This window comes from Acinonyx jubatus, chromosome B3, assembly GCF_027475565.1.
Source record: "Acinonyx jubatus isolate Ajub_Pintada_27869175 chromosome B3, VMU_Ajub_asm_v1.0, whole genome shotgun sequence".
NCBI lineage: Eukaryota > Metazoa > Chordata > Mammalia > Carnivora > Felidae > Acinonyx > Acinonyx jubatus.
This window is the reverse complement of record NC_069386.1, coordinates 85621607-85693695: the sequence shown is the minus strand read 5'-3', so window position 1 is coordinate 85693695 and position 72089 is coordinate 85621607. Positions and strand designations below refer to the sequence as shown.

Sequence of the window (72089 nt, the reverse complement as noted above, 5' to 3'; positions counted from 1 at the left end):
TATGCACATTTCTTCCCTTGATTCAAATGTGTTTCAATAATTGTGCCCTCAGAATGTTTTTGCATTGCCTCCAGCATGCCTGTGCCCTTCAGCTCACACCACCCTGCATCTGCCTCGATATCCTGTTGTCTTCCATCCGCCTCACATGACTAAACCAGCAAGACTGAATTGTAATGGGTAGACGGAACCTGGTGGGAGAGAATGGAAATGAATTTCAAGTCAAGATTAAATTTCATTCTAGGCTTCCAAAGGAATCAATATGTCTATGACCTTAAGATTTTTTCAGGCATCTGCAAATGAACTATTTTGATTAAACTACAAACGACTTTAAGTTTGTGCATAAGCTTGTGGGTAATTTTTGAAAATGAATTTTTGTTCAAATGATAATTAGCAAGAGGATTTTGTGAATTAATTTATTTTTCCAATTGTTTGTCCTCAATAAAAATTTCATGATACCTGAAAAAAACTGCCATCTGACTCATTTCTAGGCCTCCTAGGATTAAAATAATATCCAAATGATTATGGATTGCCCTTACTATTCCCTTTATTATTAAGGAGATTTATCATGAATCTGGATCACATTTAAGCAAATCCTGGTACTGTCCCAAAGGTATAGCTTCTGGTGAAAAAAATAAAGGTATTAAGTCTAGTCATCTTGTTCTAGGGCTATAGATGAATGGAATCATGTAGAAGGTAGCATCTAAGTGAAGCCTACCCAAAATTCCAGCTTTAGATACAGACTTTCAAACTCCTACCACTGCCTTTTCCCACAGCCAGCCCAGGTCTTTCCCTCCGTACTGTTAGCTTACACTCTATTAACCTCAATGCTATTACCTGTAGAGGAGCACTCATTTTTTCCAAAAAAAAGTATCCTATATTCTTAATGTTTCTCACTAATATCCTTTTAAAATGGCAGTCAAAAATAATAGGTACAATTGAATAGGTCCTTACTTGTATGTATTATCTGAATTTGTTATAGCCCTAGGAGTACTATTATTATTCTATTTTACAACTTGAGGAAGTTGGGTCTTGAGAAGTTATGTAAATTGTCCAAAGTCAGATCCTATCACATCACATCTAATATGTTTGCTATATTATTTGAGAATATTCAATTCTGCTATAAAAACTACAAAACAAGATGGATGAAATGCATAAGAAGTGTTAACCATAGATAGTAATTTTGTGGCTTACAACACACAGGCAAAACTCACAGCCTATCTTAAGTATAGATAAGAACTAAATAGGTCTTGTGAGACAGAGGCAGAATGCATGAGTAAGTTAGTAACCTGTAACACGTATTGATGATGGTGTTAAAGGAATATATAACAGAACAAATAAGAATGTTGCTTATAACCAAAAGGGATGGGAAAGCCAAGTCATGATCGTGCCCTAACCCCAACCACAGCAGAAGTACTGACATTCTCCTGAAGGCTTTTACCATTTTGTTTGAACTTCCCATATGCTACCATGTCCTTCCATGCACACATCTTATCTCCACAGACTGAAAGCTTCCAGAGAGCAGGCATACTAACACAGGCATCTTTCATTCCTGGGAGCATTTGGTACCCAGAGCTGCTGCCTCATACAGTTGAATGGATGATGGCTTAATGTGGGCATCTTAGCTAGAAGTTAACTCCTTCTTTTTCACTGTCATTTTTATAAAGCTGTTCATCTGAGAAATAACTGATATTTTTAAAATTCGGCATTTTATCAAAACTTAATGTTCTCCACTTCTCTCAGTAGTTAAAACGTGTATCACTCAGCTTAGAAGAGTCATTTTTTTTTTGACTGAAAACAAACAGCTAAAAATAATCTGTACACGCATGTGCTGGTATGTGACACTTTATTTTTAATATGATAGCAATATGTAATATAGAGATAGTACAGTATAGCCAGTAAAAGCATTGACTTTGAAGTCCAGTGTGAGGTTTAAAGACCTGGATTTGAAACTTACTATCTTGGCAACGTTGAGTAAGTTTTTTACTTAACTTCTCCAGTGTCCTCATCTATAAGTGGTAGGGAAATAGAAATGGTACCTAGTGCATAGGGCTATTGCATAATATAAATGAATGAAAGCAGGCAAAAAGTGCTTAGAACAGTGCCTGGCAAGTGGCGAACTGTCAGGACTTGTTAGCTCTTATTATAAAAAGCTACAAATCCTGAAAAGCCATTTTAAAACAGATTTCTTTCTCTCTACTCTGTCTGAATAGACCTTCCAGCCAGAATTGTTTGCCTTTCAGAACCATCCTCCCTAGATAAAGTAAATACAAACACCTGGATTATCAAGGCCAAGAAAAGCTGAAATTAATGTTGATGGTCATTAACTCTAATAATACTCCCTTTATATTTGTTTTGTCCTGTTGAGTTTATGAGCCATTTTCACATTCATTGCATCACTGGATTTTCACAACACCTCTGTAACCAAAGTGGCCAGTGTTATTTCTCATTTTTGAAAGACAAGGCAACTAAAGCACAAGGTTTGCCTTAAAAAAAAAAAAGTGGTTCGCCTTTGCCACCTGGAGGTTGACCATGAACTCGGGGCACTGCAGCTCCTGACAAGAGACCTTCTTTCTGCCTAACAGTGGAAAGGGTTCTACTGACATATTTTAAGAGCTGAAATAGTTTCAAGCCAATAATCTCTGACTAGCCTTCTCCTATACCCTTTTTCTTTTTAAAATTTCCAGTAAGGTGGCGCCTGGATGGTTCAGTGAGTTACGCATCTGACTCTTGATTTGGGCTCTCTCTTGAGAGATCATTGTGTGGGTTCAAGTGCCGCATCACACTCTGCCCTGACAGCACAGAACCTGCTTGGGATTCTCTCTCTCCCTATCTGCTCCTCCCCCCGCTCATGCTCTCTCTCTCTTTCAAAATAAATAAACTTAAAAAAAAATAAAATTTCTACTAGGGAGAAGTACCTTAATATTTGTTCCACTCAAGGGTTTTGCTACTAGGATCTTCCCTCCATTCAAGATGATCTTTAAGTTCTGAGGAAATGCAAAGTAAAAACTTCTTACAAAAACTGTTGTATTCCCCTCATTCATACCATGCTGCTTTTGTCAAGCTGAGTGGCAGCGTAGCGTGAGTTAGACCAGCACAGACTCAGAGATAGATTGGGTTTAATTCCTATTTGCCACTTACCAGTTACATGACCTTAAGAAAATTATTTAACTTCCCTGTGCCTCAGTTGCCACATCTATAAAGAGGGAGAACAATACTACCACCTCCTTGTGTTTTCTTGCAAAGATTGTAAAGAATAATATGTGCCAAGTATTCAAGAGAGCATCTGATGAAATAGGGGTGGGCTCCTGTTATTATTATGTGTGGGAAAATAGTCTTAATTCCTTCTCACTTTCTCAACTAGTATAGCTCAGCCACTTAATGCAGAAATTGTCACTGTGTGAGCCATATCCCATAATGGTCAAGTGCTTGAACTAAACACATCCCATAATGATCAAGTGCTTGAACTAAAACACAGCATTGCACCTCTCACCTAAGATCTTTGACTCCCCCAGAACTTCTTTCCCTCACATACCTTGAATGAAGATATCTATTATCTCATATTGCCCCAAAATATATCTCAACGAGTCAGTTTCCTGACTTTTACCCTTGTCACCATGATCACCCTCCGGTTTCAGCTAAGGAATAGGTTGCTATGGCAACACTCACCACCCACAGTCAATAGTCAAATTTCATTTCTCAGATACAACTATTAGAAAATAAATGATCCATGTAACATTCTTTGTGTTTGTTTCCCTGTTCATTTGCAAAATCTCCTACCTGTTGGAAGCACTCATAAATGTAATAAAAAAGCCTTTTAAAAAATTTGAACAATAATTTGTTAATTCAGACAAAAGCAGTACTTGAGTTTTCAGTGTTTTAAAAATAGCTTTCTGTCAACATAAGTTAAAAAAAAAAGCACCATCATAAGCTACTTTAGTCTCAGATTTTGTTTAGTCAAACTGCTTATTTTATAATAGGAACATCAAATGAATTGTAACATGTTATTTGCTGAAAAGAATTTTCCCTCTTTTATTTTTACACTCTGCAAAAAATGATTTACTCAACTCTTCCAGAAAAAAGAAGAGGGTTGGAGAATTGCCACCCTTCTTCGATAGCCTTCTCACCAAATCCATCTGTATGCCCCCCCACCTAGCACATGTTATGCATACTGGCAGTGCCCAACACCACACATTTCTGGGACACTTTTCCAAGTGCATGGTCAGGGAAAACCTAGTCCAGGCCCCAACATTGGGACAGGTGTCAACGGCAGCCGCGTTGATTCCTTTTCATACGTGACCCCTCGAACTTCTCCTGGCAATTCTGTGATAAGCTATGGTTATGGTTGAGTTTCCCCAATGGTGGAGGCATGGAAATGGTGGTAAGAAGGAAGCCCTACTCCATCGACTCCATCTCTCTACTCTGTTGGGAAATGGAGATGAACAAGCAGAAGCTTCCCACCCTTGCTCCCTTCCTTCTATCTTGCCATCTTTCCCTATCTGATGCCCCCCACCACCTCCCCCATCTCTCATAATACACTTCAGTGATGATTATTAATCATATTCAAAACAGAATTTAAAAGGAATATAAATGGATATAGTAACACTGTAAGTTTAACAAAAGAGTAAAGCCAAGAAAGATTTAGGACAATGATCATGTAAGAACTTCTTGGAATGAACACTTGGGAATTTTGATCAAGTGCCATTAAAAATTAGTGTATATAGGGGCGCCTGGGTGGCTCAGTTGGTTGAGAGTCTGACTTTGGCTCAGGTCATGATCTCACAACTCATGAGTTCAAACCCTGTGTCAGGCTCTGTGCTGACAGCTCAGAGCCTGGAGCCTGCTTCAGATTCTGTGACACTATCTCTCTGCCCCTCCCCTGCTCATGCTCTGTCTGTATGTCTCTCTCTCTCTCTCTCTCTCTCTCTCAAATAAATAAAAATTAAACAAAAATCAGTGTATATAGGGGCACCTGGGTGGCTCAGTCAATTAAGTGTCTGACTCTTGATTTTGGCTCAGGTCATGATCTCAGTTTGTGAATTCAAGCTCTACATGGGGCAGTGCAGAGCCTGTTTGGGATTCTCTCTCTCCCTCTCTCTCTGCCTCTCTTCTGCTTTCTCTCTCTCTCTCTCTCAAAATAAATAAATAAAATAAACAAAAAAAATAGACAAAAAATCAATGTATATAAATATAATAATTGATTTTCATTTTCCAAACCAGTAGGCCTCCTTAGTTAACTTTCTTAGGCTCTCAGTTGATTCATTTAAAACAATAAAGACTCATTTACATGTGTAGACAAAGGAGACAAGCACAACTGGTAAGAGCATGCAAATTAGAAGGCATTTTACTTATTTTTTAATTTTTTTTAAAGAGAGAGTGCAAGTGGAGAAGGGGTAGAAGGAGAGAGAGAGAGAGAGAGAGGGAGAGGGAGAGACAGAGAATCTTAAGCAGGCTCCACATTCAGCATGGAGCCCATTGCAGGGTTTGATCTCACATCCCTGGGATCATGACGTGAGCCGAAATCAAGAGTTGGACACTCAACCGAGTCACCCAGAGTGCCCCAGAAGGTGTTTTAAAAACATGTCTTTATAATGTGGTATGTAGCAATAATTGTGAGATTTAACCTCACTTTGTGTTGAGTAAGACAGGCACTCTGAAATTTCAAAGATGAATTTTTTTTAATTCAGAAAAAATATGACCGATTCTTACAAAAATTCTAAATATCAGACAAGTCCTTTCTGCTATACTGACATTTTCTATTCAAGGTGAGTAAATATTACAGCCGAAAATCAATGAAGTAATTCCTTTTGGAGAAACAATGTGGGTAGGTGGTAGAAAGGTGACAGATGTAGATCAGGAAAACCAAGATCACAATAGGCAGCAAGGGGCCTGAAGTACATGGAATGAGACAACTCCCTGTTGTGGAAAGTCTATCTTTCCAGGAAAGGAGATGAGTGGAGAGTTTCACTATAGTTGGAAAGGGATGAAAAGATTTATCTTATTAAAAGTTTTTCCAAGTCAATATTTAAAATACTAGATGAATATAACTGTCGACCAGTAATAACTATTTCTTTCTCGTGTAGCTAATGCATTAGACCCTCTGGTAATTTTAATTTTAAACAAGTTAAATAGCAGTTAAAAGAAATTAGATTTCACATTGATCAATCATAGATCATAGATCAATAATGCAAAAACAAAACAAAACAAAAAAAAACAAAAACATTGCTTACATCCCTTGTATTTTTGATGAGAAGAAGTTGAAGCAATTTCCTGAGAAGAGGTGGTCCATCTACAAATCAAAGGGAATTTCCTGCTGGTGAAATGGAGACCAAGCCAAATCTCAACAAGGAGCTTCTTGATTGTTATCCTAATGAGGCTCAGGTGGAGATAGTTGTTGCCAATTTCGGTTGTTTCTAGTATTTCGCTATCTTCATTTAAGACTTCAGAATATTTGAAATTAATAAGAGGTATTAGTGCAACATACCCCGATGACTATTCAAGACAGCATGGAAATTCACCAAAAGCTTTACAGGCTTGGAATTAAGCTCTCAGGGTAGGTTAATGGAAAGACGGAAGAAAGCAATTCTCTCTCATCATGTCAATAGAGGATGTGTTTTCCAGACCTTTCTTCTTGTGTCCAGTACTAATAAGAAGGATTTCCACTTGAATTCCTTTGAAAGCTTACACAATTTAAACCTGTAAGCATGCTTAACTTGTCCACTTTATACTTAAGGAACTAAAAGATTTGCACCTTGGCCCTATTTTCTCTCCAACTGCTTTGAAAGGAGAGCACATCAGTGTGCTAAACTGTGTGAGCAGTGTCTGATGTAATGAATGGATGATTTAAAGTGGGTTGCACACTCGCAAAATGCCCTTGCAAAAATGACCTCCAGGATGTAGAGACCAGGGCCCCAAAGCAAAGAAAGCTAGCTTTCACAGGCAACCAGACATTCTGATTGGTCAAATAAAGCATAGGTCTATTATTTTAACTACGGAAAAGTAAGTTGTGGTTTCAACTGGCCTCTAGCAATAAAACAGGACACCCATGGACTTCATTTACTATTATCAAACCATCTGCTTTTTGCTGTTCTGGTTGCTCTGGAAGATACTGATATAGTCCCATTACAAAGTACAATAGTTTAAGAAGTGTAGTTAGGGAACCAGGACTATGACACAGGAAACAATAGCAAATAATACAAAGTGGTACATTCATAGAGCAAAGGTTTCTAGTTCTGTTGCCAGGTGAACTGGGGAGACCCTGGGCCCTGAAGCCTCCACCTAGTCCATCCCTAAGATGTTGCAGAAGGCTCTTAGAATCATCACCACAAAGAACTCAAGGACAGACACGACGCAGTGGACGAGTGACATAAGTGGGAAAGTTTATTAAAGCAAAAGTATACCGTAGAGATGTGAGAACAGGCGAGCTCAATAGAGAGCGAGCTGCATGTCCCGGGGTGTGGTCTCTATCTTTTATTGATAGTTGTTAACAAATGAGTGGAGTATCATTACTTGGGTCAGGGTTTTCTTGGAAGCAGGGTTTCATGCCTTTTCCTACTTATTTGGTCAGGGGTTTCTGGCCTAGTTTGTCAGCCATCTTGGGCCTGTCTGGTTTGATCTGGCTTTTTCTGACTTTGTTTTGGATTGCTGCCAGGACAGGCCTCTGACTTTCCTCACACCTATCCATGACTTTCTCTTTGTTGGCTTCTAGGCATCCTGTTAGAACCTAAGTAACTGCCTACTCTAACAGTGCTGTGAGAGGGAATGAGAAGCCATGTGTAATTTTTTTAAATTGGGAGCAAGAGTGGGGAGAGAAAGGAAGAGGAGGGTGTCCTAAGTGGACATGTGCTCTATAATCCCGTGGAGGTGGTGTGGAGGGCAGAGTGTGCAGGGTGGGAGGGGCAGTGGAGAGTTGCAAGAGGCTTAAGTGACTTAAGGCAGAGGTGGTAGGAGCAGAAAGGCCACAACAGGTACATTCAAGAGACATGTCTCTTGACAAGGTGGAGCCACAGCAAAGAGTGGCCAGTTACTCGTGGAAGAGAGAAAGAGAAGAATTCAAGACTATCTCTGGTTTCTCCTTTGGAGAAGGATCTTAACTTGAAATATGTAATTTGGGCATGAAATGACGAAACTTCAGTCTAAAGGCAGGATGCCTTTGATGTTGGAAAACCCATGTAAATAACTGTGACTGTAGTTCAGGCTTCCGATAGAACTCAGGGCTCAATTGACCAGAGGTGATATCCATTTAAAACTGAAAAGCAGGTTGCTGTCTGCAGTGTTCTCACCATCCAAAACCCCTGAAAAGGGAGCCCTAACATTCCCTTTCTGGTGGTTCACAAACTAGATCTCAAGCTACCATTCTTACTCCTTCAGTAGGATTTGATCCTGTTTCTGATTTTTTAAAAATTTTTCAATGTTTATTTATTTTTGAGACAGAGCATGAATGGGGGAGGGTCAGAGAGAGGGAGACACACAATCTGAAGCAGGCCCCAGGCTCCGAGCTGTCAGCACAGAGCCCGACACGGGGGCTCGAACTCACGGACTGTGAGATCGTGACCTGAGCCGAAGTCAGATGCTTAACTGATTGAGCCACTCAGGTGCCCCAATTCTGTTTCTACTTTTACAACAGCTACCCAGCCTTGAAATTCTGCTTAAATGATGCATCCTCCCCTTCCCAGGACCAGCGAGTCTAAGTGTATGCTCTCTGAATCCTCTTCTAGCTCCCTCATACTTTCCTTCATAGCGCTTACCACACTTGGTTGCTATCCATCTGTTAACTTACTTATTGTCTTTCACAAGATCATAGATTCCTTTAAAGCATAGAGGTATTTCTATTTATCACTGTATTTCCAGTATGGGGCTCAGTGTCAAGGATGTGGAAGATGCTTAATGATATAGGTTGAATAAATGGATGAATTTTCAGTTCCATTGTCCTTGATGCTTTGGGTACCTCACACACATTGTCTCCATGAGCAGGAATTTGATAGTCAATCTCATGTGACTGACGAGAAAATGAAGAGAAAATGAAAGGGAATATATAAATGGATTTGATGTTGAATTAGATATCGGACATGGAGAAGATAATGCCAGTGACTTACGCCTGGGTGACTAGAAGCTTTCTCTCTCTAATCTCATGCTTTGGAGAATGCTACACTACAGGCCACAAAAAATATTCTATTTTGGCAGTTAAGTCAGAGTTTTACTCATACTCAGATTACAAAGTGCTCAATTATATGATAATTTTATTCTTACTTTTTTGAGGAACCTCCATACTGTTTTACATAGTAGCTGTACAATTTTATATTACCACCAATGGTGTGTAGCAACATGAATATACTTAACACTACTAAAGCAAATACTGAAAAGTGGTTACAATGGTAAATCTTATGTGTTTTTTACCACCAATAAAAAAAAATTGAAGTGTTCATTGGACACCTACTGGGTACTGCCAGCCACACTGGTGGCATCTCAGCTGACAGATTCCTTCGATGATAACACCTCTAAAGCCAACTGTTTCAGCCAGGAGCCAGAGGGGAGAAGTTGGAGAGTTCGATAATAAATCCATGCTAACTTTATCACCAGTTAATTTTTATCCAGATGGACTAAAGTATTCCCAGTGTTTCTAAAAGCCTAAATATCAGGTTTTTCTTTTTTTATTGAAGAATGATTGACATACAATATTGTATCTGTTTCAGGTATACACCACAGCGACTCAATATTTATATATATGTTATAAAATGGTCACCACAGTAAGTCCAGTTACCATATGTCACTATACAAAGTTGTTACAATATTGTTGACCATATTCTCAAATACCAGTTTTAACATTGGCTGTGAAGTAAAATGAAAAAATAATTAAGCAATTTCATAAATTTCATTTGGCCTTTCTTCATTTACCATTTTGTTTTCATTAAACCTTCCCAGGCTGGACATGAGATGATTTCATCCTCTTTCATCATTTGATTGTCCCCTAAATCCTCCAATTCCCTAATTATTAATACCGATGGGGATGCCAGTGACTTAAAATATACAAAGGGTATTGGCCTCTGACATGCCCCTCATATTTCTGGGCTCTTTTGAGAACCCAGAGTATTCTCTTTAACAGTTTTAAAAATTGTAGGGAACAAATTTCCTGAACATGAACAAACTCTCAAACTCTCAACAATAAACATATTACACTTATTCCCTGCTGACACGTGTGTGTGTGTGTGTGTGTGTGTGTGTGTGTGTGTGTGTGTGTGTGGCTTCCCAGGTGGAGACGATCTGGAGAATGAAGACTGGGAAAGAGTCCATTCAAGGTTGAGAAGTAGCAAAGGTAAAGGTTGTTTATTCTAAGAGGCCAGCAAATTGAATTCTTATCCCTCATCTTCAAAGAGGGATAAGATGGAGCTTATTTAGTGTCATGAAGAGAGAGTCAGAGAAGGACCAGGGGAATTGCCCTCTCACTCCTGGGTTGAGATTGCTAGGTGTAGCAGAATCTCAGTGTGTGCATCTGTCACTTAAAAAAGGAGACCTGGCAGAGCCTTTTCTGAATTCTGTCAATACAGAGAGGGAAAGAGGATTTCCTGCTCTGCTGGTGAAGCCTTCTTTGTGCTGAAATCAGCTTTCTCCACAGTCCTGCTATTCCTCAAGGAGGGTCTAGGAGTGAGTGAGGAGGGATTCTTACAGCCTACCCCCACCCCTGCGTGTTTGTGCTGGTTTTCCACGCCACTGAGCAGCAGACCCAAAGCACACAAGAGGCACACCACACTCGACGCCGTATCTCCCCACCTCGTCCTGAATATACATTTAGATACCATGCCAAGAAAGCTGCAGTAGTTCAAGATACCCCAGGTTGTACCAGGCCGTGTGTTTCTAAGCTCCTTTCTTGCTCTCTACCTCCATCTCTTATGACTCAGGGTGACCTTGTCAATAGAAAACCAGGAAAACTGTATGTCTCCGGAGGATTTCCCAGTGAGATTTCCAGTTAGCACACGCCGGCTCACACGGTGTGTGTGGAAGGGCTGTGATTAAACAATGGCATATTCACAAATACATTTAAAACTGTGAATTCCTATGCTAACTATGAGGTAGTGAGAGACAGTTGGTACAAAATATTCCAACCTGTCGGTAACTGCAAAATCAAATCCACAGTAAGACCATTCACAAAAGGGGTAATTTAGCAAAAATACAGTAATAATGATCTTCAGTTTTCACAGATAGATGTGTGTGTGCTCTAACTATAGTATAGCAAGCAGCACTTTTCCCTCTCTCCCCACTATAATAAATCATGTCATATTATGTGAATTTGGTATAAAACAAAGAGGTAGTGTACCAAAAAGATATATGGCATTGATTTTATTGAGTAGGCTTACCTAAATCACTGCTATTTTAAAATAAAAATTCCTGATGCTAAATCTGAAGGTTAAACCAAAATCTTCTGAATGTATCGGATTTGAAATACTGTATAATAGTAAGGATAAATCACAGTACTGGAATAGACAAGCCAATTTAGAATCTGTTGGGCAGGGGTGTGTGAATTTATCAGAATCATAGGCCTTAAAATAGTCCAGATATTAAGTCTGACTAATAATAATTTCAAGGTTCCCACTACCTCTACAAGGTAAATGCTAAGGTCACTGCAGATCATCCCCAGGACTTAGAAAGTGATAACAGATAAGCCTAATAGGATTTGAATTTAAGCGGCTGTGATTTTTCTCCCTCCCTCTTCCAGCTTTGTGAAGTGGAAATTGTACAGGCTCCAAGAGAAAATGCGCACTTTCAGACTTAAGGCATGCCCTGATGATCAGCCACATCCACCGTACAAATCTGCCAAGACCAAATCATAGCATGAAACTAGGGTTGCATCAGGCAACACAGCATACGCTAAATAAAAATGCTGTTGACATTGTTACAATAAGAATTTCTTAAAGTTTATTTATTTATTTTGAGAGAGAGAGAGCACATGTACAAGTGGGGGAGGAGCAGAGAGAGAGAGAGAGAGAGAGAGAGAGAGAGAGAGAGAATCCCAAGCAGGCTTAAAGCCGTCAGTGCAGAGCTCAACACAGGGCTTGACTTCATGAACTATGAGATCATGACCTGAGCCAACAACAGTCAGAAGCTTAACAGACTGAGCCACCCAGACATGCCAAGAATTTCTTAACAATAGTTTCTAAAGCAGTATTTCAGATCAATTTATTAGGAGACACACTAGCCAATGAGCCTAGAACAGCTGGCCCCGTGAAAAATTATCCTATTCTTAAAAAAAAAGGCTAGAAAATCCTATGTGTTCAATTACTAACATACTGCATTTTTGCTAAATCACTGGACTTTATCATATTTATCATATTTGTTTGTACTATGTGTGTGCGCTGTGTATGTGTGTGTTCAGTCAAATGTCATGCCTTAAGTGCTTATTATATACCAGCTACATTACTGTGGACCTGGGATAAGAGCTTGAAAGAGAGACACAATCACCACCCCAGGAAAACATAGCCTAGCAGAGCTGTGCTTCTCAAACTTTTAATGTGCATACAAATCACCTAGGGATCTCATTAGTATGCAAATTCCAAATCAGTGTGTCTAGGGGAAGGCTGAGATTCTGCATTTCTAATATACTCCCTTTTAATGCTGATGTTGCTGGCATTTATGTAGCAAATGTTGGAGGACACAAACATTAAATCACACAAATAACTATATGCTTACATTTGTGGTAAGTGCTATAAAGAAACAAACACAAGGATCTATGAGATCAAATAAAGTGGGGGACCCAATCTATACCTCAGGAGGGGATATTTAAGCCAAAAGCTGAAGAATGGGATGGGGCGGGGGAGGAATATGTCATGCTAAATTATTGAGGTCAAATGTAGCTTTCTGCCTGAAGGTGTTCTCCAGACACCAGAGTGTCTTGACCTGTGCTCAGGGATTGCCCAAAGTACCTAAAACCAAATACCCTGGAGCTATTTGCTTCAGGGACAGAAATTTATAAATAAACATCCCAGCTTCACCATGCCTAAGTGAGACACACTTAGGTTTCACAGTCTTTCAGAGAGTTCCCAGCAGGATTGTGCCCTAGTGACCCACAGCGATAATTCTTATATTAACTTTGACTTTCCTGTTTTCCCTGTATCAGATCCCTACTCCAGGCCAATGACTCTGGTCTCACCTCCAAATAAATTACTTTCTTCTAAATCCTTGTTTCAGAGTTTGCTTTTGAGGGAACTCAGATTAAGAAACCAACCCAGTCAGAGAGGACAACAAACAATCACACACACACACACACACACACACACACACCCCAGATAGAAATTGAAGGGGAAGAAAGACAGAGAAACCTGAAGTGAAGGCTACTTCTGCTCTTGGACATTTGCCTCCAATCCTGGTGATCTTGAATTTCTGTTTTGAAGACCTCATGGGGAAAGAGGAACAAGTTGCAAACTGGCTTTATTCTATTCCCTGAATTGGATGGTGGCTTCATGGTTGTTTGGAAAACTGTATATAAGTGGTTTAGGCACTTTACTATATGTATATTACACTTCACAACATTTAAAAATGTAATTTAAAAAAGTCTGACAAGAGAGGGATGATTTAGGTAAAGGGAAATGATGTAAGAATTATGTAGATGTTTGGGAAGAACAGGCAAGTATGGCTGGAGCATGATGAACAACAGGGAGAATGGTGGAAGATTCATTCATACATTCATTACTCATTTGTGACAAGTACAACCTCTTTTTTTTTTTTAAGAGAGAGAGCACATGCGCAGAGGGAGAGAATCTCAAGAAGGCTCCACGTTCAGTGCGGAGCCCCATGCATGGCTCAATCTCATGAACCATGAGATCATGATCTGAGCAGAAGTCAAGAGTCGGACACTCATCTGACTAAGCCATCCAGGTGTCCCATGTATGACCTCTTTTAATGGAACTTTCGTTAAGTGGAAGACAGGCAAAAAAAAAAAAAAAAACCCACAAATAAATGAGCAAGATAATTTCAGAGATTAGTAATTACTATGAAGAAAACAAAATAGGTTGATACCATAGAAAAACACTGTGGGTAGAGGGTTGCTTGGTGGAGTAAGGGAGACTGGGTCACCTAGAAAGACCATACTGAGGTGCTGGCAATTGAACTGAGACCAGAGAGACAAGATAAAACTAGACAGGGGCATAAAAGCCCCTGGGTGGTTCAGTCAGTTAAGCATCTGACACTTAGTTTGCCCTCAGGCAAAATTTTGAGCTTTATTTTAGGAACAGTGGAAAGTCATTAAAGGTATTTACACAGAAGAGACAAATAATCATACTAAGGTTCTTAAAGATCATCCTGATGATTCTATGATGAATGGTTTCTGTGGGTCCAGAATGATGCAGGTAGCCCAGTGAGAAGACATATGAAAGGGACTAACTAGGATGCTAAAGTAGAGACATACAGCTGGATCTATTCAGGTTATACTGTAGACTTAGAATTGAATATTCCTTACATATACTTCTCATATAGACTCTACCCCTCCAAAGGAAATCATTAATCCCTGGGCCCTATCTTTTTAGCTATAGTGATCGAGCCGATGACTGACAAATGGCTGAAGCTGGATCAATCAGAATCCTTTCGTGGGATATTCCTAGTGGAGCTAGAGGGTAAGACTCTCCTTTTTTTTAAATTTTTTTTTTCAACATTTATTTATTTTTTGGGACAGAGAGAGACAGAGCATGAACGGGGGAGGGGCAGAGAGAGAGGGAGACACAGAATCGGAAAGAGGCTCCAGGCTCTGAGCCATCAGCCCAGAGCCCGACGCGGGGCTCGAACTCACGGACCGCGAGATCGTGACCTGGCTGAAGTCGGACGCTCAACCGACTGCGCCACCCAGGCGCCCCGAGACTCTCCTTCTTTAGTAGAATGTTGTAATGCCATGAGAACTGCCAGTGGTCTGTTCAAGATTGGAGAAAGGCAGAAGGAAGTAGGAGAGGATGCAACCATGAAGAGAGAGAAGAAAGGGAGAGAGGCTGAGACAAATCCTTGTGTGATAGAATCTCCCAGCTGCTGTGGTTTTAACAGCATTTTATTTGACTATTGGAATTATTCCAGAATTTTTCCCAGTTCCACAAATCATATTAATTCCCTTTTGCATTTAGCTACTTCAAATTGGCTTTCTTTCAATTACGACTGAAAAAAACCTGAGCAGTATAAAAGGTGAAGGAGCTGGAGGTGAGCACCTTGGGGGATAGGTATGCCATTTACCAAATAGATGAAGGCTAGATGAGAAGCTGGCTCAGGAAGGAAGAGCCAAAATATTGTTGATATAATGAGAATTTGAAATACTGATGGGATATCAAAGTGGAAACATTAAATAGATAGTGGAAATTAGAATTTAGAGCTCAGCCAAGAGGAATGGAGTGTGGATATAAGTTAGGCATCACTAGCGAAGAGTTAATAGCCAAACCTGTGGGATGATATGAGATGAATTAAATGAGGTAGAGAATGTCCAGTGGAAAGAGAACAGAATCCAGGACTAGGTCCTGAAGAACTCCGAGATCCATGGACCTCATGCCATAGATGAGATAGATACCAAACTTTCACAAAGGAGGTCTGCAAGCTGCCCATCGTGTTCCCACCACCATACAGCTGTAGTTTGTTTGCTGGATGATGATAACTAACCCTACAAGTTTCACCTCCATTGTTATCTGTAAAAAAAAAAAAAAAAAAAGCTGGGTGAGGAATGTATGAGTGTGTGTAACGGTGTCACTTTAAAGTAATGAGACTGAAAATAAACATTAAAAAAAATAATGCGACTGACATTCAAGGGTGGCTCATAAACTGGCTCTGTAGGCAATCTTGAGAAAAATATCTGAGTAGTAAGATAAACATTTATACTTTAGAACTTGTTAGGCATTTGGATTATAGCAAGCCTTTTGTGTGCATGAGTCATTTCTCCATTATTTCTTGATTATAAACTTGGCAATGGGGAGGTGTACTAATTCTGTAATGGTCATTGGAGAATAATTTTTTTTATATTACCTCCAGTGTACATGGAATGAGGTCAGCACTGCCTGTTTAGAAAGCAGTTTGAATGAAGTTTTTTTTAAGTTTCTTATTTCTGTATTTAGTCACGTTGTTCACTAATCCAGAAGAGTACCTATCATTGTGACATACATTTCTGAGATGACTGACTATATGTAGATGAATGCAGATGTCATAAATACAACACTACCTAAAAGAACTCTTTATCTAGTCAGGTATATATGAATTTCTTACGTTATAAGCCTGTATGATCTGTCGGATTAAGAGTCAGACCATATATCCTGGTTAAATCGTAATGACGATTAGATGTGTTTTCAGCAAATACAACTACCAGATTTTATCATTTGTTCAACGTTTCATGGACACTTGGGAGAGAAAATTTTAAATTTTCTCAGTTAAAAATATAAAAATGTTGATCACTGATCATTTTGTTACAGTTCTAACAATTACAATACAGTTCTAAAAGGCTGCATATAAATCTTCACAATTCTTAGTCTGTAGCTCAGATTAGCTTCTTAATGCCATGTTCTCCTAATGGAATGTTGTCTCCTTCTCAATGTTCTCTGCAGTATTTTTATATATCTTAAGTGAACTGAAAAATATGCTAAGACCCAGATGTTGTTTTATTTCAACAATTATAGAACTTACACAGTGAGGATCAGTAACTTTATAAATTTATGAGATTATTTAAAATGTGATTAGTGAAATGTTATCTTCATTTTTGTTTCCGATATTTTAAATTAAATCAAATTGAAAACATTGGACTAAATTTACTTTCCTTATGTGTTCTCTCTAGTTTTTTGGGTGGCATTGTTTAAATGAATGCACCAATAAATATCATACATGATTCTTACTAATAAAACATAGCTCGTCTGAAAAGTCTAGAAACATAGGAAAAACATTTTATTAATTATGCTTTTTTCTGATTAATAATTGGCTTAAATTTAGAAAGGTGTTACCTGAAAAAAGAATGTGGGGATGAAAGGAAAATATATTTTGAAAATGTAACTAACATCGTGATTTTATTTTTATTTTACATTTTGAAACTCAGATGCTCAGAATCAGATTAATTATAATTTTTAATTCATTTCATTCATCATTCACCCAGACATAACCACTTTTATTTTGTTAATTAATTACTTTTAATAATGGAATGATCACCCACAAAGTCACTATCCAAAACAAAAGCTGAGCCTCTAACAACAGCTCACATCAAATCCTGTTACCCATTATCCCAAACAGTCCACCCCCCTTTTCTCTCCTATCCTAAGGATCCACCACCCAGAATCGTATAATCCTTGTTCTTTTTATCTCATTGTATTATAACTGTATTATAACTATTTTTTTCCTAAAACGTACACAAACATATATTTGGTAGTGTTTTTTTTTTTTAATTTACAAAAAGAATGTCAGACTTTGTATTATCTTTTGGAACTTCTGTCACTTAGTGTTGTATTGATAAGATTAATTCGTATGGTTACTTGCAGTTGCATTGTATTCATTTTCGTTGCCTCCATATTCATCTAGTGACTGTATCTTGGTTTATTTTATCTACCATCTATTGCTGGACATTTGGATTCGTTCTGGTGTTTGTTAGTATGAACAGTGCTGCTATAAACATCCTTTTATGTGTCTTCTCTTATACATGTTGCAAGAGTTTCTGTTGAGTATATACCTGGATATAGAAGTACTGGGGTATAGAGGAGGTAAATGTTTGATTTTAAGAAAAAAGTGGCAAGCTTTTCCAGAGTTGTTGCCCTCATCTGTAGCATGTGAAAGAAGCTATGGAGCCATACTTGGCATTATCAGAATTTTAAATATTTGGAATCCAGTGGAGGTAAAATGGTATCTTATTGTGATCTTAATAAACGTTATTTTAAAATAAAAACATTCCAACATTCCTTCATTTCTAGTTTTTTCAAGAATACTGTGCATTTCACAATATGGTAGTGGTGTATAGATCAATACAAAGTAATTAATTACAAAATGATCTATGTCTTACTTGGGGCTAATTTTATTTTATTTTTTTTGCAACTCTTCTTTCACATTACTGCAGACATAGCCAGGACTGTGATATACAGTCATTTTGGCCATTATATTCTCTTCTGGTATCCCACCTCCCGAGGCAGAATGCCAAGGAGTGAGATCATGTATTTGCTATAAGCTTTTCAGTCATTCATTCTTTCTCACTCTAGAAGCTTCACCTCATCCCAAGTGATTTAAAAAATATCTGAGAGATTTCCATTGCCTACTCAGGTTTATAAAAGGTTTTATTTTATTAAAATATATAGCGCTACATGGACACATTTATGAACACACAGTCATTTGATTGCAAAGGTATATAGAATTGGCCCACATGATTAAGTATTTTTAAAATCCATTCAATTAGATTTCTAGATGTTCATGTTCCTTTCTCATTAGACATTAAGTCACTTAATTTAAATGCAAAGTCATGTTTAAGGTGACATGGACATCTGAAATGAAGGACTAATGAATGTCCTTTAAATTGGAAAGCAGCGAGGGTAGGAGAGAAATCCTGCTGCAAAACTCCACAGTCAGCAAAAGCAAGTAAGTGTGATGATGATTCATGGTGTTTACTATAGCTTGTTAACACACATAGAATTTCCAAGAGGAAAAGAAGAGTGAGAGTAGTGGTAAGAAAGAAGTAAGGACATACAGATGTGATCCTTAGGACTTCCTTTCCACCCCTCCTCACTAATCTGAACCACCTAATCTAGCACAAGAAAGTGAGTTTATAAAACTGTGGTATGCATTATTCATGGAATGGTAACTTTCATTCTGATTATAGATACTTAAAAGCATCATGCATGTTAAGTGAGATTAGTGGAAACTCTGTGCTTCTGTTGCAATGTATCTGGTCACTGTGAGTCAAGATGGATAATAGATCTCCTAAAATGATGTAGAATTGCCTATGTTGCTAACAAGAAAATCTTTTCATACACAGTGAAGTGTTTAAACTTTTCTTCCTTTACTTATCTTTAATTCCTTCCCACTTCCAATTGAGTTGTTTATAATTTTAAAAAACTGGACCTCTGAAGAAATTGACTCACTCATTTTTAAGTCTTAGGGCATTTTTTTGCAGAATATAATGTGCATTGTAATGTAATAAATAATTTAATTTCTTAGGAATATTGAACTCTTGGGGTTTCTGGGTGGTGTAGTCAGTTGAGCATCCCACTTAGGCTCAGATCATGATCGCATGGTGGGTAAGTGCGAACCTGCATCTGGCTCCTGGCTGACAGCGCAGAGCCTGCTTTGGATCCTCTATCTCCCTCTCTCTGCCCCTCTCCCCCTCAAAAATAAACAATGAAAAAAAAAAAAGAATATTGGGCGCCTGGGTGGCTCAGTCAGTTAAGCGTCCGACTTCGGCTCAGGTCATGATCTCATTTTTGTGAGTTCAAGCCCTACGTCGGGCTCTGTGCTGACAGCTCAGAGCCTGGAGCCTGCTTTGGATTCTGTGTCTCCTCCTCTGTCTGCCCCTCCCATGCTCATGCTCTGTTTCGCTCTCTCAATAATAAATAGATGTTAAAAAAAATTAAAAAAAAAAAGAATATTGAATTCTTGTGTCCCTTAAAGGGGACTTTTACAACTTACTAATACAAATATTGGCACTCAAGGGGCACCTGGGTGGCTCTGTCCCTTAAGCCTCTGACTTCAGCTCAAGTCATGATTTCCAGGTTTGTGAGTTCAAGCCCCAGTGGGGCTCTGTGCTGACAGCTCAGAGCCTGGAGCCTGCTTCAGATTCTGTGTTTCCCCCCTTTCTCTGCCCCTCCCATGCTCATGCTTTGTCTCTCTCTCCCTCTCAATGATAAATAAACGTTAAAAGAATTCAAATATTGGCAACTCAATCGCAGGTGAAAATGATATTAAAATAGTTCAAGGATAAAATTACACATGGGGTAGTTGTTCCCAAACATTAATAAGACCACGATCTCATTTTTATATAACATATATGCCAGAAGAAGTTATGAACCAATACAGTGGTAAGGAAAGGTAACTACACAACAGTTAAGATCTATGGCCATTGTTTTCCATTTAGGCTTAGAAGTACATTTCCTTTCCTGAGCGACCAATAAGGCCATTTCAAAGAGAAACAAATAGAAGCAAAAAATAGACTGTAAGACAAGCTCTGATTGAAGAAGCAGTATTACCCATTGAAAACACCCAAAAGGAACTCTCTAAATTCTTTGTCTAGCAATTAGCGTGCAGAAATCTCCTTGGACAGGAGAGAGAAGCAGTGCCCAGAGATTGGCACTTAAATAGTGCTGCCTCTGGTGGTGAAGGGATATGCTTATATTTCTCACAAGATTCTTTCCCCCTCCAGTCTAGAGCCTCGTGAAAACTGGAGCCGTCTACACATTGTTGTGAAGCCAACTCCACAGTCCTGGACGAAGCACAATGGGTGGGTGTGAGCGAGTTCCTCGTCTCCAGTCCTTCCTGTTAATGTTCACCAGTGTTTTGGGATCTGAGTTCCTGAAACTTTCTAACGGGGGGGTAGGGAAACGTTACGTTTCTTCCCTGTAGCGACTTTGTTTCTTTTTCTCCTGCTCTAAGCAGGGTGTTTGACCTGGTCGACTGTGTTCCCTATACCTCTCGCACCAGCTGTGTCCCCGACCCCAGAATAAATCAGGGCTGCGGAGAGGCCTGGCATAGCTCCGGACACATTTCCTGTAGGGGCCTAAGGAAGGCTGTTTGCAGCCAGGGCGGCGGTGGGGATTCTTGGCCGTTGATGGGGCGGGGGAAGTGGGGGAGAGCCAGCTGTGGGGGCGGTGACCACGCTCTTGGGACAGCTCCGCGCCCTCGGGCGGGACAGATCCAAGTTAGGAACAGCTGTGGGCGCAGCGCCTTCAAGATGAGGCCGGCACTAGCTCTGTGCCTCCTCTGGCAGGCGTTCTGGCCTCGACCTGGCCGGAGCGAGCACCCCACCGCAGACCGCGCGGGCTGCTCGGCCTCGGGGGCCTGCTACAGCCTGCACCACGCTACCATCAAGAGGCTGGCGGCCGAGGAGGCCTGCAGTTTGCGCGGCGGGGCGCTCAGCACGGTGAGCGGGGACGCAGAGCTCCGGGCGGTGCTTGCGCTCCTGCGGGCAGGCCCGGGGCCCGGAGGGGGCTCCAAAGACCTTCTGTTCTGGGTGGCGCTGGAACGCGGGCGATCGCACTGCACTCTGGAGAAAGAGCCATTGCGGGGTTTCTCCTGGCTCTCCCCCGACGTCAGCGTGTCCGAAAGCGAGACGCTGCAGTGGGTGGAGGAGCCTCAACGCTCCTGCACTTCTCGGAGTTGCGCAGGACTCCAGGCCACCCGGGGGGTTGAGCCCGCAGGCTGGAAGGAGATGCGATGCCACTCGCGCGCCAATGGCTACTTGTGCAAATACCAGTTTGAGGGCTTGTGCCCGGCGCCGCGCCCCGGGGCCGCCTCTAACTTGAGCTACCGTGCGCCCTTCCAGCTGCACAGCGCGGCTCTGGACTTCAGTCCCCCAGGGACCAAGGTGAGTGCGCTCTGCCCTGGGCAGCTCTCCATCACAGCCACCTGCATCGTGGACGAGGTCGGCGTGCGCTGGGACGGGATACCCTCCGGGGCTGTGCTCTGCCCCTGCCCCGGGAGGTACCTCCGTGCTGGCAAATGCGCAGAGCACTCTAACTGTGTAGATGACTTGGGAGGCTTTGCCTGCGAATGCGCGGCGGGCTTCGTGCTGGGGAAAGACGGACACTCTTGTGTAATCAGTGGGGAAGGACAGCCGGTCTCTGAGGGGACCGAGGTGCCCACCAGGCCAGCCACTGCAGCCAGTCCCGATCAGAAGAGAACGTGGACACCCTGGGTACCTGAAAAGCCAAGGGAGGTACCACATGTCCTTGGACAAGGCAGTTCAGCAACATCTATTGCCGAGATTCCTCAGTGGGGAGCACAGAGCACGATGTCCACTCTTCAGATGTCCTCTCAAGCTAATTCAAAGGCCGCCATCAACTCTTCAGGAAGCGAGACTCCCAAGTTTAATTCCACGTCTTCCCCTGCCATTCCCCAGGCTTTCGGCTCCTCCTCCACCGTGGTCTTCATACTTGTGAGCATAGCGGTCATAGTGTTGGTTATCTTGACTATGACAGTGCTGGGGCTTTTCAAACTCTGCTTCCACAAAAGCTCTTCTTCCCAGTCAAGAAAGGAGCCTTTGGCCCAGCCAGGCATGGAGAGTGGTACCGAGGCCGCTGCTCTGCGCTCCAGTTCTGTACATTGCACAGACAATGGGGTGAAGGTAGGGGACTGTGGTCTGCGGGACAGAGCGGAGGGTGCCTCACTGACAGGGTCCTCTCTTGGGTCAGGTGACACATAGGGAAAAGGCACTCCCTCTGAGCAGAGTTTTTCACTGTCAATGAAAGGGGAAAGAAAATGAACTTATTTAGGGACTGACTATTCCTATAGAAAATTCTCTTCCCCCAAATTCCCTCAACTCTACTGAGGAGATAAATCTGAACTGGACGCTGGATCCCTGAAGAAGAAAGAGGTGATTGAAATGGAAGTGCCTTATGGTGGTAGTGGGGGCTGGGATCCTACTGTGGAGAGGTTTTCCCTTGTGTTTATTCTGGGGGATTTGGAGAAGGGCTTGAATTTGTTAAGACATTGGAAGCAAATAGAAAACAACACAATTAAAAAAAAATTTTTAAACCAAAATGGAAAGGAAACTTACTGTCTGCATTGTTCAGCCTGGACGTATAATGGTTTGAAATTCCCAGGCAAAAAATAAAGGATTGTTGATAACCCACACTCAAATATCATTGGTTTCCTGGAGGAGTAATTATTTAGGAAAAACAGCATTGGGGCATGCTGGGAATAGCAATAAGAGCATCCTGCTTTCAGATTGAAGGGGAAATCTTCAAGTCCTTGTAATGAGGAGTAGATCTTTAACAACTAGCAACTTTTTTTCTTGGTTCTTTTATACTTTGCTTTCAAAGTCACTCTACTTATGTGCTCTGCTATAAATCCAAACTGTAGTGTTGCCAGAGTAGCTGGCTCTAGAAGCAAATTATAGTTGACCACCAATTCAAGTGTTTATTGTGTGTCCTTGCTCAAGGAAACAAATGATTTGTGTTTTCCGTTTCCAACGTTTGTGCTGTCCAGTGTAATGACCTTCCCAACCAAGTAGCCCTCTCCTAAACATTAGGATGCTGATCCTCACTTCCAATTATGGTGATGTTAATTTTCAATTAAAACGTTAATGCTAAGTATTGATTTGAAATCTTTTGGGTGCATTAAAGCAAAAATGAGCTGGATTTCTGCCAAAGTTGCTAGGTTCTTACGTACTGTTTAATCCAAGGAAAAATGTTGAATTCCAAACTATTTCCTTATCCTCCTTAAAAAAGTGTGTGTAAAAAAAAAAAAGTGTGTGCAATGATTGTACATGCCCATCTTCGAATGTTTATAATTTAACAACAGGCATGGTAACAGCTCTCCATAAGATTGAGTATAAGAAATAAGTGAAAAATACAAATATCTGTCATCTTGTTGTGACTTGGGGCATTAGAAAGTAATCTAAGTAAAGCATTCCTCTAAAAAATAATTGAGAAGTTATAATAATCACTATCTAGTGGAATTGAAACCCCTAAAAATATCCCACTTCTATTAGTATGCTAAGACTTAATATTTTTTTAAATATTTATTTTTGAGAGACAGAGAGAGGCAGAACACAAGTGGGGGAGGGGCAAAGAGAGAATGAGATACAGAATCCGAAGCAAGCTCCAAGCTGTTAGCACAGAGCCTGACAGGAGGCTCAAACTCATGAACCTCGAGATCATGACCTGAGCCGAAGTTGGATGCTTAACCCACTGAGCCACCCAGGGGCCCCTAGTATGCTAAAACTTTAACACTAAGTGTGTGGGTGTTGTTATACAGAGAGAGAAAGACAAACAAGCTTAGTAATCAGGAAGAATGAAAACAAGAAGTTTGCTCTATATTTTCATAGAACCATTTTGATGCTCTCAAGTGTACCTTGTATAATATATATGTATATATATATATGTGTGTGTGTGTGTGTGTGTGTGTATATATATATATGGTATTTTACAATTAAAGGAATAAAGTAATAGGCAATTTGCTTCATATACTAAATATATATCTAAATAGTTATAAAATAAAATCACAAGTGAATTAGATTTAAGATGTGAAGGAATTTTAAATAAAATCATTTCACAAGAGAACTAAAATCAGGTAAGTAATGGCTTACTCAGTGTCTCTAACTTGTCAGAGTGTCTCAGTTCTCCTCAATAGTGGTGTTTTATCTTTCCTCTTTACTACATGATCTCTGTGTAGAGAAGGTAACTGTGTGAATAGAATATATGATCCTTTCTTTTGTAACTTGAAAAATAGGTCCCTCTATCACTGAACTGAACTATAAATTATCTATGTCTATAATTATCAATATATCTAAAATTATCTATATCTTTGTGTGTACACCAGCTCTGTCTTAAAGTAGATTGCTTTTGTATCATTGCTATAATACAATGGAGTATATATCATTAACTTATTATGCAACATGACACTGGTGGCATTACAAATCTTGGAGTCCAAATGCCATATGTGAAAAATAAATAAGTTTGAGCTTTGTTACTCAACTATTACCTGCTATTATTTCCCCCTTGTAAGTAGATCAGGCAAGAATTACAGAAAACTATGTTGTTTTCATATTTGATTTCCTGACAGATAGCAATTGCAGACCAAGCTTCATATGACTCTCTTAAGCTTTGGCTATGAAGTCTTCCCTAAAATTTCGAATCCATGGCAGAATCAGGCCAGTCAAACTTGATCTCTTGTGAACTAAGGTTAGAGTCTTTACTATTTCTTTACTACCACTTCATTACTTCTCCAACCTCTTTGAGGTTCAGTCCTTTCTTAGACCTTCTGTCCCTACATTCATTTCATATAGTAGCTGCCTGCTCAATCATTTCCTTAAAAGGAAGACTTGGCATCTAATTTTCAGTCTTTCTCTTCAGCCCTGTAAGTCCTGCCACTATTTCACACAGTCTCACTCATGGTTGATTCTTCCAATGCCTGTACATTTCAGTTCCTTGACTTCCCTACTTCCAGTGACCTCCACTTCATTGTAGTCATCCGATCCAACAGCCACACCTTAGTCTTTCACATGATTCTGAAACTGCTCTACAATCTGAAATCATGAATTCACACATCCATATGCTTGCACATATGTTGAGACTTGTATTTTATTGAGTTTTGCCACTGATTGAAAGTAAACCATTAACATTTGACCTTTGGGATTCCTTCTTTCTTACCATAACAGGCTTGCTGTGAATATTAGCCTTACATGGTATAATTCTTTTTCTTTTTGTAAACAATTTCACATATACAGAATTTGCAAATGCAGTAAAAGTAACTTTCCTTCCTGAATCATGTAAGAGCAAATTGCCAGCTTAATGCCCCACCACACTGAATATCTTAATGATTACTTCTAGGTTACATAATTTATTGGCATGCAATTATTCACAGTATTCCCATGAAATTATTTTTCATTTCCATGAGGTTGGTAGTGATATCTTCTCTTTGATTTCTAAGTTTTAGTAATTTGAGTATTTCCTAAGGGTGGGATTAGTCTAACTAGAAGTCTGCCAATTTTGTTGATCTTTTCAAAGAACTTGTTTTTGGATTCATTGATTTTCCCCTATTGTGTTTCTGTTTTCTATTTCACTTATTTCTCATCTAATCTTTATTATTCCATCCCTATCCTTGTTTTGAATTTAGTATATTTGCAGTTTTCTACTTTTTTAGGATGGTAAGTTAGACTATTGATATGAGATCTTTCTTTTTCTGAGATCTCCCTTTTAAAAACATTTTTATTTAATTTTATTTTAGAGAGAGAGCAAATGGAGGAGGGAGAGCAAGACAGAAAGAGAGAGAAAGAGAGAGAGAGAGAGAGAGAGAGAGAGAGAGAGAGAGAGGGAATCTCAAGCAGGCTCTACACTCAGGGCAGAGCCCAATGCAGGGCTCAATCCTAACCCCTGGGATCATGACCTGAGCCAAAATCAAGAGATCTTCCTTTTTTAATATAAGCAGCTACGGCTCTAAGTTTCCCTTTAAGCACTGCTTTAATGGTATTCAGTAAGTTTAGGCAAGTTTTGTTTTCCTTTTCATTCATCTCAAAGTATTTTCTAATTTCCTCGTGATTTTTTTTCTTTAATACACTGGTTATTTAGGAGGGTGTTTCTTAATTTCCACATATTTGTAAACATCCCTAAATTCCTTCTGTTTTTCATTTTTAATTTGATCCATTGTGGTTAGATTAGAAAAGAAAATTTGCGTGGTTTTAAACCCTTTTATTTTTATTATTTTTTAATGTTTATTTGTTTTTAATTTTTTAATGTTTATTTTTGAGAGAGAATGAGAGAGAGAGAGAGAGAGCAGGGCAGGAGAGGGGCAGAGAGAGAGAGTGAGAGGGAGGGAGACACAGAAATCAAAAGTGGGGTCCAGGCTCCACCATGTCAGCACAGAGCCCAACACGGGGCTCGAACTCACGAACTGTGAGATCATGACCTGAACTGAAGTTGGATGCTCAACCAACTGAGCCACACAGGTGCTCCTAATGTTTATTTATTTTTGAGAGAGAAAGGAATTTGAAGTCGGCTCTGTGCTGACAGCAGAGAGCCAAATGCAGGGCTAAAACTCACAAACCATGAGATCACGACCTGAGCCAAAGTCAGATGCCTAAAGGACTGAGCCACCTAGGTGCCCCTGGTTTCAACCCTTTTAAATTTGTTGAGTCTTGTTTACAGTCTATCTCAGAGCATAGCATATGGTCTATCCTGGAAAATGTGTTCCACAGGTACTTGAGAAGATAGTGTATTCTGCTGTTGTTGGGTAATGTACTAGAGAAGTCTGTTGTAAACACTTTGTTTATAGTGTTTTTCAATTCCTTTATTTCAGTTTGATCTTTTTCTTTGTTTTTTGCTGAAGTCTCAAACTTTTATTGTAAAGTTACCTATTTCTAACCAGTTCTGCCGGTTATTTTTATACGTAATTTGAGCTCTGTTATTAGGTGCATATATGTTTATGGTTGTATCTCCTAATGTATGGGCTCTTTTTTCATAAAATGTCCCTCTTTATCTCTGGTAACATTTTTTGTTTGTTTGTTTGTTTGTTTGTTTAAAGTCCATTTTGCATGATATTAGTATAGCAATTTCAGTTGTCTTATGGTTCCTTTTTTTTATTACATTTTTTTAATCTTTTAGTTTTCAACCATTTATGCCTTTGAATCTAATGTGTCTTTTGTAGACAACATATGTTTGGATTATTTTCTTTAATCTATTCTCCCATCTCTGCCTTCTGAATGAATGTTAAGTACATTTGTTTTTAATGTAATTACTGATAAGGTAGGATTTACATCTCCTATTTTCTATTGACTTTCTACATGTTTTATGTCTCTTTGTTCCTATATTCTATCGCTGTTTTTTTGTATTAAATATTTTATAGAGTGTCATTTAATTATCTTGTTTCCTATACTTTTATAAAGATTTTTGCTAAGTGACTGCCATGAAGATTATAATTAACATCTTAATTTAAAGACTATATAATTAGGATTAATACCAAATAATTTCAATAGTATGCAACAATTTTGCTCCAACATAGCTACCACGGACAGCAGGTCCTGTGCTGTCTGTGTACAGCCCAATGTGAGGCTCTATCCCATGAACCATGAGATCATGACCTGAGCTGACATCAAGAGTGGGACACTTAACCTACTGAGTCACCCAGGTGGCCCTCCCACTTCTCATAAAGACACCAATCACTGGAGTTAAGTCCCACTCTAATTCAGTATGACTTTGTTTTAATTTAATTACATTGCACCAATCCTATTTCCAAATAAGGTCACATTCACAGACACTGGGAGTTAAGACTTACACATATATAGTTGATAGTCTGATAGTCTTCTCAGATTATGCTAATTTATTTGCTGCCACAGTCTTGCCTTGCCTGAATGGCAAATTACTCCGCCTGTGGTTCCTAAATCTACCTCATCATTGAAATCACCTGTGGTGATAAATATATAATATAATATTTTACATATATATATAACATTTTATATGTAAACTTATGTAATGTAACTTGCAACCACAGATGTAGGCAGCCAGAAAGCAGAAAGCACTGAAGATTATAAGTCCCACTAAAAACCAGATTGGATAGATTTAGTGATCATGCACCATGGGACTGGGCATCTATCCCCCAGTGCCAGGGCAGTGTGTAAACTTCCTAGAGCTTAGATCATTCCTATGGATAAGTGATCAAGTGAGAGGAAGAGGATCCTGGACTGACATTTAACCAGGTAGCACTAAGAAAAATCAGAAAAAAACTGATTTATAAGTATCATGATAAGGGCATTTCATATCTTCCCTTTTTAGTCTGCCAGTAGGGCATTTGATGAGTGCTCACTCTACTGTAGGTTACTGTAAAAGTCTCTATATTAATTTTCTTAAAACAGTTGTATGAGGCAGTTAACATTACTTCCATTTCATAGACAAAGCTGAGAATATATGCAATTTTTTCTAAGTATATACATATAAATTTCTTTATTTCTCAGTAACAGAACTTAATTCTTGAGCCCCATTTCTGCTGATGAGAGAAAATTTAATATAGACCACTCACACCACCCCCATTCAGGATTTTAGGAAGTCTTAATGTCATTACAAACTAGTGAACATAACCCAAGAGTCCTGAAAACCAGAAAACAAGTCTATAACTACTGGTCCATAACTCTGGGGGAAAAAAACGCACTTAAATGTGTCCAAGCATATCAAACAATGCTCTTAAACTAAACATAATTTTGTTCTTTTTGCCAAGTGTGCTAACTTGTTATGAGAAGTGAGGGTGCTATAGGAGCTGGTAGTAAGACTCATTATTTGAAAAAATGACCGCTCTCCAATTCCCACATTTCTCCCTCTGAAATTTCAAATGGCAGAACTGGGAGCGTAAGTATCAGCCATTGGGTACCGAATGGATGAACACTTAGAGTATCCAGAAAGCATCCTTCTCAAAGCCTTGGATAGGAACACATCCTTTAAATGACCCACCTCAATGGATAACTTCTGGAATTACAGTGTCTTAGAAGGCAGTAATTGTAGTTTATTGCCCGCACAAGCCCCAGATGGCCTGGCTATCCAGCACTGTGACTGTGGGCCCATCAACAGTGTTAATAGTGTGAAGTGTGAACTGTTTGGCAGACGCTATTATTCCCAGTGCACCATGCTTGCTTTGAAGTATTTTCTTTCCCACAACTTCCTTCATCAGCATATACAGAAAGCTCTTAAAAATCGTAAACCACGAAACAAATGCTTTAAATTCTTTTTTAAAGAAAAGATTTTTTTAAGAGAGTTGAATGTGAATTAAATAGGACAAACAAAATATTTTCAGATTATTCTGATATGTTGTAATATCCACATAACACTTTTTTGTAGACCTACAATATCCTCATAGCAACTTTTTATGGAAAAAATGTATATGTACTATCTTATTTTATTTATCCTCACAAAACCCTGTGAAACTAGGGGAGGGATAGATGGGTAGAAACATGCAGTGTCTATGACATTCTTCCCAGCAGGGACCCGCAGAGTTATTGAAACTGTTATCATAGCACATCAGTCAGGTTTCTCATTGGAACAAGAGGATCTTCTCCTTGAAAACGTAAGAAGCTAAGGGGTTTCACATAGTTTAAAATTTCTGTGTTCTTAAGGTAGAGCCACATTTGACTGAACTTGACAGATTTAGGTGAAAGCCAAGTTAGACTTAAAACTTCTCATTCACGCTTCTTATGCATTTGGCAGGTGTTGCAGGAGATACAGAATCGTGCTAAGAAATCCTCACTTTCAGATGTTAGCACCTTCAACTGTACCCCCTCCCACAACCTTTACATTTCTTCTTTTTCCCCTATTTCAGGTCTCAGGGCAGGCAGCAGTAGGATAGCTAACCCTTCCATTTATGGTCTTAACATTCCCATCCATAATTTGAGACTGTCTCATTTTTACCTTCAATTTTCCTCTCTGCACTGGTCTTCCCTTTGGACTATACATCAAGTCTGCCTCATCCTAAATCACCACAAACAGAAATCTCATCACAGTGCTTTTCCCCTTTACTCTTCATCTTTCTCCTTCTGGTGATTTACCCTAGCTTGTTATCACGTTTACCTCCATGATGTACTACTCCATCATTCAACTCTGCTGCTCAGAAGGATCCCAGGCTCCGCCACTCAAGTCCACATTCCTGACTCTTGCTCAGGGCCTTTCAAGATCTTCCAAGACCTCATCAGGTTAGTCCACACTCCTATCATATTGGACCCCGTGTCTTTTTTAAGCTGAACTACTCGGTTTTGCTTAATAGCAGCTCTGTGATTTTTAAAAATTGTTTATTTATTTATTTTGAGAGAGAGAGATAGAATGTGAGTGGGGGAAGGGCAGAGAGTGAGGGGGACACAGGATCCGAAGCAGACTGCGCTGACAGCAGAGAGCCTAATGTGGGGCTCAACCTCATGAACTGTGAGATCGTGACCTGAGTTGAAGTCAGATGCTTAAAGACTGAGCTATCCAAGTGCCCCTGCAGCTCCATAATTTTAAACACGCATTCCTACTACTTGAAATGCTAGCCATAATCAGCCGGCATGCTGAAATGTGCCTATGTTACACATCCCATTTTATTTTATTTTATTTTTTCTTTTTTTTCAATATATGAAGTTTATTGTCAAATTGGTTTTCATACAACACCCAGTGCTCATCCCAAAAGGTGCCTTCCTCAATACTCATTACCCACCCTCCCCTCCCTCCCACCCCCCATCAACCCTCAGTTTGTTCTCAGTTTTTAAAAGTCTCTTATGCTTTGGCTCTCTCCCACTTTAACCTCTTTTTTTTCTTTTTTTTTTCCTTCCCCTCCCCCATGGGTTTCTGTTAAGTTTCTCAGGATCCACATAAGAGTGAAAACATACGGTATCCGTCTTTCTCTGTATGGCTTATTTCACTTAGCATCACACTCTCCAGTTCCATCCACGTTGCTACAAAGGGCCATATTTCATTCTTTCTCATTGCCACGTAGTACTCCATTGTGTATATAAACCACAATTTCTTTATCCATTCATCAGTTGATGGACATTTAGGCTCTTTCCATAATTTGGCTATTGTTGAGAGTGCTGCTATAAACATTGGGGTACAAGTGCCCCTCTGCATCAGTACTCCTGTATCCCTTGGGTAAATTCCTAACAGTGCTATTGCTGGGTCATAGGGTAGGTCTATTTTTAATTTTTTGAGGAACCTCCACACTGTTTTCCAGAGTGGCTGCACCAATTTGCATTCCCACCAACAGTACAAGAGGGTTCCCGTTTCTCCACATCCTCTCCAGCATCTATAGTCTCCTGATTTGTTCATTTTGGCCACTCTGACTGGCGTGAGGTGATATCTGAGTGTGGTTTTGATTTGTATTTCCCTGATGAGGAGCGACGTTGAGCATCTTTTCAAGTGCCTGTTGGCCATCCGGATACACATCCCATTTTAAATGCTACCTCCTCCAAGATATCTTCCCCAGCTACCTCAAATTCAAACCAGTTCTCTGAAATCCCTCATCACTCTTAGAAGCTCTCTTAAAGCTACTGGTGCATATTTTTTTTCATGTCCCCTACTACACTGCATGCTGTTGAAGTGAGGGATTTACACCTTACACATTTTGTAAAAAAATAAATTACCTTTATGTTGCAAGCTATCAGTGGATGTTTCCCAAATAAATTATAATTAGTCAGAAATGATAATAAATTTATTTAAATGCATACTAATTTTTATACTGAATAATCAAGTTTTTACTATTTTAAATTCTTAAAAAAGAATTTAGTAACTCTATTATGCATTATTCCTAAAAGCTTTCCTTGATACCTTATACAAGTTTTCACTTCAGGATATGTACATATTAACTCAGGCAAGCATGAAATGAAATTCTTTGATCTGTATCCCTGAAAGTCTGTCTTTCCTTGCGCCCACACATACCCTCCCACATGGTTAAAAATGGAGATACTCTTCCTTCCCAGACCATCTCTTTTCTTATGAATACATCCCTAAATAAGTAATCCAGATGGAATCTCTCTCTCCAAAAAATCCCTCCAACACCTGCCCCCTCCATCCACCCTGCTCAACGTCCTCCTTTCTGAAGACCAGCATTAGATGTCCTGACAGCTCAAAGCAGCATTTGGATTTTCAGAGGTGCCATTGTTTGGGGGAGTAAAGGTGGCAACAAATCCAAGGCAGGCGGTGAACTCTAAGCTGAAAGATACATGGCAATAGACTCTCCCTGGGAATAAAATTGCCTGTAGGAGGATCTGTCCAACAGGACAGTGCCTGCTTTCATAGCTATAACTTGAGGAGAACAAGGATCTCTGGGCACACTGGTTCTTCTACTCAAGAGTCTGTGGAACTAGGACCTCCAGCGGCTCCAGCTAGCAACACCAACCCAGACTCTATTACCCAACAAATCTGTGATCCAAGTGGTAGAAAAAAAGGAGAAAATATAAATGAAAAATAATTTACACATCTATGGTCCTATTGTTCATACCCACAACCTCCACTATTATTGTTCTCTTATTGATAACCCACTTGTATCATCTTTTCACCATCCTTATATCCCTTGTCTCTTGAGCCCATAGACAGACCTGTAGACTAAAATTGGAAGCAAGTGCGGAGAATGCTAAATAGATATTTCCAGGCCTCCAAAGCTGAAGGTAGGCTTCTCCTCTCATTGAATTCACCTTTTATACTGGGTGTCAATATGTGGGTGGCGAGTGTGGTAGGAATGGCTCTGTGTGTCCCCAGTCAGGCCCTCCTCTCCAGGCCACCAGGATAGTGTTTTCCCAAATGAGCTAATTCCAAGGTATTAGCTGGCCCCAAATACTTCTTGCTTCTGCACAGCTGTTTAACTCTCTTACTTTGAAGAGGCAAAATTTATAGAATTTAAGAATATATAGTTCTCTCTTCACTTAACACAATTTTAGTAAATTAATCAACTAGTCTGTATTCACTTTCTATTTCACCTTTAATAATACATAGGTCCTATGAGGGCAGACACCAAGTCTGCCTGGTTCTTTTGCGTGTCCACAGTGTCTGGCACATAAATAGCATGAAGGCCTTATTAAATACATGGAGGTAGGTCATCTGAAGCATAGCTAATGGGCAGGGTTGGTGGAGACATATTTGCTGATACTTTCTGAATACATTTGCATTTGACTGTACACACACACACACACACACACACACACACACACACACCTTCCACCTCTCTAGCTCTATAGAAGTTGCCTATGTGCCTCTCTTCTGGACCTCTGCATGTCCCAGCTCTGCCATTTTTTTCTGTCATGCATGCCTTCTACCACCCTTTAACACTTCAGCTATTCTCTACCCAACTTTTTCTGTAAATGATCTGGAATCTTCCTCTCTTTTGTAATACACTGGCAGGTACAGAAGCTCCAGGGGCTCCACTGACAGGAGAAGAGTCTACAAGGAGGCAAGGCCCACTTGACAATTGTATTGAGGACTGGTCTTGTTTACCTTAGCATATGCTGGAAAGGATAGAATCTGAGCAGATGTCTCTTCAGGTCTTGCATGTCCACAGAATGTGGCTCCCAAGGCTATATCTTCATCACTGACAACACCTGCTTTCCAGGCCTTAGCTGCCTGCTCAACATCCCCACAAAGATTTCCTCCTGCCACAGCAAATACAGCATTCCTCAAATTAAACCCATCACAGGTTCCTTTTGTAACATTTATCTCTTTCATGCTAGGATCCTCATTCTGGAATTCCGGGCTGGCACCCTCCAATACTCTTTTCCAATTCATTTTTCCCCCTTAACCTTTATATTCCTCCCTTTGACATGTCCATTAGATTTGCCCTTTTACATTCATGTCCATCATTGCCATTCCAAACTAGGTTTTCAACTCTACAGCCTTCATTTAGTTATCTTTTATTTTAATGTTTATATCCAGACAAGATCGGGTACATTCAGGGTGATATGGCCATAAACAATCCAACCAGAAAACCAGTTCAGTCTTTCTACAGCACCCTTAAAGAAACAGCTTATGATTCTTATTTCCTAGCACATAAAGACCCCAAAATCCATGACTGACTTCTCAAAATCTGGCCCAACCTCATGTCCTAAGTCTCTTCAAGACACCCCTGTTACTTTGTGCCAGGCCCAGTGATGGGCACTGGAGATAAGGCAGAATTTGAGACAAACATTGATCCCTGTCTTGATGCATCCTAAGATCTACCTTGGGATTTTCTCCCTTCTCTTATCTGTCAATAGTGCTCTGCTACTTAATATTAATCACAGGTCACCATATTGCCAATTCATATATTCAACCACAGATTATTTAGTAACCATGCAGTTTGGGTGGGGCATTTGTGCTAGGCAGGTGGAAACTTCAAGCTCTGGAAGTGGAGATGATATTTCTGTTATATAACCTGTGTCTAGCACAATGCCTGGAGATAGGTAAGTGGTACATAACCCTTTTTTAAATTAATGAATTATGTAATAAAAGTTTGTAAACATTGAGCAATCAGAATTTAGAGTAGAGAGAAATCAGAGTGAGGAGTTTGCAAAAGGCTGTGCTTTGGAGGAGGTGTGGGATGTGCACAGACTGAGAAGTGGGAGGAGGGCATTCCAAGCAAGTACAAGGCTAGAGTGTGAGACAAGGAAGGAAGCTGCCCACCCCACTCCCTCCCCTGCCCAGCTATCTGCTTCTCTTTGTTTCCATAGTAATGGAGTATAAACAGCTCAGCTAGCCCTCAAATCAGGATTATCTGACTGTGTTCTCACTGATAAAATGTGGGCAGCAATAATGTACACTGTGTCCACCTCGTCTGCTGTAATAGTTACTGCACAATAGGTTATGTTGTGGAATAAAGAGCACAAGTTTATTTCTTGCTCACTAAAATCCCCTGAAAGTCCAGAGAACTTCTTTGCATTCACTGGGGATTCCTGCAGGTTTCCATCTCATAGCATCTTCACATCAACATGTGTTTTATGGTCACTATGGCAAGGGAAGCAAGGGCTGGGGAGTCAAGTGCCAGCAATGAACCTTGCAGCACACAAGTGACTCAGGCCACATTGGCTCCTTATTGCTTTGGTTGAAACTAGTCACATGGCTGTGCCTAACTACAAAGAGTGAAGAAGTATAACCTTCTGCGTGCCGATAAATAATAATAATAATAAAAAACTGGATATTGATAAATATTGTTATGTCTATTACACTTAAATAAACTGAAATTGCATATTGTAGACTTAATCTCTATTTTCTGAAGGCTGAAACATATGTGGCCTCAACCAGTCTTTTAACCTAAAAATGAGGACACCACTCTGGGGCATGGCAGAAGCCTAAGTTAAAAGGAACTGGAGTCCCTGAATGATTTTGTAGAGTAGGGCCACTACACCAGCCTCGAATTCCCACATCTGGACTATTGCAGAAGACAGAAATAAACTATCAGGGACAAGTCCCTGTGTCTTGAAGTCTCTCTCAGTTACTTAGCCTCTATTCCAACTAAAGGAGGAAAAAATCAAGACAATGGTCTTAACTGGAGTTAAGGCTTGTATCAGGAAAAGCATGGTGGCATTAAAATCAACAAAAAGAATATCAAGACACATCTGTTTATTTCCAACCCAATAATAAGTTTTGAGCTGATAAGAACTAAAACACAGAAACTATTTTTTTCAGATCTCTTAAGATTTAGCATGTTTATACATCCAGAGGATGCTCTTTTGTAGATAATTGTTAGCTGATCAATAAGAAGAAGAAGCAAAAATATAAGAGATCAAAAGTCTATATCTAGCTATATCAAAGACACAAGGATCTCTGAACTGTACACGCAGCCTCCAAACTGAGTAGGACATATGCCACCTAGACACAGAGAAAAGGTTGGAAAGTTAGTCTTCTAATGGAAAGGGAGGTAATTCTTAGTGGAGAACATCCATTGACCCATTGCTCCTCCAAACGCACAACGTGAAGTGGTTTCACCATTCTGAACACCACTAGAAAAAAAGACCATAACTACATAAGAGACCCTTTTGTTTGTTTGTTCTTTAAGTTTTATTTTACTTATATTTACTTATATAATAGAGAATGATTAAGGATTTTCAATAAGGAGGTATGTTTCTTTTGCTTTTTTAGTATAAGTGATTTTCTTTCCCTCTCTATTTCTAGGATGACCAGGGAGGAATTTGTTTCAACAAGTAAGGTCATAATCATACCCAATAATTTTTTATACTTTGCTTGAACACGGAAAAGGTTCACCTGTTTGTCCATTAGAAATATTATATTACAAGTATTACGTTACGGCAAAAATAAAGCAGAATACAATTTTCTTCTTAGGCACGATTAACTGAAACATGCATCCGCCAAAAGAGGGTTAATATCCTGATCTCGTATCCAGATAAATGTCTGAGTGAAATGATAGCTTTAAAGAGGCCACAGGAAACAATACTAAATAAAACAAAAAATTAAACAAGTGACAAAATCATTGAAGGAAAAGTAAAAATAAATATGTTGATAATAAAATATGTATTTATAACATAACTCATAATGATGTATTTATGTTTACCTCATTAATCTGATTATTACCCAATTTTCTTTTTTACATTTAATTTTTTTAATGTTTACTTATTTTTTAGAGAGAGAGAGAGACAGAGCATGAACAGAGGAGGAGCAGAGAGATAAGGAGACACAGAATCAGAAGCAGGCTCCAGGCTTCAAGCTGTCAGCACAGAGACCTATGCAGGGCTTGAACTCACAAACCAGGAGATCATGACCTGAGCCAAAGTCGGACGCTTAACCGATTGAGCCACCCAGGCACCCCTACCCAATTTTCTTATTAAGTTGGTTTCATAAATATTTATTTCATTAGCCTCAAAACATGTTCATGGTGAAATCATTCTAAGTGTGTCTGTAACCAAAATCAGCATGGGGAATGCATAGATTGGAGGACAAGACCCTCTAGTGTGGGTCAGGGGACTACTGAGGGTAGCAGAGACCATTCAGGGGCAGCTGAACTGGAACTGGCTGAGGTATGTGCACTACACATTAGAAATCAGAGTTGGAGCTTGGGAAGATTTGAATTCTAGTCCTTAACTTCAACAGTGACCAACTCCAGAGCTTTGGTGTTGAGACACAAAGGGGCTAAGCTCACCCAGATATGAGCCAGTGAAAACAGGCAGAGGAATTAGAAAATTATTTCCTTTTAAACTAACAAAAGAGAGATTTGAGAACAGAGTTTAAATGTGCAGACACCTTGGCCGTGCATACACTGAACCCAGAATTAGACAACCCTATCCCACTATCCTCAGTCAGAAGCATAACCAGATAACTGCAGGCCCCCTGTGGGGTGGAGCCTGTGTCTGAAAACCCAGGACAAGGAGCACTGCAGAATGTGTGTGTCCTGTGACAGATCCCTTAGAGAGAGAGCTTGAGGGCCTGAAACTGCACACCTCGTTTCTCTCCCTAATTCATAATCATCCAACTCACTCTTACCTTCAACGGGGAAGAAGCCAGGAGTGTTTCAGGAAAAGTCCCTCATCAGGGACCCTAGAGGAGTGGAGAAGCCATCCCTCCTGAGGTAAGTTACTTCAACTTTATACAACTTAAAATTTCCTATCTGTAAACTAGTATCTCCAATATGCCTTTTAGCTATAATATTTATGATTTTAAAAGCCTCTTTGGGGGCAAGTCTATACCCAGGACTGGTGAAGAGAGGGTTGTGTTTCCAGGGGGTCACTTAATGGCCACTCAGAATGGGAAAGTGTTCCTGAGCTAACTGATATACAAACTCTGTGCCATCAGTGTGTTTATGCTATCATATTTCAAGGAATATATATATTAAGCACCTCTTATATGCTGGTGAACAGAGTGACAAATAAAGCAGATCAGTTGTCCAGCTGCCTTCCTAAAGCTTACCCTCCAGTAAGGAGAGACAGTAAATAAATAAGCACGATGTGCAATTACCAAAGGCTTTAAAGCAATAAAAAGTGGAAGATATAGTTGTAGGGAGAGAGAAGGAACAACCTTCCAGGCAGAGGGGATAGCATGTGCAAAGGTCCTGAGGCTGAAACGAACATAGCACTTTTGAGACTTTAGAAGAAGGCTCTGGCTGGAGTTTAGTGAGTAAGGATATGAATGGTACAAGTTGAATATAGAAGCACCAGGCAGACAGGGCATTATGGACTATGCTGGGGAGTTTGGCTTTTATTTTAAGTGAATGAAAAATTCAGTTAAGAGTTTTAAGTTAAGAAAAGATATGATCTAATTTATGATGCTAAAAAAAATTTACTTGGCAGTGTGCAGAAGAGATTTGAGGCATAGAGGATCAATATTCCCATGACATAATATAAGCCACGTAGGCAAACCTTAGAGGAAAAGGGAAAAAGCATCCTTTGGGCCTCTGGAATGTAGTTTTTGTGAATGTAGTTCCCAGAGTTCCTGTGTCGCAGTCCTCATTGGTAAGAGCTCTGGATGCTTACATGAGTCATTAGAACCAAGTTGGTAAATATCTGATAGTTGGGTGGGATGACATTAACCTGTCATTTTATATATTAACGTTAACACTATTTACTGCTTAGTTTAGAGGAATAGAAGTGAATTTTTATCCAACAATCCCCCAAATACAACTTATTCCAAATAGATATTTGTACTTGTTTCATCAAAATGGCTTTCCTTATGCTCCACTCGCTTCTAGCTCTCAGAAAGATACATTTAAAATCTGGATTCTGCAGTCTAAATTTTGTCCGGTAGCTCTGCTCAAGTTCATTTCCCCCAGTATACAGAATGAACTGACCCACTAATAAGTGAACTAATTTGTGTTTACCGCGGTGCTAAGCAATGTGGGGTATCACTGGTGAGTTTTCATCTTGGGCAAGGTCAAGGGCTTGTTTACATAATGATTATGACCATATCTATGCCTCCCCCCACTAAAATGTTTCTGGATATCTGGGATCCCTAAAATATTTTTTTCTAGACCTGTTTATCCAAGTCTTCTTAGAGGACACGTGACAGCAGTGTTGATGGGGCAAGTATACCAAACTGGCAGTCAAAAGTGTGTTATGTGCTTGGAACAGCCCCTTTGTCTTGGTAAAAGAAGGGATGGAAGAATGGTTAGGGGTAGATGGTTTTCATCTTGAGAGTATTTTCAAACTTCTGGTTACTTTTATAAGCAGTAGCTGGAAACAATACCTCCTTTTACTTCACCAGCTGTCCTCAAATTACTATCAAGTCACCCATGGCAAAAGTCCCTATAACATAGAAAAAGAAACAAACAAGAATGAGAGCCTGTAGTGACTGCTCCAGTAGCTGTCCCTGAAGGAAGTACCGCTAAGGTAGAGCACTCCTAACAGACCCAGGAACTTGGTGATGGAGCAAGGGAGCTGCAGGTGGGAGAGTTACCGGTAGTCATTCACAGTCCTGAGACTGGCCACCAGGAGCCTCCTACCCACCCTCGCAACCCAACCAACTGCCACTCACTGAGGGCCTCCTATAGCCCGGGCCTCAACGGGACAAACAACAAAACTACTTTTCTGCAAAAGATAGAAACACAGCTCAAATTGACTTCAGCCAAAAGGGAATTTATGGCTCATGTAACTCAAAAATGTAAGGTAAAACAATCTAGCATGAGGCAACACTGGAGAAAAAAGCTCCAGTGGTTTCTTGGAAGACTGAAGTCTTGGTTTTGTTTTCTTCAATGTTTACTTCATTCTCATGAGTAGCTCTTCTTGGAGGTGAGGGGTCTCTTGGCAGTTCCAGGCTTACAGTGTAGCAACCAAAGTGGAAACTGAGCTGCTGCTTCTCCTGGTTTGAAAAAAATCCCAAATTGGCAATAATTCCGTGATCAGGTGAAGATCTGAACCGGTCACAAGCCTGTGACTTGTGTTGTTTTGACCAAAGGAAGCTGAGTCATGTCTCTACCCACATAGAGAGGAAAAGTAGGGGCAAAGTGGGGGTGGATTCAGCTCCATTCAAATGACATGGATGAGAATTTGCAACATCCAAAGAATGGGGCACAGTAATTGCCTAAAGACATTTTTACTAGAAGAAAGGTAATAGTAAAGCAGTAGGTATCCACCAAGCATTTAAATACCACTAGCCTTTGCATGAGGTACAAAATAGGCTTGCCCTCACAGTTTCACTGCAGGAGGAGGACGGTTCCACAACACAATGCCGTAAGTGCGGTAATTAGAGTAGCCATATGCCATGGTTAGCCAGGACAGTCATAGTCTATTCCTGATGTCCCAGTGTAATTATTAACAATGCACCCCTATAACTCTCAAAAGTGCCCTGGTTTGGACAATACATTATATGCCCACCCAAACAATAACTGATATATGTTCAAATGCACATAGAAAGAAAGGAGAGGGAATAACCAGCTGTGACAGAGGTGAATAGGGTAAACTGGAAAGGCTTAATAAAGAAGGTGATGCTTCACCTGAATATGGAAAGATGTGTGGAAATGTTCCAAGTGGCTGAAGAAGCTGAGAGCATCCCGAGCATCAGGAAAGGTATGAAGATACGAACAATCACTTGGTGGATAGGAATTGCTCCCATATTTCTGTGATTCAGAAGGATCAAAGGTGTGCAGAGGAAAGGGGTGAGGGAAAGGACAGGAAAGGTGGGCCAGGTAACCAGCTTCTGATCCAAAGAAGAAACACCACATTAAAATGATTTAGCCAAGTTTATAGTATCTGGAAGTAAGCTAAAGACTGCCATGATTAAGAGAAATTTTTAAAATAGGCAAAACTTTTTCTTTTATTTCTGGTTCCATGAAACACTGAAGTATGTCATACCTGAGAAGTGAAACTGAGAAACTTGTTTCACTTCACTTAGATTCACAACACTGGCTGCTGAAGATGTAACCCAGACTGGAAAGATGAAAAATGTCCTCTGTCAGACACAGACATAAGTTACTAGTTTGGATCATATGTCATTCGTGACTCAAGTAATCATGAACGTGAAATGAGAAAACAAACAGTTGTGTTGTATAATATGTTTTCTGCTTATCCTTCTTGTGAGATACATTATATATTAAAAAAAAAGACAGAAATAGATCTATCATAGGGTGTCAACAGAACAATACATTTGTCTAAAGAACTGGAAGAAGTGTATATTATAAGTTGTTCCTGTAAATTGTATCCCAGATATGCTGATTATTTTGTATTATTAGCTTCACGTGGCCAAAAGGAAGGTTTGTTCTTTAGTGTTAAATTGTTATATTTGCAGTTGGAGAGGGAGAAGGAAAATGTAAGCTTGCAATTTTATTACCTATGAGAACTGGCTTCTTCCTAGTCCTATATTTTCTAGTCATAATATCACAATTCCACAAATCTAGTGGATATCACAAGTCATGATATCCACCCCCTGCTCCAGTGCAAAGATGTCAAAGTTTATTTCACACAAAGAAAATCTTAAGGTGAATAATGGAGTTGAATGTATTATAATTTCAAATATTTTATGTATAATAGTTATTCTCTAGAGCTATGTGGGTGAGGTTAAATATCTTTATGTAATAGAATAAAAATGAAACAAGAGGGTTAAACTCCAATAAATCATGTCCATTTCTAGCTAAAACCATCTATGAAACACATATTGTGTTGTCCACATAACACCGCATATTTAGTTGTGATTTGGACATTAACACAGATAACCCTTGAGGTCTGATAGTAAATTTGATGCCTCTGTTCTCTTTATGCTTCTGTGTAACTTCTCCATCCTTGAAATTTTCAAACGTCTTAGCAGTTCATATCAGACTATACCGCCTTTTTAACTGGGGAATAATTTACAGTGTTGTATTCACTTTAGGTGCACATTACAATGACTCAACAATTCTATACAGTACTCAGTGCTCACTTTTTCTGTAGTTGGCATCCACTAACCTCCTGGTCCTTTGTTCATAGAAGACTTCAGTATGTGAATCTCTGTCGTCTCTACTCCTGTATCTATCATCTGTGTTGGTGACTTCAATATCCTTGTGAAAAACTCATCCCTCACATGGCTTCACAGTTCCTTGACCTTCATCTCCAGCATCTTCTTCCCATCTTACAATAGTTGGCCTCTCCCACAGGTATATCCTTGACCTAATTATCACTGACAACTGTGCTCTTCCTCCAATTTTCTGTATGCAGTTCTTTAACCTCACTGCCCATCATTCTCACATTCCCACTCAAGCTGGGGTTTGATCATACCAAGTTCTCTGAATCATCAATCTTTATTCTTGTCCATTCTTCATGATCTCTCTTTATTCTGTATTCTTTTATTCCTTATAGAGCTGATATTTCATGTTATCACATTATATCTATGTACTTTAAAAAATGTAACTATGATGCTCCTTTTTTCTTACTTTTCCTCAAAAAACTCTAGCTCTAGTTATCCCACTATCTCTTTTTTTAAACTGTTTATTTATTTGTTTTTGAGAGAGAGAGAGAGAGAGAGAATATGCATGAGAGTGGGGGAGGGGCAGAGGGAGAGAGAGAATCCCAAGCAGGCTCCACACTGTCAGCACAAAGGCTGATGAGGAGCTCAATCCCACGACCAGTGAGATCATGACTTGAGCCAAAATCAAGAGTCAGAGGCTTAATCAACTGAACTACCCAGGGTCCCCACACTATTTCTTTTTTTCACATTGGCAGCTGAACAAGTCTGGAGAAAATCACTCACTTCCTGCTGACTGATTCCAATTTAAACTCAAGACCACAAATCCCTACTGGGTAGTCAATATTGCACACATCTTAATCTGTGCTGGTTTCCCACTCTCCAAAATCAGACTATGCCATAATTTTCATATCTCCTTATGCTGCCAATCTGCATTCCAAGTTGCAATCCACTTCCTGTGCACCAGTTTTCTCACACCTTCCATTGTAAGAGATGAACATGCTTCTGCCAAAGCCAACACTTGGGTGCATGCTCTCCAGCCCATGCCTTTCCTACCGTAGAACTCTCTTCCTGAAATACTCCTTCTTTTCCTCAGTTTATCCCTCTGAACTTACTTATTCCCACTAGTATAAACACGTTCTCCTGGTTTCTTCCTCCACCTCCTGCTATATTTTCTCCTTTTGAAGAAAAACTTTTCAAAATTGTTAACTATAGTTGCTATCTCCATTTCCTCTCCATTCCTTTCTTCTCTCAGTCCATTCCAATTGGCCTTTGCCCCTATTCCTCTGAAACTGTGCTACATAAAGTCAACAACCACCTACATTCTATCACATTTATCTTACTGGATTTCTCATGAGCATTTGGCACAAGTGACCACTTCCCTTTATAGAAACAATTTCCTCTCTTGATTTCCTCTTTCCCCACTGGCCACTTCTTTCTTGATCATCCTTTTCTGCTCAATCTTCAGTTGGTTTCTGAAATACATCATTTCCATATTAGGTCCTCTGCTGGGAATTCCCTTTCCCTCAGTCTTTCTATAATAATATCCTACATGTCATTCAAGTCTCACCTTAAATAGCTCCCCATTGGAAGGGCATTTTCTAGCAACTCAATTTTAGTTACCCAGAAAAAGTTTTTTATCTTCACTATAACTTTTAATATATTTATATGTATTTGTTTATTGTCTGTCTCACCCCATTAAAATACGAATTCCATGAAAGTAGGGAACACATCTGTCTTGTTCAAGGTTGTAAGCAATTAAAAATATTTCTTGTGTGAATTAGAAAATTAACATTGATTTGCACAGTGACAACTATTATTTTTTCAGTAACAATTGTACCTTCATTCCATTTCAATGTTTATCGAAACATTTGATGCCATAGAGATGAAAATTTCTCCCCCTATCCACAAAATAAGATTGGTTTTCTTTTAAACTCAAAGAAGGCCTAGAATTCAATAAAGTTTTAGAAACCACTGCATTTACTTTGATTTCTGTTTTCAAATACTAACCTAGGAACTTTAATACTAATCCCTTATAGGTCAAGACCCACTCTTAAAAAAAGAAAAGCTCAGGGGTGCTTGGGTGGCTCAGTGGGTTAAGCATCCAACTTCGGCTCAGGTCATGATCTCACCGTTCGTGGGTTTTTGAGCCCCACATCGGGCTCTGTTCTGACAGCTTGGAGCCTGGAGCCTGCTTCAGATCCTATGTCTCTCTCTGTGCTCCTCCCCTGCTCATACTCTCTCTCTTTCTCTTGAAAATAAATAAATGTTGAAAAAAAAAGAAAGAAAAGCTCCTTCAAAGGCAGTGACAGTAGTTAATTTAAAAAAGTGGGGGGAGGGCTTCTAATCAAATCATAGACAAATATACCACAAGGATGGTTTTGTGTACCTCAGATTAAAATTTAAATAGTAAGATTTAAACTTAAATATATTAAAATTTATTTAAATACAATCCTAGATTATTTTCTATGGCATTGTTTCATACAAAGACATCATTATTTGTTTTTTTTCAATAAGTTATGATAATATTTTATTTACAATTTTGATTATTTTTTAAATTCTGGATACTGAAGTGGAAAATAAATTCTGGAAACAGGAATCTCAAAAACTTGGGTAAAATTTTACTTTAGTAATTTTTCAACTAAAGAGTACATCAACTAAAAAAAAATCTGTCAATCATTAGTTACATAATTCATGAAATTTAGAGCACTTTTTTTATGGTAACCTAAAGACTCATGTGCCTTTGTAAAAATGAGATTCTATAATTTGTTTCATAAATATAACAATACTAGGTGCTGCCAAATATCTCCCTTCAGTATGTAAAACAAATGTACATTTCTCAACCTCTTTTGATTTTCATGCCGAAAAAATTGTTGGCTGTGAGATTATTTGTTTATACTATAACAGGGCAAATGAAATTTTACCCCAAAAACAAATACTGGGCTTTCCTGGCCAATATGAATGATGACTCACTCTGGATTCATAAAAAGGCAAATCCCAGGGAAAAGAAAAACACATTTTTAAGGAACTTTTTCTCATAACCTTTCAGTTGTGCAAAGTATTACTATCCAATGTTACTTGTCTAGGGACGTTAATCCACACATAAGGCATTACTCCAGCGAGGCAATAATATGAATATAATCTTTTCAAGTAAGATATTTTAAGAGTCCACAACTGCAAACTTGCTATCTGAAATTTGTCATTTTTGTAAAAGAAATAAATCATTGGGGGGGGGGGGCAAATGATTGAAACAAAGAAATAGAAGTAGGCTATTTACAGGGTTGTGTTATCACAAATCTTTTATTTTAGAGAATTTTTGGGGGGGTTTTATCTTACCAGACAAACTATTAAAATATGTTTTCCAATTCAAAACTAACCTTCAACCTTCAGGTGGTGATCAAATATGACAGTAAATGGGAGTAAACAGGTGTGACTTTTGTTAAATGAATTATCCTCAGTACTAAAATTTTTCTTATATTTTACTGAAGACTATGAAAAAGAAATTAAATGAAATTGGCCTTTTTAAGCATTGGTTTTTTTCTTTCTCTAATACTTTTGACAAAAATTTTAAGTTTTCCTATTCCTAGAGAATTCTTTGCAAAACATGTTGTCTTTCATATTATTGGCCAATGTTTATTTTTCTAGTTTTATGCCACTTATGGGAAACAGATGAAACACTACATTTATTTGAATTATTCTTGGATACTGAGATACCATACTTTTATACCTAGGCTAAATACTGTTCTGATGTAGCAAATGTTAGACCCTACACTCTCCCTTTAGAGTCATATCTGTGATTTGATTTTTTTTTTCCAAGTCATTAGTCCTCCATTTCATTCTTTTTATCATGGCCTTAAATATCCAGTGAGACCCTAGGATTCCTATGTTTGCTCATCTGAACGCTAATAACCCACTCCTTTGAAGCTGCTTCGACTACCGCTGCACAGCAAGGAGGTCATAATAAGGGTGACGGAGATAATAGCAGTCAGTGTCATCCCCACCATCCCCACTGCTCGCGGTCACCATTTCTTCAGACCTCGGCATAGTCTCCATTCCTTATAATGGCTAATGAACTAACATTTCCAAGAAACAAAGTCTGCTTTTGCTCAGTAATCTCAAAGCGCTTTGTAAATGTGACTTTTAAATTGATATGCTAATCACAGGAGCTAAGTAGAAAAAGATGCAGAGTAAGAGGTTAAGGTTAAGCATGTCATGGGGCCCCTGGGTGGCTCAGTTGGTTGGGCGACTGACTTCGGCTAGGGTCATGATCTCACAGATCGTGGGTTTGACCCCCGCATCAGGCTCTGTGCTGAGAGCTCAGAGCCTGGAGCCTGCTTCTGATTCTCTGTCTCCCCCTCTCTCTACCCCTCCCCTGCTCATGCTCATGCTCATGCCCTGTCTCTCTGTCTCTCAATAATAAATAAACGTTAAAATTTTTTTTTAAAAAAAAGGTTAAGCATGTCATATACTCTTGTTTAATTTGAGTAATTGATGGAGCATGAACCAAGACCCCAAAGAGCAGTGAAGGATATAGAAAGGAAGTCTACAGACACTTATGTATGTACAAAGTCTGGTTCCCCTGAAGAGAAGGATCTGCAGGAAGAATATCAAAGAGGAAGAATATCAGAGTGAATATTTTCCATTGTTCTTGAAAATGATACCACTAAAAGAGGGGTTGGCAACAACACCCTTGTACTTGGGAGATTTACAGAAGGCCTCTGCAGAGCTATTGGGGTTCCAGGCAATTCTGATGATGGTGTCGTGAAATTTGAAGGGCTGAAAAAGATGCCAGACTGAAGAAAAACAAAAACAAAATGCCACCTCTACTACTGTAGACTAATCACACCCAAAATTCCTCCCTAGAAATGGAGTACTTTCCTTTGTGAAGTCTTTTGAATTTGTGGTGGAGGCTCCCCAAATACGAGTTAGTGAAACCATCTGTGGTAGCATCCTGTGGAAACCTTATTTCCAAATGATGCTTGGGCTTTATTTTTGAGAGTTCTTAAACTCACTCACCTGGGTGGCTCAGTGGGTTAAGCATCCAACTTTGGCTCAGGTCATGATCTCTCAGTCTATGAGTTCGAGCCCCACACCAAGCTCTGGCAACTCAGAGCTCTCCTCTCTCTCTGTTCCGTGTCTCCTCTGTCTCTGTTCCTCCCCTACTCTCTCTCTCTCTCAGGAATAAATAAACATTAAAGTTTAAATAAATTTTTTTAAAAAGCCAACACACTTATGATTAAGGGATTCATAATTTAAGTCATTAATTGCTTGTACTTCAGAAAAATTAGTTGACATGTGAGAGTGAGATGCTAATGTGGGGAAGATTCCAGAAGACAGCAGACAGAGAGAGAGAGAGAGAGAGAGAGAGAGAGAGACAGACTTAAGAGCTAAGCAATGGCCCCAATACCAAAATCAGTGATTTAAAAACTTTGCCTGGTCCTAATAAGTCCATCAATTTAATGTAATGATATTTTGCTGAATGCTTAGAAAACTCATCGTGTGTCAAGTATTGTTTTAAATGCTTTACAAATATTAATCGATTTAACCTTCATAACAACCCTATGATGTAGGTACTAGCATTTCCCCCACTTTATAGATAAGGAAATTAAAGCTAAGGTGAAGATATGAAGTCATTTACCTGAGGTCAGGGAGCTATTAAGTCACTGAGCTCCTCAGTTCCTGCTCCTAGCTACTGGGTACTGCTACCTTTCAGATAGTGGGCTAGGCACTGAGAAATCAAAAATAAATGGCCCTTAGGAAATTTTAGATTTGTGGAAAACAACTGGGAAATCAGGTTCCTGCCATCTGTGCTTCAGGAAGAGAGAGCATGAACTGGGTCTTCTCCAAGCAAATCTTGGTTGACCTTCCATCCTGCTCATTGCCGCTCACCATCTTTGCAAGAACCCATCACTTAGCTTGCCCTTCATCTCCTCTGTGTTTTTGTCAGAAAAATGATAAGAAAATTTGAAGATATACTCAATTTAGAGTGGAGTCAGTTTTATTTCATTTCGAAATGGGATGTAACTGGGTATTGGTCGTGATGATTCTAGAGATTCTCACTTGGGAAAAGATTTGCCACAGGAAAAGGATGAACTCTCGGGGGAATCAACGCAGTCATCAATTTCATTCTTACAGATCCATCCTTGGTTTGCAAATGAGACGAGAGATGCAGCTGCAGGTGAGACAGTACTCATTTCAAAGAAGTACTCGGCAGACCCCAGCTTTAAAGTGTCCACAGCTGTTTGAAGCTGTGCTTTGCATATTTACCTCTTTGTTTGGTCCGCTACTCCTTCTGCTCAGAGATTCAATGAGACAACTTACAAAAAGAATTTATAAGAAAATAAGTTGTTTTATAATTTTCTAATAACAGCTTTCAATCTGTGGGAAGAATTTTTTTTTTAGTTCCTCATCTTTTCTTAACTAGACTCTATTCACATAAATAATTCAGTGGATTCTATTTAATTATTATCCTGATAAATGATATGACCTGTTAACTGGGAAGAATGCCAGATTTTAAAAAATTAGTTTAATGCTTTTCAATTACTTTACACTATTGTCACAGCATAACACCTTACTAGCTTAAAGTAGAGAGGAAAGGGACGCCTGGGTGGCTCAGTCGGTTAAGCGTCCAACTTCAGCTCAGGTTATGATCTCATTCATGGCTTATGAGTTTGAGCCCTGCATTGGGCTCTGTGCTGACAGCTCAGAGCCTGGAGCCTGCTTTGGATTCTGTGTCCCACCCCCCACCCTCTCTCTTCCACTCCCCGGCTCATGCTCTATCTCTCTCTCTCAAAAATAAATAAATGTTAAAAAAATTTAAAGTAGGGAGGAAAAAAGATCTCAACTTGTTACTAATGTCCAAAGCTGTTTACAGTAGTTTATAGTACTGAATTAATGTTACTCATCTAGAATTTTGCATTTATGAACTCCAGAGTTTTGTCCTATTCTGGCCATTAAAATTGTAGTATCTAATGATTACTTTAATTATTCTTAATTATTCAATTTTTAATAATTGGAGCATATTTATTATATCTCCATAAGTGAAAAGAAAACTGTTTCTGCTTTTCAGTGTTCTTGAACTATTGCTATCTCCGATAGTTATGTTAATGAAAAGGATTATTAAAGTGTCTAAAATATACCAAAAGGACTTACATGTCACTTTGCTAACATTATGGAAAAGAAATTATTTTTAGTCTCATTTTTCAGTTAAGAAGCATGATGCGTAAGTGGATAACCGGCCCATAGTGACATAGCCTGTGGTTTTCAAAGCCAGGATTCTTAACCAGGCATTCTGATTCCTGACATCACCTACTTAACCACTGTTACATCTCCCTCTTTAGAGGAAGAGCATGTATGGGGAGGCCTTAGATGTACTCAGTGGAGTTCTTGACATGGGTACATTTGGCTTAGAGATGAAATGTGTTTTTCATGGGCAATCGAATTGTCTCTGTGGAAAATACTATATAGCTTCTTTAGTATTTGCCAATAATCTATTTGATTATTCTCCTTTAGGTACAGGCCACTAGTAGGATGGTACATTTTGACGTTTTGGTTTTGGTCACTGTGATTTGTAAAACTTGAGGCAATAGTCGAACTTTTCCCATTTCTATGTAGTTTATGGAATGGACTCTGTGTGTCATTTAAAAGTACTTTAGCTGATATGATAGAAGGACAATGGTTCTTGGAGTCAATAGGTTTGATTTTTAGTACTGATTCTTCCAACTACCAGTTTTAACATGCTGGACAATTTCTCTCTCTCTCTCTTTCTCTCTCTTTCTTTCTCTTTCTCTCTCTCCCTCCCTCCTTCCCCCTTCCCCCTTGCTTGGAAGAGAAATAAAGATTTCTTGTTCATGGGGATCTTGGGGAAGACCAAATAAGATGACATATAAAGCACTTAGCAAATGTGTCACTTACAAAGCGGGTACTGAATACATGTTACTTCTCTCTCCTTCCCTGCCGGCCCTGCTGCTATATTTTAAACTCTGGTTACTGACAGTTTTATAAAACTGCTATGAAATCTGAGGGGAACTGAAACTGTCATTCTAATTCATGGAAGTTGGTTATCTTCACAATGGTCTCAGGCCCCGAATATGTGGCACAAATGTTTTTGTGAGCCCCACTAAAACAGAAGGAAATTTGTTTGGATATTATTTTACTAATCATTCGTACCCATCTTGGCTGTGGTGCACTATCTTATTTCTATTACTCAAAGCTGTATTTAAAGCAAACTTCTCCCCAATTGCTGATGATAAAATGTAGCTTCGGAGCTGGCTCAACCAAATCTTTGTACATTACTTCATGCTTCATTCATTTATGTTTCTAATCTCAATGCCATTTTCAATATGTTTAACTGTAAGCTGTGTATAACATTAAAATGCCTCTATCACCTTATTTTAAAATATATATAAATAGTGTCATTCATCTTATAAAAATGTAGTAAGTTGATATTAATCTGCAATGATGTCTAATTATTCTCATTTTAAAGATGCAGAATCTGATGCACAGAGTGACTGATTCTCTTGAAGTCATTTGGAATCTATCAGTAATATCTGTGAGATGTTTTTGAGTTTCCCAAATAAATAATATCACTATATTCTTTATCATAGAAAAAATATGTTATATAAATAGAAATATATTTTGCTCAACTTTCACATGTGCTTACATTTAAAGAAATGAAGTGGGGCACCTGGGTGGCTCAGTCAGTTAAGCACCAGACTTCAGCTCAGGTCATGATCTCATGGTTTGTGGGTTCGAGCCCCACGTTGGGCTCTGTGCTGACAGCTCAGAGCCTGGAGCCTGCTTCAGATTCTGTGTCCCCCTCTCTCTCTGCCCCTTCCCTGCTTGCACTGTCTCTCTCTGTCTCTCAAAAATAAATAAACATTACAAAAATTTAAATAAAAAAGTAAAGAAATGAAGCAAAGTTTTGTATATTTAAGATTAATCTGACACCATCCACTTAATTATATGACTAGAAGTAGAAGCATTTTAAAACATGAATCCCTTTAATTTTCTTTCTCTTGCAGATATACCAATAATGATTAATAATAATAATATAATCTGTCACTTATTGAGATAACTGTATCAGTCTGTCTATCTCTTTGGTTCCTGGATCTGTGCTAGGCAGTTGTAGATGGTTCTTATTTAATTTAATTTTTGCCATATAACATACCTTTCATTATCTACTTTGGGTAATTGCATCTCACTTTTTTTTGGGGGGGGGAAATCCCATCCTGCAATTCCTCCTACTTCTGGGTGGAGTTGACCCTCCCAACTCCAAGAGTAGAGTAGAGAGCCCAGGTCCAGCCCAAAACATTCCCCAGACCCTGCTAGTGGGTTCATCGATCGATACTGTCAGTCTGAAATTTGATTTCACTTAAATTATAAGCTAATAAGCTAGTCTATTGCAGTTTTATAGATGCTAGCAGAAGACACAAGATTTCTGGGTCAGAGACAAAGAATATTATTACTTTATGGTGCAGCCAGGAAGCAAAAAAAAAGTTCCTTTTGCTTCTGATTCTCATGGAGCTGACGCCATATGAGCCCATCTGGATGATGTGCAGCAGTGGGTTTATGTTACAGCTAAGGAACACTGATCTTGGGGAAACCACCACTTCATAGCAAGCAGTAATCAAGTCTTCCCTGTTCTTAAAAGAGACATTACTTGAATGCTCGAGATTCTTGCTACAAGCACGACCTTGAGAAATAACCCAGGAAAAAAGTGGTCAGAGCCTTTATTCTTGGCATACGCAGCAAGATACATGGAGCGTGAGAGACACACGGAGTGGTGCCTCCCGACAGATGAACTATGTCAAACAGTCCATTTAGAACCCTTTTTTTTCTCTTTCCTTTGAAATTTGAACCTGGAAAAATATCACGTTTCAGTTTCTGCTGCTGTCTTGTAATTACAAAGGAATAGCTTATCTGAGAATGGAGTCAACATGCCAAAGTCGGAGATGAGAAAAGAAAATGAAAAAAAAAAAAAGGTCCACTGAGTTATGGATCAAGTAAACCATGAAGCCATATCTTCCTCAAGAATTTTCAGTTATGTGAGATAATTAGGTTTTCATTCATTCACAACTAAAAGGGTTCTGATGGATTTGGCATTTGACATGTTGGGTCACCACAACACCCCTAAAAAGAAGGTATTATTATCTGATGTTATAAATGAGCAAAACACACACCATGAAGATTAATTCACACAGTATCACACAATTAATAATTAGCGCCACATTTGCTGATGGCAAACTCCATGCTTTTAACCCTTAAACCTTTAGTTCTCAAACTTTAGTGTACTTTAGAAACACTGAGATTCACCCCAGATCTAATGAATCAAAATCTCTACAGTGGAGATAGAGCAAAGAGAATACGCACATTTAAGTTCTTGGGTAATTCTGATGCAAGGCTCATGGACCACTTGTTAAGAAATATTTCCTTTAAACAAAGGTATGACTTCAAGGATACTGCTGCCTGATGTTCTGACACTATGTCCTTATTAAAAAGCTTTGCTTCTGGAAGATAACACTTGAAGTCTTGTCAGTGATATAAACTACAAATCAAAGGAAATCTTTTCCTGAGAAGAGCTCTGTTGGGAGTAGAAAAAGTCAGAAAAAAAGGCTTCTGAGCAGGGGCAACGAGGGTGGGAGATTGGGCCCTTAAAAGAGAAGGGGAGACAGAGTCATGAAATTCTATTTCACCCATTATTACCTAAGAAATTCCTTTTTAAGGTGTGTGTGTACATGCGTGTGTGTGTGTGTGTGTGTGTGTGTGTATGTGTGTGTTTTAGGTTCATATCCTACATAGAGTTTATATATGTATATATGTATAGAGAGACTAAGGAGTTTCTTGAAAAAAAAAAACCATACAGACATCTGCTTGATTTGCTAGTTACAGTGGCTCATTGGACATGAAGGAGAATGTTTAATTATTGACTTTGAATAGACATTTTGCCACTGCTAATAATATTAGCTAGATTAATGAATTGTTCGAGGGTTATAGAGACAGAAAGACACCGCGAGAGCTATGGTTCATCAATATTTAGATAGCCTTTCCCAGAATAGTCATGTAAACCACATGTGTCATTGTAAAATATTTTCCTGCTTGCTTATCATGTCTTGGATTTTTTTCTCTCTCCCTATTTAAATGTAAATGGAGTATTAGTTGTCTTTTGATACAGGTATTATTATTGTGAAAGTCAGAACTGTTTTTGTAGGCGATATTCTACAGTGTTTCCACAACGTACCGTCTTACAAGTGGGCTCTGATACATAGTAAGTCTTTTTTAATTTTAATTTTTAAAACTTTTAAAAATGTTTATTTTTGAGAGAGAGAGAGAGAGAGAGAGAGCACAAGCGGGGCAGGGGCAGAGAGAGGAGGATAGATGATCCAAAGTGGGCTCCGTGCTAACAGCAGTAAGCCCAATGTGGGGCTCAATCTAAAACACTGCAAGATCATAACCTGAGCAGAAGTCAGATGCTCAACGGACTGAGCCACCCAGGTGCCCCTTTAATTCTTAAAGCTGGAAGTGCTTGAGATCTTCATCCGGGCTGGGCACAAAGGCAATGAGGAGGGCGCAGAGTTGAACTCTACTGCAAGGATAGTATGATAGCTGATACCATTCCCCACCTCTCATTTTTTTTAAATACTTCTTGTCCTTTCAAAATTGAATACTTGAATCAATCTGGCTTAAAGAGATATTTATTTTTAGAGTCTTAAGCTCACTATTGTTCCAAAGAATTTTAAGACCATTAGTCTCAGTCTTAAATGTGTGTAATATTTCCAACTATTGACTACTAAGATTGAGTTTAATATGTGTTTTGAAAATAATTAGGTTCATTATCAAAGTGAACTTTACCAAAGGGTTTTTATTTTAAATTATATCTCCCTTATAGATGATGTTCCTCTCCACCCAACAGTTTGACAAGCAGGTATTTTGATAATTTTAGTTTGCACTGGTTGCTTGTGTTCACAGGCCTCCTCAACTTTATCATCATGGTAGAGACACATTCCTTTCCTTTATAGTTGAAATCAGAAACTGAACTATATCTGATCATCCTTAATACAAATCCTTTCATGAGTACACTCCCTATAATGCTTGTCTCTAGATATTTAACAAAATAGTAAATGATCACTTACAACATTATCTCTGTGCCTGCCTTCCTCCAGGGAAACCATGTAACAATGTTGAACCTCTCTGCCTTCTTTTAAAACCAGCAAACTGAAATGTGCTGAATGAAAAGCAAGATTTCCATCTGAATATATGGAAGAGGTTCTCATTAGCTCAAAGGTGTATGGTGCAATGAGATAGCAGCATAGACTGCAATGCTTTATTTTTTTAAGCACACACCACTGTAACAATTATGTGAACATCTATCAATCATTTCAGTTTTGTGCCTAACCTCTCTGATGTGGTACATTGGAATATAGAAGGTAATGAGCAAGATTTACAAAGCTACCCCACTACCAAGGTGGTTTTTTTTAGAAGATTGATATAAATATGATATCTCTAATATTGGTTTAAAATAAGTTGGAAATATATCACAGATTTTAAAAATGTATCTTCCATAATATTTTCCAGAAGAATGCCTTACCTTTCTTCTCAGGCCAAAATCATGCATACAGCATTTGGTGCAATGATCAGGGTTAAATTACATGAGGCATGAAAGATTTTCAACATGATCCTGTTTTGGGATATTGTGTGAGAAAATGGCCTCTAGGACACAAAGGTCACTAGTAAGAGAGATAATAATTCATAGACATTAGAATGATACATCTTAACATAGTTCATGAATCATGTTCAGGGGCCTGGGTGGCTCAGTCTGTCAAGCATCTGACCCTTGCTTTCAGCTCAGGTCATGATCTCACAGTTGGTGAGTTCAAGCCCTATGTCGGGCTCTATGCTGCCAGTAGGGAGCCTGCTTGGGATTCTTTCTCCGTGTCTCTTCCCCTCCCCATGTGTGCGTCTCTGTCTCTCTCAAAATAAGTGAACTTAAAAAATAATAATAAAATAAATCATGTTTCATTGCAGTCTCTCATTCTGAGATGAGATTCATCACCTTAGGTAGGAGAGGGCTTGTCTTCAACGTGTAGGCAATGCAAAAAACCTTGGAAATCAGGTGAGGCAATGGGGGTAGTGGGTTGCACAGAGATTCACCAAATCCTTTCATCCTGCTTTAGCACATCAAGGGCTAAGACTAAAGGACTCCTCTCCTTTGTACTTTCTCTAGTGGAAAGGAGATGTGGGGTGAGTGGAACGGTTTTGTTTTGTTTTTTTAATTTTTTTTTTCAACGTTTATTTATTTTTGGGACAGAGAGAGACAGAGCATGAACGGGGAAGGGACAGAGAGAGAGGGAGACACAGAATCGGAAACAGGCTCCAGGCTCTGAGCCATCAGCCCAGAGCCAGACGCGGGGCTCAGACTCACGGACCGCGAGATCGTGACCTGGCTGAAGTCGGACGCTTAACCGACTGCGCCACCCAGGCGCCCCGAGTGGAACGGTTTTGAGAAGTGAGGTTGATAAAGGTAAGGAGAGATGCAAAAGGCCCAACACAGAGCCACATAAAGAAGATCCAAGACAGGAGATCCAGAGGGTCACCAGTCCACAGCCACCCTAGATTCCCCTAGCCGCTGAGCCAAGAGGCTCACCATGGGGCTGCCTATGGCAGGGCGAGATCATTCCTTCTGTGCAGAGTCAAGGGTAGCCTCCCAGACCAGTGGGCTGGAGGAACACTGTGGAAGATTCTGAAAAGGTCACAGCCCACAGGAGCTGAGTGTGGCCCTCACCAAGCTGAGAGGTTGGATCATAAACTCCAGAAGCTGCAGATTTCAACAAACTATAGAAGGAATCATCTTGAGAGACAAACCACCTGTTTACAGAGGGCAAAGGGCAGAGAGGGCTCAGTTCAATTGGATGTTTGAATATTTATTTAATTTTTTTCTCCCAGCTAGCCAGTTGGAAGGGGCTTGGAATAATGTTCAGGTTAGTTAAAACCAAAATAACAAAATGTTTTCTCTGCATATCTAAGTTATGAGTTCAGTTTGCCACCTTGCGATAGCTTTTAAAAATAGTTTAAAAAGACAAAAGTCCAGCTATCCTTAGTCATACTGAGATCATGTATAGAACTATAAAGCCTAGAGTTAACAGCATTTGTAGCTTTTTGAACTACCCCCCCCCCCCCCCCCCCCCCCGCCCCACCACCACCACAACCACTCTCGCTCTGGAATCACTGCTATTGCCTGCTTGGGAAATATTGCTTTCCACTTATTTTGCTATGAAAAGAAAACTGCCCTGAAAAATAAAGTCTTTTAAAAATTTTCTCTAGTATCTTCTTAAATTCTTCTAGGGATAGAAAGGCCATCGTTGAACAAAGCATAAAATATGACTCTCTTCTCATATGTTGAAATCTGATTTTTCTATTTCTTTTACCCATTTCCTCTGGAACACCTTTAGGCAATCTCTCTCTCTCTCTCTCTCTCTCTCTCTCTCTCTCTCTCTCTCACCCTCTTTCCCATTTTTTCCTATTATCTTTCCCTGGGATGTAAGTCAGCAATTACTTAGCTCCCACAACAAAGTCTGAGGTCATAAGTGAGGGAAGACAGTAATTTAATCTGGCAAAGACTGAGGTATCATCTAGTTAGTTTGGTGACAAGAACAGACCATAAAGACTACAGGCCACTACACTGCTTCCTATTCATACTGACTCAAAGTTGCTTTTCCTCTTTCTCTGAACCAACAGACTTTTCTTTTTTAAAAAAAATAATAATTCAAAGTATAACCCCAATCTTGGTAAAATTCCCAAAGTAATCTGAAACCTTTCTTCTTAAAATCTAAGTGAAACATAAAGCGACCAAGCCCATGTAATGTGTTGTTGAGTAATCCCTTGAAACAGTAAAATTCAAATGGCAAAGTCAGACAACTTGCAACAACATAATACATTTGTTTATTTCATTAATATTACGATGGTAACATGTTAAGAGCACTGGATTTGTATCCTCTAAAGAGGATAATGATCAAGATTTAGCTTTGTAAATTTCATTGTTCTTAACCATTAAAAATCTATTTTCCAAAGTAGTAATAATATATATTATTAAGGGACAGAGCTAAACTTTATGATGTATAACCAAAAGCATATGTTTGTTCATTAGTTTAAACAAAACATTAGAGACATTTTAACTCTTGGTTACTGCTTTCAGGAAAGCACAATGTTCTTGAAGCAAATATTACACAAAACATCTTTTTCCATAGTGATTTCAACCGTTGTGTATCATGTCCATGACAGCCCCAGATTTAGTATCACCCAATGGTTGTAATACACTCTGGCTTTCTTAAACAATCAGCCAACAAACATGTATTTAGTGCCTACTATGTACATGCCAGCATACTAAAGCAATACAGGAAATACAAAGAAGTAAAATTATTGGTCCTTGCCCTGCTCAGGCTTCCAATGTAGTTGGTAAGATTAAACACAGACACAAATTACTCTACTTTAAGTGTGTGAAAAAGAAGGGACAATGTTAACCAGAACGTATATTAGAATCACCTATGCTGGAACTTAGAAGAAGCAGGGGCCTAACCAGGGACATTCTCAACACTGATTAAAATCTGTCTGAATCAGATTTCTCAGCTCCAGACCTGAGTGCTGCTTGAACGCCCGCATCTGAAAGTGCTCCCGAAGTCTTGCATCTCTCACTGCTAGTGGCTGTATTTGGCAATTGTCTCGAGGACTCATGACAATGGAGCAAGATAAATATTTATAATATGTAAAAAGCAGAAATAAAGTCATACATAGGGTGATGTTGGAAGGAATTCAGGACATTCCACTCTGCATGGGAGGAGGCTAAGAAGCCACGTTACCTATTTATTTATCATCATGATAATTATTATAAGACAAACAAGAGACTACATAAGAAAAGTATAAAAGAATCTCCAAACTTCACTGAACATAAGCAAAAAGAAAAGAGGGCCCAACAAAGAAGATGGGTTTTGAGTGGGCCTTGGGGAGAGAGCTTCCCCCCCACTGTCACCTCCATCCCCACCCCCAGTGTCCTGAAGAAAAGGCCCTGGATTAGGCAAGTAGAGAAAAGCAGAGACACATTTTCAAATACCACAAATAAATAAATAAACAAACATGTTAATCAAGAAAATAACTTATTAGGCACCACTTGAAAGGCAGCAACCTTCAGGGGCCAGGCAGGCCGCACTCGTTAGCCTGCGGGCGGCAGCAACGCGGTCGGGATTGGCCAAGGCTCAGAAGGCGCCACGGAGGTCCTGGCCCCGGTGCCTGGTCTTCGACAGAAACCGGGGCAGGAACCGAGTCTGCTGTTGCTCTTACATCTGCACCTCCAGAAGCTTAGGTGAGGGAGAAATCCTAGTGTAGCGGCAGCAGCCTCGACTCCCAGGCGGCCCCGCAGAAAGTGCGCCCTGACTCGCCCGGCCTAAGGCAGACCAGCAGTGTCCTGGGAGTGCCCAGCACTTGGTCTTTGAAATCAAAAGCGCCGGTTGTGAGCCGGAAAACAGGGTGGTTTCCGTTACAATCCCTTCCCCGCCAAACCCTGGAATCTTCTAAAAAACTCCTGGTCCTCAGTTCCTTTTTGCTCCAAGTGGGGTTTAGATGGGGACTACAGAATGCCCGGGGTTCGAAGCGCGGGACCGATTTTACTAAGCACCTGGCTCCGCCCTGGGTGGAGAGGGAGTGGCGAAGGGGTTCGGGCAAGGGCACAACCCCACCTGAAAGAAGAAAAAGACCTACTGCCTAGTTCATTCTCCAGTCCTACTTCCCCTCAAACGGGGATGCGCAAACACAGAGCGGTGATTCTCTAGACTCCGCTAGGGGCGCCAGGCAGACTCTGGCTAGCGGAGGGGCGCGGCAGGGCGGGGCTGAGGGCGAGCTGGGGACTCATCCCGTGGGAAACCCGTGGCGGTAACTGTGGCTCAGCTCAAACAAAAATAACGGCTGGCCGGGCTGAGGGTCAGGCAGAGTTGGCGACGTTTATGAGTTCATGATCTGCACCTGCAGGACGGGGCGGAAGGAAAGATCCAAGTTACAGAGTGGGGAGCATAGAGGGGCGCAGAAGTGCAAGCGCAGTGTAGGAAGGAGCGAAAGTAGCAGACAGAGGAGAAAGGGGCCCTCAAGCCTTCCCAATTTATAAGCAAAGTGCCCAGTTCCAACTTTGTCGCGCGACTCTCCCAGGTCTCTCCACCCCACGCGCACACAGTGTCTTACTTAGCCCCACTTTGCCCCACCGCACCCAGACGCCGGGGATACTTTCACCTCTCGCACCGGGCCTCCCTTTCTTCTCCTCATCTTCCTCCTCCCGTGGCGCAGGGCCCTTGCGTGGCCAAGGCTCAGAGAGTCGTGATCCGAGACGTACAGGTGCCATTACGGAACACACCGCCTCCAGACTCCAGGTTCTCCGGCTGGAAGTCCTCCACGCTGTAAGCGCGACTCTTGAGGGCCGTGGCGTAGTAGTCGACAGGCTCCTCGGCGGCGTTGTCCATCCAGCTGAGGCACAGGATGCGCTGGAAAGAGCGCTTGAAGTTGTCCGAAAGGAAGCCATAGAGGATGGGATTGGCGCAGCTGTTGGCGTAGCCGAGGATGACCGACAGCTGGCTAACCGTGGCGTCGTCCTGCTCTGCAAACACGTTGACCAACTGCACTACATAGAAAGGCATCCAGCAGATGACAAATACCATCACCACCATCATCACCATCAGGGTGATCTTGCGCTCCGAGCGCTTGCGCTGCTGCCAGCCGGCCTTGAGGGCCACCATGCGCATTTTGGCGATGATGAGCACGTAGCACAGGCAGATGGCCCCGACGGGCAGCAAGAAGCCCATGAGAAACGTGTACAACACGAAGCCCACTAGCCAGCGCTGAGCGGGCTCAGGCATGAGCATGTTGCAGGCCACCGTGCCATCACTGTTGGCCGCCGTGCGCGAAAAGACCACGATGGGCAGAATGACAAGCAGCGATAGCACCCACACGCCCAGATTCACCACCTTGGCCACGGTGGGCCGGCGGTAGCGTGCTGCCTTGATGGGGTGCACCACGGCCACGTACCGGTCCACGCTAAGGACAGTCAGACAGTAGATGCTGGTGAACATGTTGACTGCGTCCACGCTGAGCACGAGGCGGCAGAGCAGCGCGCCGAAGGGCCAGTGGCGAAGCAACGTGGAGGTGACCAGAAATGGCACACTGAGCATGAGCAGCTCATCGGCGATGGCCAGGTTCAGGATGTAGATGTTGGTGGCCGTCTTCATTTTGGCGTAGCGCAGGATCACGTAGATGACCATGGAGTTACCACACAGCCCCACCAGGCACACCACGGAGTAGATAAAAGAGATGAGGATGGCGCTGCCCTGGCCCTCGCTCAAGGTCCCGTTCTGGGACGCATTTCGCCCCGGCTCCTCCATGCCGCCCGCAGCGCCGGCCCCGGGGCCCCTGCTGCCGCCGCCTTCGCCGCAGCTGCCCGGGCTGGGGCTAGGAGAGGAAGGAGAGGAGGCAGTGCCATTGGGGAACATTTCAGCTAATGGGGGCTGCTGGGGCTGCTGGGGCTGGAGCGCTCTCCTTGCGCCCCCGCCGCTTGCGCTCTCACTCGGCACCCTGCCCGCCTGCCCGCAGCTCACTGCTGCCAGGCACCTGGGATAGCACTCAGCGGCTAAGGGGAGCTTGGCTCTGACCGGCGCTGGCGGGGCGCATTGCCTAGCGGCTGCTTGCGCGCACCCGCAAGCCCGCTCCCAGGCGCCTGGGCACACGCGAGCGTGGAGAGGGGAGACCGAGAGGCTGGAGCCCCGCGCCGCACAGCCATTAAGTGGCGCGGCTCTGGGCTGGTGAATGATTAATAGGCACCACCAGCGCGTCAGCAGCTACGAAAAGGGAGGGGTGATGGAGAAAAGAGGGAGGAAGGCGATGTAGGTGGTTTACCACCCCTCGCCCATTTTTTTTTTTCCTTCCCAGTCCTGTGCTCAGATCAACTCGAGCAGCTGCTCCAGGGAGTCTCTTGCAATACCCTTTACCCATCCCTCAGCGGGGACTGGCGAGTTTCTCCTCCTGGAGGGGGGGTGGGAACCAAAAGTGTAGAATCTTTCCCACCCCGGCTCCTTTCCAATGAAGCAGACCCCAAGCACAGATGTCCAGAGTTCATCTCAGTTTCCCTGAGTTGCCGCCTGGTCCTGAGAGACCCCCCAACTCCATTCCCGTCCAATCGTCCGGGGCCCTAAACCCCCACCTCCCGCCCCCGCTAGTCCTACCCCTGAAGACCCGCCGCGGAAGCTCTCAGTCCCCCTTACCCAGGGCGCGCTACTCCCAGACCGACGCGGAGATGGCCCGTGCAAAGTGCCTGTGCGGTCTGGTAGCACGGTGACGTTCTTCGCGCGGTCCAACTCCTTTCTTTGGGCGGGACCCCCGCACGGCGCGCCCACGCAGATACTCTTAGAGTCGCTGAAACTGACCCTGAGCGGTGTTAGGAGGAGGAAGCGCAAAAACCTTGCGTTAGGAGCTTCTGCGTTACAACACCGCAGGCTGCTCTTCCCAGGCGGGAGCGGTTTAGGGGCCTGAGTAAACCATTGCGAATCTCTTAATAAGGCTTGTGGTGCCCAGAGCCCCTTGCGTCTCCCAGACGAATATAGACTGCAGAAAGGAGGACGCGCGGCTGGGAGCTCGGAAGGAGCCTGAGGCTCCCTCCCGAACGTGCCTGGCGCGGTATTGGAAATCCATCTAGGTGTTCAGTGGGGAAAGATATGGCTGCGCCGCTTGGAAAGGCTCCGCCTGCGTCCCTGCTGTACTTTGTACCCAGGAGAGTTGGCGGGCCCCGGGGGAGGAGAGTGTAAAAGGCCTGGGAGGGCAAGGATGCCAGCTCCTCTAAACCCACGCGGGGTCCGCTGTGCAGGTGACCAGACCTGTCACCAACTCCACAAACTGGCCGGAAGACCTTCGAGTCTTTCTGTGAACAACTAGGATTTCAGCCTTTTTTGAGGCCCTGGACGTGTGACCCCGTTCTAATTCCGAAACTTTTAAGAGACAGAAATCGATGTAGGCATGCCTAAAGCGCCTTTGCCTCATTTAGGAATTGGATGGTTTCTGTGGAAGAGAATGAATGTTCAATTACCATGATCTTTAACTACCTTTCGGACTTCCCAGCATCCCTAGCCTAGGCTCCTTTTGGCCTTTCACTTGTTGCAGTCCAAGGAAGAATCACTCCTTCCAGCTCTCCTATCCCTTTTCAAAATCCCATCAAGTCTTTCTCCGAAACGCACCTGTTCCCAGGAAGACTGACCTGCAGCAGGTCTTTCAAACTTTAGCTTTGTCTCCAGTTTCTTGTTAGTTTCTCCTTCCTCCCAACCACGGAGCAGTGGGTCTCAGTTTTCCCTCCCATCAGTACAGTTTACACTCAAGAGAGGCGACCTAAAACAGACTAAACTCCTCACTGAAGCTATTAGTACCAGACAGTTCAGAATGCAGAAATGGATGCAGAAACTGAAAGGAAAAAAAAAAAAAGCATAATTCCTTTTGCCCCCTTCCTTTATCTGAGCAATCATTTGCATATATGTGTTTTAGTTCTCAAAACGAAATGCTCCTAAAAGGAAAGGAATAACTTCTGTAGTGTGTTGATTATAACAATCAAAGATAAATTATGGCAGACCCTCATAGGAAGGTGTGCAATGGACACCGAATTATTAATAAGAAATGAGCTAGGAAGGAATTTCAAATTTTACAAGGCCCAAGCTATTTAACCCATTGCTTTATTTAAACAAATTACTTTTTACCTTTTACGAAAACAGGATGTGGAATTGAGGGTTAGTTGTGTTTTATTTTCCTTAAAAAAATGCTGAACATATGGAGAAAAAAATAGTGTTCATCAAGTTTAAAAAAATGACTTTTTTCTCCCAGAAGAGCTTTTTACAAGCCAAGCCTCATAATGGTTTGGATGCCTTTTTGCCAATCACTGACTAAAGACACCTGGCTATTCTTTAGGGGGCTGACATTTCAACAGTCATCATTTAGATGCCTTGGCATTGATCATGGTTGCTCCAGGGGGAGAGGATGATGGGAGCCAGTAAAGCACAGCTCTGTTGTTCAGACTCTCATATGTTCACTTTGCCACTCACCTTAGGGAAATCTCCTCCCAATTTAGTGGTAGTCTCATACAGGAAAGAAGAAAACCCAAGACCTGACATGAACATGTTTTTTGTTTCTGAAGTGGTTTCTATGATGAATTGTTTATCCATAAAACAAATGGACAAGGAAATATCACTTACACCCACTAGAATGGCTTTAGTAATTTTTTAAAGGGGAAAAAAACCCCACAAATGTTGGCAAGCATGTGGAGACATTGGAACTCTCATATGATGCAACAGCTTTAGAATGTTTCATGATTCCTCAAAAAGTTAAACACAGAATTGCCGTATGACCAGCTATCCCGCCCCTAGGAATTTACCCCCCGAAATTGAAAATAGGTACTGAACAAAAACTGGTACAGTAGGTTCACAGTGACACTATTCATAAGAGCCACAAAGTCAAACCTGAATATCCATTAACTGATGAATGGATATACAAAGTGTGGTATATCCTCACAATAGATTATTCATCCATAGGAAGGAATGAAGTACCAATACATGAGCCCTGAAAACATTAGGCAAAGTGAGGGAAGCAAAACAGAAAAAGTCATGCATTGCATGATTCCATTTATCTGGGATGTCTGGAACAGGCAAATCCATAGAGACAAAACAGGTTAGAGGCTGGCAGGGGTTGAGGGGAGAAGGAATGGGGAATGACCGCTTAATGGGTATGGGGTTTCTTTTTTGGGTTATGGAAATGTTCTGGAGTTAGATCGTGGTGGTGATTGTACAACATTGTGAATGTACTAAAAGCCACTGAATTGCACATTTTAAAAATGGTTAAAATTATGATTTTTATGTCATGTGAATTTTACTTCAATAAAAGGAGAGTGATTGAGATGGGTATGAGCCATGCGGTGTTATCAAGTCTTTTCAGTCACTTAATCCTTAACATTATATCTGTGAACTGATCCATGATAAATAAAAACAATCAAGCAAAAGACAGCATTTCTGGGCTAAACAACATGAGACGGGGTTGCAGCTGTTTTTAAATTATGTTAGGAACAGGAGCCCACTTAGGAATCTGCCTTCCTCTCAGACCTTAATTTAATGTCTCTTAATGAAACAGGAACACTAATGTAGGCATGGGATTGTTGTAATGTGTAAGGAACATGGCCTTTGAGAAGTCAGGAAGCCATAATCTTCATGTCTTGTTTAAAAACTTTTTAGGGGTTTTGGGCACCTGGGTGGCTCAGTCGGTTAAGCGACTTACTCTTGATTTTGGCTCAGATCATGATCCCAGATCCAGGAGATCAAACCCCATATCAGACTCTGTACTAATAGCTTGGAGCCTACTTGGGATTCTCTCTCTCCCTCTCTCTCTGCCCCTACCCCAATCTCTCCCTCTCTTTCGCTCTCTCTCTCTCAAAATAAGTAAGTAGATAAACTTTAAAAAGTCCCTTTTTTAATTCACATATTTAAAGCCTGGAAAAGCTTAAGATAAGCTTGTTTCATCTGTGAGAGTTAAGTCCTGCAGTCCTCCCTCCTTTGGTTATTATCTTTCCTATGCTTCTGAGATATGAACATTTCTAGATATGAGAGAAGAAAAATGATGGCCCACAAGAAGGGAAGAATGAAAAGTCCTAATTTAGGAAGTTGAAGATTCTTAGGTGAACTGATTTTCTTAGCCATCTCAATTCTTCTACAAGCCACACTCCCTTGTGCTCTCATGTCCCAGATGCACACTTGGATTACTGTATTTATCACACTGTGCTGTGATTTCTTGGTGTACTTATCTGTCCTCCTTTCTAAATCTGTAAGCTTGCTGAGAACAGGGGCTGTATTTTACTTATCTTTATATGCCCAGCACCCAACACAGTACCTGGAAAATTGCCCAACACCTCCTTGTTTTATTTTTCTAAGGTACCCCATAGATAATATCTTCTTTTTGTTCTAACCCATAAGATGTAGATACTAAGAAATGAACTCTTGGCCTCTTGCAAGAGAAGTTTTAATCTCTGTGTAGTATCATCTATAGTAATTTCTTATACATTTAAATCATTCTGAACAATTTCAATTTGCATGTCCTATATCAACAATTATGCTGATGACTCCTTCATTGATCATTCTTGGTCTTAAATGTCTTGGCAGAGAAAGGGCTCTGGAAAATGGGTGGTACATACTTTAGTAGCTAATGATGGTTATTTAATAGTATCATGCAGTGTGAAAGCCATTATACGTGGAAGATTGTTTCTTTTTAATTGCAGTCCCGAGTCTCAGTTGGTTTGGTGGAATAGTAATTATCAGGAGTTCAAACTCTGCTTCTGTCAAAATCATTATTAATGTGGTTTTTCTACCTGGAGCCTGTGGTGGTCCTCAAACGAGCTCCTCTAATCCGTGCCGGTGGTAAAGTGTCAGTTGGGGCCAGGGATTGAAGGGAACACTTTGTGGAGCGTCCTCTGCAGTGGCATCATCACAGTTGTGTTTACAAACACCTGTGTGGGCAGATGGGACCTACCTAGCTCTGAGGGGCAAGTGCTACTCAGCAATATGGCCCACAGCAGAGGGATGTATCACCTGAAGACCATCTGCCACCAAGCAGTTAACAGGATGACAGTCTGATAAGAAGGTCAACCAGAGTGCAAAGTGGCCATGGGGCTAAGGAACAATCCCAGACCTCATTTTGCAGGGATGCCTCCCTGGCCTCACAGCAGCCCTGGTAGCCTGTGGTTCAGTCCATCGCCAATCTCGGCAAACTCGCCCTGGCCTGCTGGTTTTTCTATTGCCTCTTCTGTGAAACAGCAATGACCAAGTCACCTTTGTGCTTTCAAACAAGACGCACAGGGCAACAACTCACATTTTCACCTAAGGATTCTCTACTACTACATACTACTTCTAAGAACAAGAATTCAGCACCTACAGGAAAATATTCATTATCATCAATGGATAAATAAAAATAGAACAAAAGCAGCTGCATGTTACTCATCTTATTTTGATTAGTCCTTAACAAAAATACATGTTTCTATAGTGTGGTGTCTGTTAAGGATTTCCAGACCAATTTAATTTCAAACAATTTTATCAAAACATCTTTTGATGTTACTCATTTTACTAGAAACTACAAAACTGCTTTCAAAGTCACAAAACCATACTTTTGTTTCTTTTATTGATGTTTGATTTTAGGCAGAGCATTTTTTTTTTATTTTTTACTTTCTATAATTTACATCCAAGTTAGTTAGTATCTAGTGCAACAACGATTTCAGGAGTAGATTCCTTAAGTCCCTTACCCACTTAGCCCATCCCCCCTCCCTCAACCCCTCCAGCAACCCCCTGTTTGTTCTCTATATTTAAGAGCCTCTTATGTTTTGTCCCCCTCCCTGTTTTTATATTATTTTTTTAAGCAGAGCATTTAAACAGTCGCAGCAAATCACCCATTTCTTGAGACAGGGCTACTCCTTAGGAGTGGGCTGTATGTGCCAGTCAGTTTCACTAGCTAAGGAACAGCCCAAAACCAGCAAAAAGCTGGCTGTGGGAAGCAAGGAGAGCTTTGTAGAGGAAACCTATGAAGCTATCTTTTTTTAAGATCTAAAAAGTAGATCTCTCTTTATTCAGAGAGAGAGAGAGAGAGACAGAGAGAGCATGAGCAGGGGAAGGACAGAGAGAGAGGGTGAGAGAGAATCCCAAGCAGGTTCCACCCTGTCAGCGCAAAGCCTGACCTGGGGCTCAACACATGAACCATGAGATCATGATCTGAGTTGAAATCAAGAATCGGAAGCTTAGCCGACTGAGCCACCCAGGTGCCCCTAAAATGTTTTGTTCTTAATCAAAAACAAAAAGGTATGTGATTAGAGAGTGATTTAAATCTATGTGGTTATCATAATGCCTGCCATCATGATACTGCCATTTTGTTCCCATTTTAAGTATGTTGAGGCAGGAGACTAGGCCCATGCTCTGTCAACCAAAATAGTGCTTTATTTAGATGACACAAAGCGACCTCCATGACTGACCTTTTCTTCTTTTGCACACGTGTGGTGGAACTGCCAATAGTGGGTTTGTGGTGAATGCATCTGTGTCTTCGGCGGGAGGTAGAAGACAGCGTCTGTGAGCTATGGGCTCAGGAGGGAGGCTCAGAACCACTGGGATTGGCCCAGGAAGAGAATGACTAGATGGCCTTTTCCCTTCCTCTTCCTGAGGGCAAGCTGTCTCCCCAACACCAGGCCCTGCCTTTGCTCTTCTTTCTCCATGCAACATGGGATGGGAATTTATTTTGTCCTTGAGGAAGCAGCAGCCTGTGTGACAGTCTGACTCTTCTTTCCCTGTCAGAGCAGGGAGGTCAGAAGATAGCACAGTCCAGGTAGGGCCACCTGGCCTAGAATAAGAAGTTACCATTCCTTGTGGACTGCCTGGGTGAACTGAAATTTTACTGCTTATCCAATTAGCCAAAACCTTGGTTTCTAATACTGTATCCTGAGGTTTAAAAAAAAATTTATAGAAGTGAAATTCAGACTACAGAAATGTGTTCACATTCTAAAAAGAGGTGCTAGCAACTCCACTGCTCTCAAGCCATCACCTACCTCCAGTCTATGTGGAAGACTAGAAAGAAAGACTGATAGAAACTGTTTCCTTAGGAAGAGTGTTGAATTTCATAGTTGTATTGACTATAGTCATTTTGTTGCCCCCACTTTTTAAAGGAACTGAAAATTAATATCATAATTCCACTGTGTATGAATAATGCTATGTTTTTAATCCAAGCTGAATAATTTGTTCGTTAACAAATATTTGTTGAGCATCCACTGGGTGGCAGGCACTGTTCTAGACCCTGGAAATACAATGGCAAAGGTTAACTAGTTTCCTACAGACTTCTAGTGAGACAGAAGGAGAGAGTAAGCAAGTAGACACATGGGGAATGGAGTTGTATTTGGTGACAAGTTCTAAGAAGAAAAGTTGGGATGAGGGGCCAGAGGTTGCTGGAGAGGCTGGGTGTATTTGACCTAGGCTAGACCAAAGGGGAAGGGAAGAGATGCTGCATGAGCATCACCTTGGGTGATGAGGGGGTAAAGGAGTGCACAGCATTGGTGGCGGGGGGGTTGTTCCAGCAGCACAAGTGAAGCAGTTCAGGCCCTTGGAGGAAGATGTGAGGAGATGGGTGTTATGAAAGTACAGTTGGACTGTATGACACCTGGGGCCCAAATTCACCAGTGAACAGTGAAAACTGGATTGGGCAAAGGAGGCATTAAATATATTTCTTGTATTTAATACAATAGAATAGTAAGTAAGCACTAAAAATGATGTCGCAGGTGAATTATTACTGACACAGAAAGATAGTCAAGGCATTGCTAAGTGTGACAAGCCTGTTTCAAAACCAGATGGGCCCAATAAACACACACACACACACACACACACACACACACACACAAATGAGCATATGTATCTGTAGGCCTGAAAGGATGGTTACTAAGATATTACAAAAGTGGTTATCACAAAGTAGTTGTGTTATGGATGCTTTCAGTTCCCTTTAATATGGAGAGATTTTCTAATTTTTCAGCCATGAGTATGTATTGCTTTTTAAATAAGATAAAAGTAATAAAAGCTTTTTCTTAATTTAAAAAAGGAAAAGACTCCAGGCCATAAGTGTCTGCTCTATTTAATGGGGCATTCACTGATTTATTTCCTCCTTAATTATTTTTACTTTCAGAAAAACACTAATAAATTTATTCTAGAAATTAACATATTATAATGCAAATTAAATAGCAAATGAAATGTACCCAGCAGAACGTGGTAGAAGGAACTGAAACAGGAGCTGGAGTAGTTTACCATCTTGTAGGCAACCTCTACAGCCCCATGGCCAAGTGGTCTCTTGAGTGTGCTTGGTTGGCTATGCCCGCCTCTTGGAATCCTATGATAATATGAATCTGCGATATACTATTGATATCATATGAAATATGATAATATTTGTGAAAGCATGCTATAATTGCCTAATGTCAAACTCTTTGGTTTACATCACATATTTCCATGTATTTAAATTTGAGCATGTAATTTGACCTGTCTGTGCCTCAGTTTCCTCTTTTATAAAGTGAAGATCATAGTGCATCTACCTAATATGGTTGTTAGAAGGATAAAATATGTTCAAAGTGTTTAGAACAGTGTCTGGCATGTAGTAAAAATTATGTAAGTATTTAGTGTTTATAAAATAACTTCCAAAGTATGGATGACAGTGTAACATTATTTTTTAATCAGGCAAAAAAAACGTAAGAACTTCATTTTTGCCTCTTGCTCAAGAACAATTTAATCCAGTACGTATAGCATTCACTTATTCAGCTTAAGAAATATTTACTGAGCCGTTATCCTGTGCATATTACTTACTCTTTCATCTCCCCCGACCCCCCCCCCCCCCCACCCTCCGCTGCTGCCTATCTAGGCTTGTAATTCAGCACAGTGAACTATGTTGCACTCACAGGTTTTTAGGACATGTCACACAGTCAGCTAAAGTAATTCTAAAATGTTAATCACTTCGATCAACATCATACCAAAGTGAATCCAGTCTATCCACATCATAAGAGTTTGAACGAACCGCTGTATTCGCTGACTCAAATAACCTAATTGAGTGGTCCACACGTCTGAGTTTGCTGTAAGTTTCCTTTTCGTCTCTGTTTCCAGTGAGACCCCCAAGTTTCCAGGTTAATAATTATAGTTTAAAAATGTGTTCACATTCTAAAAAGAGGTGCTAGCTACTCCACTGCTCTCAAGCCATCACCTACTTCCAGTCTACGTGGAAGACGAGAAAGAAAGATTTATAGACACTATTTCCTTAGGAAGAGTTTTCAGAGTATTGTGGATTTTCCCTCTCATGAAAGATGAAAACTGGCTTCTTACCCAGTCAATGAAGCCTGGGGCCTTCTATGAAATCACTTGGAGAGCTTGTCAGGTGTCCACTGGGGTTGGTAGGACTCAGAGATTGGTGCCTGATTCTTACTTGGAAAATTTAAAAGTAAGCAAGAGACCCACTGGTACGTCCTCGAATGATAAAAGAAAAAAGCTACAGGAGGAAAAAGCTAGTTCCCACTGAATCCCCACTCTTCCACTCTCAGAGCCTGGAGCCTGCTTCGGATTCAGTGTCTCCCGCTCTCTCTGCCCCTTCCCTGCTCATATTGTGTCTCTCTTTCTCTCAAAAATAAACATTAAAAATTTTTTTAAAAAAGAGAGAGAGAGCTTTCCTGTCCATTAAAGCTGTCCCCTCTCAATTGCAGGAGCCAAAGGCAAAGAAAAGAGTGAGGGAGAAGTGGATAAATAATAAATAATAAAGAATCTAATTGCTTTTCTCTTCCTCTCTGTAGGATGCAACCATGGGTCAGGTCAGCCTGAAGTTAGTACAGGGATGAGGAATTTTAAATTGTTTGAGAAATTAAAGTTTCATTTTAGAAAGAATTGCTTTTTTATAATGTCTGAAAATAAGACCTGATATTTGAAAGTGAACAAAAAAGTTATGGGATTCTGTGAACGAAGAATTTCCAATTAGCTTCTAACTGCACTATGAAAATGTTTGTATTTACTACCCTCATTTTGCAAATGAAGAAACCAAAGCACAGAGAGGTTAAATAACTAGCTCAAGTCACACAGCTAAAAAAGTCAGCGATCTCATTTGACTAGCAATATGGCTGAGGCCTATGCTCTTAACCACCACGCCACACTGCTGTGGTCTTCTCTGTCACTGAACTACTCAAGTAAAGGTTTTTTATTTTTTTAGTGTTTCAACAGTTTTTTCCCAGTTTTATTGAGAAATAATTGACATACATCACTGTATAAGTTTAGTGCATACAGTATGATGGTTTCATTTACATATATTGTGAAATGATTGCCATAATGGGTTCAGCTAACATCCATATTCTCATGTAGATAAAATAAAGACAGAGGAAAGAAAAAAGGAAAAACATTTCTTGCTGAGATGAGAGCTCTTAGGATCTACTCTCTTAACAGCTTTCCTATAGTTCATCGGAAATGAAATAGCTACAGTCCCCATGTTGTACATTACATCCCTAGTCCTTATTTATCTTATAACTGGAAGCTTGTGCATTTTGACCACTTTCTTTCAATTCTCCCTCCTCTGACCCTCCACCTCTGGTAACCCCCAGTTTGATCTCTTTATCTAGGAGTTCAAGTTTTTTTTTAATCCCACATATAAGTGAGATCATACAGTATTTGTCTTTCTCTGACTTTTTTCACTTAACATAATGCCTCCAAGATCCATCCATGTTGTAGCAAATGACAGAATTTCCTCGTTTATTTTTATGGCTGAATAATATTCCATTGTATGTATACTGCATCTTCCTTATCCATTCATCCATTCATGGACACTTAGGTTGTCTCCATGTTTTGGCTATTGTAAATAATGCCATGAACCTGGGGGTGTAGATAACTCTTTCAGTGTTTTCACTCCCTTTGGATATACTCCAGAATTCCTGGATCAGACTGTAGTTCTATTTTTAATTTTTGAATGTCTTTCATATTGTTTTCCATTGTGGTTATAAAAACTGACAAACCCATCATTAATTCCTTTCTCACATCCATGCCAACATTTGTTATCTCTTGTCTTTTGATGGTGGCCATTCTAAAAACATGACGCAATATCCTCATTGTGATTTGCATTTGCATTTTCCTATGACTAGTGATGTGGAGCATCTTTTCATGTACCTGTTGGCCTTCTGTATATCTTTTTTGGAGAAATGTCTATTCAGATACTTTACCCATCTTTAAATTGGATAATTATTATTATTATTATTATTAATTATTTTGCTATTGAGTGATATGAGCTCTTTATTTTGGATATTAACCCCTTATCACATATATGGTTTGCAGATATTTTTCCCATTCTGTATATATTGTCTTCTAACTTTGTTGATGGTTTATTTTGCTGTATAAAAACTTTTTAGTTTGATGTAGTCCCACTTGTTTATTTTTTATTTTGTTGCTTGTGCTTGAAGTGTCATATCCAAAACTTCATTGCCAAGACTCATGTCAAGGAGCTTCATTCCTATGTTTTCTTTTAGGAGTTTCATGGTTTCAGGTCTTACATTTAAGTCTTTCATTCATTTTGAGCTAATTTTTGTGAGTGGTGCATGGTAGGGATCCAGTTTCA

At 40.4% G+C, this 72089-nt stretch overlaps 2 protein-coding genes and 1 long non-coding RNA gene across 5 annotated transcripts; 1 reads left to right on the top strand and 2 right to left on the bottom strand.

Moving 5' to 3' along the window:
* Positions 1 to 20761: 20761 nt before the first annotated feature.
* CLEC14A (C-type lectin domain containing 14A) lies at positions 20762 to 23215 on the top strand. The gene has a single exon (XM_015061573.3). The coding sequence runs from the start codon at positions 20852 to 20854 to the stop codon at positions 22319 to 22321; it is 1470 nt and encodes a 489-aa protein (XP_014917059.3). The 5' UTR covers positions 20762 to 20851; the 3' UTR covers positions 22322 to 23215.
* A 24671-nt stretch (positions 23216 to 47886) lies between these two features.
* On the bottom strand, positions 47887 to 50331 carry LOC113601547 (uncharacterized). Its single transcript, XR_008299380.1, has 2 exons — positions 49059 to 50331; positions 47887 to 48222 (listed from the first exon to the last, which is right to left on the bottom strand). It is a non-coding gene; the product is annotated as an uncharacterized LOC113601547 (long non-coding RNA).
* Positions 50332 to 56800: 6469 nt separating this feature from the next.
* On the bottom strand, positions 56801 to 63200 carry SSTR1 (somatostatin receptor 1). Of its 3 annotated transcripts, none has more exons than XM_053224395.1 (2): positions 61193 to 63200; positions 56801 to 60383 (listed from the first exon to the last, which is right to left on the bottom strand). In XM_053224395.1, the coding sequence occupies exon 2, from the start codon at positions 60314 to 60316 to the stop codon at positions 59249 to 59251; it is 1068 nt and encodes a 355-aa protein (XP_053080370.1). In that variant the 5' UTR covers positions 60317 to 60383; positions 61193 to 63200; the 3' UTR covers positions 56801 to 59248. The 3 variants fall into 3 exon arrangements, with proteins under 3 accessions (XP_053080370.1, XP_053080369.1, XP_053080368.1); XM_053224394.1 differs by lacking the exon at positions 61193 to 63200 and having other exon boundaries at positions 56801 to 58913; positions 59184 to 61140; XM_053224393.1 differs by lacking the exon at positions 61193 to 63200 and having other exon boundaries at positions 56801 to 58913; positions 59175 to 61139.
* Between the last annotated feature and the right edge of the window lie 8889 nt (positions 63201 to 72089).

Coding starts and splice junctions, on each gene's coding strand:
- CLEC14A (XM_015061573.3), top strand. CDS start 20,852: ATGAGGCCGGCACTAGCTCTGTGCCTCCTCTGGCAGGCGTTCTGGCCT.
- SSTR1 (XM_053224394.1), bottom strand. CDS start 60,424: ATGTTCCCCAATGGCACTGCCTCCTCTCCTTCCTCTCCTAGCCCCAGC.